A 72,089-nucleotide genomic window follows, 5' to 3' on the forward strand; every position below is an offset into this window, starting at 1 on the left:
TTTGAAACGGAGATGAGCACTGCCCCCTAGAGTTGGGAACAACTAGCACATATGTGCGAATGGAACCTTTACCTTTACCTTACAGTTAGAAAATAGATTTCTTTAATATTTCAATTTCTTTGCATTTATAATGAAAATAAAGAAGGTATGCTGTTATTGCAGTATTTAAAATTATGTGTCTGAAAAACTGCAATATATACTGCAAGTCATGGTTCTTTATTGTTTTGGGTATCTTAGCTCACACTTTAAAATTAATCCAGCAACCTTCCTCAGTCTGGCACTTGCCCTCTCCCCAGACCAGAGGTGGTGGGACTGGAATTCCCAACAAAAGCAGTAACGCTCTTTGCTATGTCCAAATGAGTTTTTAACCAGTCAGTTCTAAAACTGAAAGAAACCATTTTACTAAAGATATAACACGCCTTGTAATTCCCAAATGTTTGTTTTGTAAGAGGCGACTGTCTTCATTTGGGCCCTTGTGTTGGGACTCCAGTTCTCAAACTTCCCAGCATGTTGGTTGGGAATTCAAGTAGTTATTCTAACACACATGAAGGACAGCAGGTTAAGAGAGGCCAGCACTGAGGAACTTCCTCCCATTTATTTTTCACAAAGCCAGCAGGATTCTCCTTCTAAACACATAAAAGCCAAGCCATAGTAAGGAGACTTTATTTTCTTTGCAAATAACATTTCGGCTGCCAGATGGCTAAGCATGGAGGAAAAAGTACAATGAGATAAACAAGATAGAGCTATTGTGTTGGCCTTGTCCTCGCAGAGATTAGCTAGACAGACTGACTTTGCTGAATAGCAATTCCTCTGACTTCTTCAATGTAAATAAGATTACAGGGAATCTTTCCAACTCCTTATTAAGTTTAAGTGACTAATTAAAGGGCGATTGTTCCTCAATTATTAGAATTTTGGAAGAACAGATTATAAGATAATTTACTGATTTTCTGTTATAAACTTAGTTTATTGCTTAAATATATCTGTTTATTTTTGAATGATAGGGCATTAATGAAAGCAATCATTGATAAATTATAGAACTGATTATAGAATTATAGAACATAGAACTGTTAAGTTCATATATGTTAAGCATAGATAGCAATCAATTTACAGAATAATTCATAGAAGAATCAATATATATCATGCCTATTTTTCCTTTTAGTCATTTTTGGCCATTAAATCAAACATCATTTCTGTCACTTTTAGCTACAGACCTTTAACAGGCTTCCTATGAGAATGGTACCACAGGAAAATATACAACCAATTTGATTTTTTTTGGTGATGAAACTGATTTCATCAATGCCAACAAGGAGGCATTTTGGAGGCAAAGTAGAATAATTACAGTGTTATTCACACCATCAACATAACTGGTTGGGAATTATTGGCACTGAAGTTCAGTAAATTGATGGACACTAAGTGGGAAAAAAGTGAAAGTGCCTCATTTGACAAAGCTATGGGTAGGTCAGGACAAAAACAAAAACTTCATTTGTAATACATTTAAATTTAATTACAATTAAATCCAGGTAGTCCTCACAACCACAATTAAGCCCAACATTTCTGTTGTTAGATGAGACATTTGATAAGTGAATTTTGCTCCATTTTATGACCTTTCTTGCCACAATTCTTAAGTGAATTGGTGCAGCTGTTAAATTAGTGACACAATTGTTAAGAGAATCTAGCTTCCCCATTGACTTTGCTTGTCAGAAGGTCACACAAAAAAAAGATCACATGGCCCCGGGACCAGGGCCGGATTTTCCTATAGGCTAACTAGGCTTCAGCCTAGGGCCTCAAGATCAAGAGGGGCCTACACAGCGGTGGGATTCTGGGGGCAGGGGGGCGGGGGAGCCAGCAATTTAACAAAGGGTTCGGTGTTTTTTTTTTTGTAATTTTATTGGCCCACGGAGCTTCAGCATAGGCTAATTGGCCTCCCGGCTCTCAGCTGATTTGTCTCCGCTGTTTTGCTCAGGGCTCTTCTGCTTCCTTGCAAAGAAACGAAACTGAAACTGCTTTGCTGTTGCTGCAAGGTTGGAAAATTAGGCAGGCAGAATTCTTTTCTTTTTCCTCACCAAAAAAGGTACGTGCAAACAATGGGAAATTTAGGGAAAAAGAGGAGAGTTCAGGATTTTAAAACACAAAAGAAAAAAAGGTCTATTTAACTAGGGAATTGTAATAATTGAGATACTATTAATTGTATATTGTGTTGAAAGCAGAAATGGTTAAGTTGTGGTTTGGAGGAATATATGGGGGAAATTATTTGGTTTATTATTATTGGTAAATATAATTAATGGATTTGTAAGAAATTGGATTGCATGGAAATAATTGGAATATTCATGTTCATATTGATTAATATACAAAAAAGGTAGTTATAGAACTAATTGATTTATATTAAAATGTTGAATTTATATTAAACAACTAATATTACATAATTAACCAATGTGAGGATGGATATAAAAATAGATGACAATGGGAAGGGGTATAATATAGAATAGAAGGGGAAAATTGAATTTGATTAAGATTAGAGATGAGGATGAAGGGTAATATTGGTTTTTACAAAAATAGATGAGGAATAAATATGGCAAAAAGGAAATATAGAAATTGTAAATTTAATTGAAATGACTAAACACTGTTTAAATTTGTGAACCGGCCAAATACTCTGTTCAAAGAAAATACATTGTATGTTTGTATGTGTGTTTCTAATTATTGTTATTTATTCATATTTGTTCTCTTTTATTCTTTAAAGTTTAACAATTCATTCTTTATCTTAATATCTTTATATTTGTTTGGGGTTGGCTTTTTTTTTTTTTTTTTTTAATTTGATTTATATGCCGCCCTTCTCCGGAGACTCAGGGCGGCTTACAATGCGTTAAGCAATAGCCTTCATACTTTTGTATATTTATACAAAGTCAGCTTATTGCCCCCACAAACTGGGTCCTCATTTAACCTACCTTAGAAAGGATGGAAGGCTGAGTCAACCTTGAGCCTTGGAGAGATTCGAACCAGCAGTAAATTGCAGGCAGCTCTGTTAATAACAGGGTGTTTTAAACCACTGTAGTACCAAGGGCTTTCTTCCCTTTCATCTTTTTTATTGTACAGCAATCTTTCTCCTCAAACCTACCACCTCTCTCTTTTCTTTCCTTCTTACTTTCTCTTCCTCCCCCTCTTCTTCTCCTCCCTACTTCCTCTTCCTTTCTCCTTCTCCTCCTCTCTTCCTCCCTCTCTTACCCTCACTCCTACTCTAATTTCCCTTCCCTTCCTTCATCCCTCTCTATTGCTGTATCCTTTTATGCATATGGACTACTCAGAGGGCTGAAAAAGTTATTTCTGACTGGTCCTCGCACTTTTGACCAGTCCTCGAACTTACGACTGTCCTCACGTTTTACGTTTTTGCCCTATCTTGTCACCATGGTGAAGAGAAGCAGTTGTGAAATGAGTGACATGGTTGTTAAGAATGCTACAATGGGCATAAATGATGACCAGTCATAAGTGCGAAGACCGGTCAAAAGTGCGAGGACCTGTCAGAAATCACTTTTTTCAGCCCTCTGGGTAGTCCTTTTGTGCATATGGACTACTCAGAGGGCTAAAAAAGTTATTTTTGACTGGTCCTCGCACTTTTGACCAGTCCTCGAACTTACGACTGTCCTCACATTTTACGTTTTTGCCCTATCTTGTCACCATGGTGAAGAGAAGCAGTTGTGAAATGAGTGACATGGTTGTTAAGAATGCTACAATGGGCATAAATGATGACCAGTCATAAGTGCGAAGACCGGTCAAAAGTGCGAGGACCTGTCAGAAATCACTTTTTTCAGCCCTCTGGGTAGTCCTTTTGTGCATATGGACTACTCAGAGGGCTAAAAAAGTTATTTTTGACTGGTCCTCGCACTTTTGACCAGTCCTCGAACTTACGACTGTCCTCACATTTTACGTTTTTGCCCTATCTTGTCACCATGGTGAAGAGAAGCAGTTGTGAAATGAGTGACATGGTTGTTAAGAAAGCTACACGGGCATAAATGTGAGGATGGTCATAAGTGTGAGGACCGGTCAAAAGTGCGAGGCCCAGTCAGAAATGACTTTTTTCAGCCCTCTGAGTAGTCCCTATGCACATAGCCACGCCCACCCGGTCACATGACGAGCTACCCACGCCTACACAGTCATGTGACCAGCTAGCCACGCCCACCCAATCACGTGATTGCCAAGCAACACTCCCAACTAAGCCACGCCCACAGAACCTGTTGTTAAAAAAATTGAATCCCACCACTGGTGAAAGGGCCTCATAAGTGGAATAGCCTAGGGCCTCTTTTCATCTAAATCCGGCCCTGCCCGGGACACTGCAACGGTCATAAATAAGAGACAGTTGCCAAGCATCTGAATTTTGATCATGTGATCATGGGGATGCTGCAAAGGTCGTACCTGTGAAAAACGGTCATATGTCACATTTTTCAGTGCCGTTTTAACTTTCAACAGTCACTAAACAAACTGTTGTAAGTTGAGGAATACCTGTATGCTCCCTAGACCAGTGATGGCGAACCTATGGCACGGTTGCCAAAAGTGGCACGCAGAGCCATCTCTCCGGGCATGCCAGCCATCGCCTGTTGCTCTTCTGGTTTCCAGCGTGCACATGTGCGCCAGCCAGCTGGTCTTCACACGTGCATGCACACCAGAAACCGAAAGACCAGGTGACCGGCATGCATGCGCACACTGAAAAGCAGAAGCTCAGCTTCCCAGCAAGCACATGCAGGTCAGGAAACTGCTCTTCCGGTTTCCAGTGCTCCCGTGCGTGCACGCCAGGGAACTGCTCTTCCAGTTTCCAGTGCTCATCCCCGTGCGCGCGCACCAGTGGTGGGTTGCCCCCGGTTCAGACCGGTTCACAAGAACCGGTAGTAAAACTGGCGAGAGGCTCCGCCCACTGACCCAGACATCATCATAGGTGATCTGCACGCATGCGCGATGCAAACCGATAGTAAAGGTAAGTAGAACCCACCCCTGGCGTGCACGCTCCCGTTTCGGCACTCAGTGTCGAAAAGGTTCGCCAACACTTCCCTAGACTAGTCCTCTGTCTCACCTTCAGATTAGCATTTGGTAAATTCTGGAGCTCTTGAAATGCTGCAGCCAAAACTTTTTTTTTTTTTGTCTGTGGAAAGATCTGGGGCTTCAGGTTGTACTATGAGTTAAAAGATTTGCCAGGCAGTGATGCACCAACTACCTACATTTAAAAAATAGGCAGAGCTTGCATCATATTGTCATGTCCAGCATTTTGACTTTTTTTAACCACATCTATGGATATGAATCTATCCATTATGCAATCTATAATTGCATAATTTCCATGAAAATGGAGTCTCATGCAAATTGCAGACTGGGGAAAAATTAGACAACTTGTTTTTCTTCCACTGTGTCTCTACTTCAGGAAAAAGTCCTAGAGCCTTTATTTTTCATATTAAAATAAAATGAATAGCTACTTAAGTAATTGCTGATTTAGAAAATGGTAAACTGTTTTCTAGATATTCTGCAGGTTTTGCCCTGAAATTGGCTATTAAATAAATATTTCTCAGATATGAGTCTCAGCAAGTTGGATTCATATATCCTTATTCTTTTAAGTATAGCATGAAAGTTGCCAGAAGCTAGGGCTACCACAGTGCTTCAAACATTTGGATGACCTCTAGATAGCAGCAAGGAATTTTTGCTGCTCAATAGAATTCATTGTCTTGTAAAGTCAGATTCTCCAGAATCAATATCAATTCAGTGATTAAATGGATGTGTAAATTAAACCAAATGCATGTGGTTTTCTTGGCAGCATTTGGAAATAGTTTGCAATTGCTTTCTTCCTAACCTACCTTCCCACCTACCCTATAACTTTGTTAGTTCTTGATGGTCTCCCAATGCAGACCCTCTTGACTTTCTGGATATCAGCCGTAGTCAACTATGGTAAGAGTTGCCCATGCTGTGATTCTACAGCCAATATCAAATTACCAATTACTTATTTCTTTCTATGACTTATTATTATCATCGTTTTGAAATATGTTCTTTGTTACATCCTTTCAAATAAAGTTTTGTTGTTGTTGTTATCTCACAACCACTCTCTTTTGCACAATATCTTCTTCTTCAGAAGCGAAGCAACTTGTTGTTATCGTTTTTCCCTCTTCCATTAATTTTGTAACCAGAGAATGGACTATAATCTTTGATTATTCTCATTAATGGCCTTCTAGAGCTATCTGGCTGCATAATTAGTACACCATCATCTGCATAGCATTTCATTTTATATTCTCTTCCTTGAAGTTTGATCCCAGTTATTTATCTGTCTGCCAAGACTTCTAATAGTACAAATAGTAAAGGGAAACAGCAGGCACCCTTGCCTGATGCCCTTAGGTATTAAATAAAGCTTATGAAAAGTGTTCCATTTGCTGTATTCTTTGCTGTTTGCTATTGATATATACTTTCCACCCACACTTTAATTTTTTCCTATCCTTTTCTTTCCTGATTTGATATACCAGATGTTTCCCTGGCACATTTGCATTTTCAAAATGATTTTGTTTGACATAATTTTAAAGCTCTTCCATTTCTAATAAGACTAATAGTTATTTCTTTAGTTCTTTCAATATCTGTCATTTGGATTAGCTTTGTTAATATTTTTCTTCTTTTCTTACAATTGTGGTTTCAATCTATTTTTTCCTGATTTTTGTAATCCTTATAATAATTCCTTTCATATAAGTTTTACTTGTCTCTAATCTAGTTGTCTCTGACATCTCTGCATTGCATTTATATTTTAAAAACATTTTAGTTCTTCTTTAGATTTTTGTAGAGTACCTTAATATGCTTTCTTGGATTAATAGCTATTCATTCATTCTACATTTGAAAAGGAATTTTTCTCCTTGAAACCATGATATTAAAATTGGATAATGATCTTCATATGTCATTGGAGAACCTTCACTTCCCTGATAGATGCTATAAGACCCTTAGAAACCCAACACATATCAATTCTTGAATATCCATGATGTCTTGCTGAAAAGAACATTTAATCCCTTGCTTTGGGGATTTTTAGCCTCCAAACATCTGCCAAAGCTAACGTGTTCGTGTCTGAAAAATCTTTTTTGGGATCATATGGAAAGAATAAAATAGGATCTTGAAAGGTGGAAAAACAAAATTTACTTGGCTGGGACTGAAAGCATATTATGGTACCACAACAATGAATGCAGTGCCCAAGATGAACTTATTTCAAATGGCACCCATTCCAATCTTAGAGAAAAACTTGCAGTGCTGCAAAGAGCAATCAACAAAAAATTCTCCTACAGGAGAAGAGGACAAGAAAACTTGTCCTCTTCTCCTGTAGGACTCCAAGCCAATTTACTATATCTGGGCTTCGAAACATCAGATGACACAAGATAACAACAAAAATATATATGGTAGGGAACTTTAGCTTGATGCCATCTTTTGATGATTGACCAGTGTTTTACACCAGATCTGTTTAAATCCTGATTTTAGTGAATGAACTAGAGGAGTGTTTCTCACAGTCAGAAACTTTAAGATGAATGCACTTCAACTACCAGAATTCATACGGATCAGGGAATTCTGGGAGTTGGAGCCCGCCCCAATATTGCTGAGGTTGAGAAATACTGAAATAGAGGATTCAACCAATATTGCTAAACATTTTCCCTACAAAATCTGCTCAGTATGAAGTGAGATTTCACTTTGATTCTCAGTTTTAGAACCTTAAAATAATCTTGTCCCATTGAGGTGCCTTTTAAAGAAGACCTGGAACCTGTATCTGATTTTTTACGAAAAGCACAGCATCTGAAGACATTATTTCTGCCCGATGTCAGGAGATTCTGTAGGGCTCGGCTGCCCTCTGCAACTAAACAAGGGAAATACACTGTAATTCAAATAGGCTTTAAAAAAAAACCTTAGCAACAAAAATACCTTTGCCATTTTAAAAACTATGGGGTTATAAATATATACAGAAACCCTGTATCCTGCTCAAACTTTCTTCCTTGTCAGCTGATTGCCAGTTCTGAAAACAATCCTAAAAAATATTTTTGTCCAGTAATTGCTCAACTATTGTATGTATACTGTATGTATATCAGTTAAACAGGACACAGTCTAAAATAGGGCAGGACAAGGCAAAAACATATTATGAATTCAGTTAATGACTATTGATTAATATTATTTGCCTGTAAAATAAGACACTTCATTTGTAAAACAAATTGATCCTCTGTTTGTATCTACATATCCAAATCATCCTCTCACACACAAATTGCTTTCTTTAACAGAAGTTAAGAGTAATTACGTACTTATAGAGAGAAAAAGAAATCACATAAATCTATGGTTAAGCCTATGCAATACTGTGAATCCCACTGATTTCAATGGTTCATTCTCTCATGTATGAGCTACATAGGCTATTGCTGTGTTAGAGATGAATGTGTTTGATTTGATTTGATTTGATTTAATTACTTTAAATTAAAGTGGAAACTAAGAAAGACATTCGGGTGGAATTGAGCTTTCCTCCCATTTATTCTCCTCCACCCATATAGATGAGTGACTTCAGTGGAGAATAGGTAAATAGGTAAAAGTGTTAAAAACCACCATGGACGCAGCAAGGATTGCCTTGCCCCTTCTCACATCATGCTGTCTTCCTTCAGGCTTTCAGTAGCAACATCTTAAGTCATTTGTTTAAATTAGCTCCTTTCGTCTATTCAGATCTTCCCTCCCCACAAGTTATCAGTATATATTTGGGATATAAAAACAAAATCCTGAAATAAATGCAGTACTGCAGAAGAAGGAGCAACAAATGGATACTAATCAAGAAGAGAACAAACTGAGAACTAAGGAAAAAAATTCCTGACAGTAAGAATAATTAAACAGCGGGTCGACTTGCCTCCAGACATTGTGGGTGCTCCAACAGTGGAGATTTTTAAGAAGAGATTGGACAATTGGACAGTCTGAAATGTTATAGGGTTTCCTGCAGGAGCAAGAGGTTAGACTAGAAGACCTCCAAGGCAGTGGTGAAATCTACATTTTTTTTACTACCGGCTCTGTGGGCGTGGTTTGGTGGGCGCGGTGTGGTTTGGTGGGCGTGGCAGAAGGATACTGCAAAATCTCCATTCTCACCCCACTCCTGAGGGAAGGATACTGCACAATCTCCATTCCCACCCCACTCCTGGGGGAAGGATATTGCAAAATCTCCATTCTCACCCCACTCCTGAGGGAAGGATACTGCAAAATCTCCATTCTCACCCCACTCCTGGGGGAAGGATATTGCAAAATCTCCATTCCCACCCCATTCTGGGGCCAGCCAGAGGTGGTATTTGCCGGTTCTCCGAACTGCTCAAAATTTCCCGCTACCGGTTCTCCAGAACCTGTCAGAACCTGCTGGATTTCACCCCTGCTCCAAGTTCCCTTCCAGCTGTGTTACTCGGTTAAATTTTGGTGTACAGAACACAGCCCATAATCAACATTTCTCTACAGATGCACACAAAGAAATGGGAATAGAAAACATGCTAGTGAGGTCAAGTGGTAAAAAAGGAGAGCCTGGGGTGATTAAACAAAGATTCTTGTAATTACAGGTGGGGGTCTCATTACAAGAGAAAATATATAGATCCAGTGGTGGGATTCAGCCAGTTCGCACCACTTCGGGAGAACCGGTTGTTAACTTTCTGAGCAGTTTGGTGAACTGGTTGTTGGAAGAAATCATTAAGGCAGAGAACCGGTTGTTAAATTACTTGAATCCCACCACTGTATAGATCTATATTTAGAGTATAGAAAACAAACAACATGAAGCAAGAAGGCCAATGTTTGCATACTTGTCAGGACAATGTTGAGGCAGTTTCCATGATGGCATAAACTAGTTAGTGAAAATTAAATCACAACTCTTTATACTATGCCCAAAAACCACCACCACCACAAAAGTAAGACAATTTCTCTTGTTGCATTCTTCCCTAAACAATCTTCCTCACCTCCTCAGAGAATATAAATGCAAAAGGAAAGTTCCACATAAAGGTTCTCTCTATTTGATCAGCAGATGCCTTCAGAAGCATCGTGCGCACAACATACACACTTTTCTTTCTGGACAACATCTAGCTGTCATAGCAACTTGACAAGAACTACCATTGTCCGCTGACTGATTGTGACCAATTATGTTGCTCAGCTTTTTTTCTTTCAGATTCCAACTTGCGTCCAGTTGCTATCTCACAATCCTGGCTTATGCATATCTTCTGTTGGTAATAGAGGGAGACTGCCTATTGTTCCTACCACACAAATCTGTGCCCAGCCACCACCTTGCAAATATCAAGTGACAAGTTGGTGCAAATGTTAAATGACTGTGGGCCCTGGAAGCCCAGCTACCCAAACATTATACCAACACCCAAGACCCCCCTCCCTTGTAGGAAAATATGCCATTGCAAATATTTACAACAGCTGATTTAGAGTTATACAGTTTCCCTTCAGCCATAAACCAGAACAAATACTTAAAGATTTATTACATCCTTCCCTCCAGGGACTTAAGTAACTCTAGTTAAATAATAGAGCAGTTAAATAACACAGAGTCCCATTATTTTACTTCCAGGATTCCTGAGAGGCATATTGTTTTCCAAAAGGATTAAGGTCTAAAAACTAAACCTCTAAATATGTCCTTTGTCATTCTCAGTGAATAAAAGGGCCATTTGTAAAATTTTCTTTTATTTGCTACAGCATTACGCTCTGTTGACTCTTGAACCAATCTCAGTCTTCTAGGCTTACTAATGGGTGATTTGTACATTTTCTTCTACATTGAGGAAACCTCTTGAAACAAAGTCCTTATGATGGCTTCCTCCAGTAGTTGTAATAACTCCAAGAGAATGGTCATCATTTTTACCACACCCAAATTTAGTACCTGTATATACATCTGATGTATAAGGTTATTGTTACAACTGACCTTAGCATTAAATGCTGCAACTGACACAATATGACTGAAGCTGGTAAACTAGTGTACAGTGTTTCTATCTTACTAAATAGGATTGTGTGAAAATTTGGCCTTGCTTGACTAAAGTCATGATGGGTAATAGCAAACAATATAATGAGCTTATTTAGTGATGACTATGGCATATAGAATACTACAACTTTGTATTAAAAGGTGTAAATGGTAGAAGATGAGAACAAATTAGCTAATGAAAAAAGGAAGAGAAATAGACCTGTTGTATGGAAGTATAAATGTAGGTTTGATTATAAAAGAGAATGCTAAAATATATTGTATGTCAGAAAACATGAATTGTGTCATCTAGATAGTCATATGGAGAAAGTTTATGTGGCTGCTAAGAATTGACACTGACTTGATAGTACATAATCAATTTAATCAGGTGATTGTAGGTTGGTGATAGCTTCATATTATACTCTAATAAGTATGAAAATGGAAGAATCTCATATCAGTTTTGGGAAAATTTGTGCAACATTTTGCATGAATGAAATTAAGAGGAAACAAAGCAGCAGTGAAATCCACTTACCTTCGCTACCGGTTTGGGAATGGGAACACGTGCACACCTCTTCTGTGCATCACAGATGGTAAAAAAAATGGGACGTAATGACGTCCCGGCAGGACGGCGAAGCCTCCCACTGCTGGTGCTATCAGTTCGGCGAGCCAGATAGAACTGGGGAGGGGGGATTTCACCACTGAAACAAAGCAATCAATTGAAACTTTAGGGAATATGGAAGAAATAGTTTATGAAATTGTATAGGACTAATAGCAATATGTCAAAGAGAAGAATTGAAATAAATGTCAGTGTTAATCAAAAATGATGAAAGGAAGTCTATGGGAATAGAAGGGATAACTGAAAAAACATTAAGGCCTGTTTATTTTATAAAATCTATCTTGGATTCAGGATTCAAGGGATGGCATTATTGATCTCCTAAATAAAGAAAAAATCAGTGAAACTACAGGAGGCTTAATTGCTTGAGAAGTACATGGCAAATTTCTGATTAAAAGAGTACAAGAGTTGGCATTATGCAAAATGTGAGAAATACAACATAGCTTTATGCCAGGGAAGGGCTGTGGATAAGAATTCAGCTCTTCAGCAGATCACTGAGAAATATAGAAATGTGAGAAAGAAGATTTATTGCATATTTGTTTTAAAAGAGCATATGATAAAAATAGGTTTGGATTATGAAGTTGAAAGTTGGCTAGTGAATGCAATTAGCATGGTACTAGTATATGATGCTGTAAAATGTGAGAAGAAATGGAATTGCAAAAGGTTTAACTTTGAACAGAGAGTCAGACAAGGATATGTGACATCCACTTGATTTCATGTTCTTATGGATAAATGTATATAAAATATTTGGGGGTTGATATCAGGGATATGTTAGCTGAAGGGCAATTTATGACCAAATATGACATGCTGTTGGCTGAAAACCCCAATCGTTTGCAGTGAAAGATGATGCAATAAAGCACGGATCTGAAAATTAATGTATCCCAGATCAATGTAAGCTGTGTTTGACAAGGAAAGTGGAGTGAATAATTACAGTCTAACTGGCAAAAATCTAAAGCAAATCCATTAATTTGTACTTTGGCAGAATGTGTACTAAGAATGAGAAGAGGAGAAATTTTAAGATGTGCAAATACTGCAGAAAGACAGGGGGTAGCATGTGGTCTGTTACAAAAATGAACACTTGTCAAAGGAAGTAAAAATGGTTCTGTATAATTGTAATCATATTCTCTTTATTATAAGGAAGTGAGAGTTGGTTTGTTAGGAGAAACATAAAAGTAAATTGAATGCAATGGGAATGGGGTACTTAAAGAATGTGTGCGGTAAAACAAGGGGAAGGTCAAGAATGAATGAAGGTTTAATGACTGTAAATAGAAAGAAAAGTGAGTACAGTAACCAGCATAAAGAAGTGTATTATGTTCTATTTAATAATAGAAAGAATTAATTATGTTTCAGCAAAACAAACATATAAAGGAGGAGTGAGTGGATCATGAAGAAAGAAGAGACTGAAAAAGTCAAACTTAAATGGAGTTGATGTGAATCTCAAAGACAGATAAGACATTTAAAGAACAAGTGCATTGTACCCAAATATATGAAACTATGCATGAGTGTAATGGGAGTGAAGATGCTCTGCATGAAAAGAACAAAAGGTGAGGTGAGATATAACAACTTGTGTTGTTGTAAATTAGTTTTAGCTCTGTTTATTTAAAGGCCAATCAGGAGTGAAAACTACTTATCTTCCCAACCAGTTTGGAAGTGCGTGCGCATCACATGCTCGCGCAGACCCTCTGCGCATGCACAAACCCTTCTGCGCATGCGCAGAGGGTAAAAACAGGTTACTTCCTGGTTAAAACCAGGAAGTAACGACAACTGGGCAGAGCCTCGCGCCACGATCGCTACCGGTTCTCCAAACCACCGGCCGCCATTGCTACCATTTTGGCCGAACTGGTCCGAACCAGGAGCATTTCACTCCTGATTTGTATCCTTCTTTAATAACTATGAAGGAGATAATTACTGTTCCAGGAAAAGAAAAAGAAAAACAAACAATACAGAGTGAAGAGGAGGGAAGTCATATTAACAGCCTTCTGACAACAATGTGCTTCAGCTGACTCAAACATTCTCTCTCTCACACAAACACATAAGCATACAGACCCAAATGTTGTGTGCTTCACTTGGTTTGAAATATAGCCTAGCATTTATCTTGGCTACATTAACAAGATCTGTTTTACCAATACATTTATATTTATGATGACTAAGGGCAGATTATAGCTGTTAAAGTTGGTCCTCCTGACATGAAAACACGACTTTGTCATTAATACATTTTGTAATATAAACTGTGATGTCAGGTCAGTGGAAAGGGTGAAAACTTTCCTAAAGTATGCAGCACACCACTTTTTTTTTCCAAGCAATTGAGCACTAATGGAATAACAAAAGGTCATAATAACAAACCATTACAGCTTTGGTCTTGGCAACCGAGCCCACAGAAGAATCTGCAAGAAACAGCCATCATTTCTCCAGTGTTATGGCATAAGGATGACAGAAATGGTACACAGATGTGAGTACAGCATGGCGGTAGCTATGTGAAAGCTAAACGATCAATTAGTCTGTTGTTTACCAAAAGCTTTCTTAAGTGATGCTAACCAGAGCTCAAGGCAAGAAAGAAGATCCCGGAGACTGTCATAGGAAGCTCTCAGAGCATGTGTTCAGAGGCTAATATGACAGTTTTATTCAATCTAACATTTCAAATGAGCCACCAGTGCAAGGCGCAAGAAAGGATGGGATTGAATGATGCTCCAATGTTTTTATCCTGTCTCACAAATGGAGTGTGTGCAACATCTAAAGTTAAGGGCAAAAAGGAAAAGCAACTTCACATATAGACTCGACATTTTGCAGCTAGACCTTAAATGATGCTACAAAATGTCTTTCCTATCTTAAACTTTTCAAACACTTAGTTGCCATTGGATAGGAGTTGGCACATACTTTAGAGAGCCATGAGGTTCACAGTTTAGGAGGTTATGGGCTGCAAAACAGTTGGAACCACTGTGGGAAATGCATGGTTTTCCTTTTTTTAAAAAAAAAAAAAAGTGCTTTTACATTTTTAAAATAATGAGGTGCTTCTTTGAGGATTTAAGCTACAGTTCCCATATGTTTCCCAATTCAAAATGATAGGAAAATATGCTTAATATTTAATTATTATGACTGGAAGGGGAACTGTGAGTTTCGTGTAATGCAAGTTGAGGTTGCCTATTAATGCACTAAGATACATATTGGGGGTGCAACTGTTTCATCTCTTGCTTGTGAATCTCTCTTGTTTTTCTACCTCTGAAGACTTAACAACATAGATTCCAGCAGCTACATGGAATTAGAGGAAATGCTACACTTAGCACACAACCTGATGGCATTCAGAGGTTTCTTTTATATTGTGATTCAGAAATACCATATGAAATTTACTTCTAGGAAGATGGTTCTTACTCCTAGAAATGTGGAAATTCATACTGAACCTCATATTCTAATGGATAAATCATATTGCCCTCAGTAATACTGATTTCAGAATAAATATATTCGGAATATATAAACATAAACTACCGTATCAAAATATATACAGTATATTTCTGAATGGATCCGGATACAACTTCTAGCCCTTTGGCACAGTAAATAAGTTAGTCCTTTCTGTAGCCTTTTCCTATTACTTTCAGCTGTCTTGAAAATCAACTTTTCATTTCCATACTGTACTAAGAAATTCTAATACTATATAACTTGTGTAACATCAAGATATAAAATATTCTATTATAAAATTAAAACAAGCCGAATTATGTTCTGAAATGATTTATACAGAATCTATACGTTAACATTTTTCCAAGCAACCGAGCACTTACAGGAGTGTGTTCCACAATACTGTAAATTCACACGACTGTACCATGCACACTTTAAAAAATAATAATCATCCCCACCTATGGTGGATATTCTGTCCTCTCTACTGTAATATGCTGGTATTTTATGCACAGGGATTTAAAAACTTAAACATTCTAAACTTATCAACTCCAAAAAAAGTTTGAAAAAAATGGAGCTATTTTGTAAATGTACTTCAAAACTAGATCATACATACTACAATTGCAATGAATGAAGGGTGCTTATTACTGAAAATATTAGGGGGGGAAAGGTATCTACATATACTGTATAAACATATGAAAATACTAATGCATTCATACAGACAGATGCATACCACTATTCTTCCCAAAAGGATTCTACATCAGGAATTATATGCATTTATTTTTGAATACTTATTTCAAATGTTGGCAACTCCAGTTAAAATGATTGTGTCTGGAAGGATATGCATGTGGGATACAGTATCAGAGAAAATAAATTTAAGGGCTGGGTTCTTCCCAACACTCAGCCATAATATAGTTGTTGCAGTTTGGCCTAATGTGTTATGTGATCCCAATCATTGTGGCTTGACAAATATGGCTTGTGGCCTAGTAAATGAACCCAATTGTAGTTTATTCAATAATCCATAGTTAAGCAAGCAAGCAAGTTAGCAAATATGAACCACATCATGATCTCAACCAGCTCAATAATGCTTTAGATATCAAAGGAAAATAATAAAAAAATTGTGTTACAGAATACAGAATAACAGAATTGGAAGGGACCTTGGAGGTCTTCTAGTCCAACCTCTGCCTAGGCAGGAAACCCTACACCCCTTCAAACAAATGGTTATCCAATATCTTTTTAAAAACTTCCAGCGTTGGAGCATTCACTACTTCTGGAGGCAAATTGTTCCACTGATTAATTGTTGGGTTCACAGACTTCAAGTTAGCTGTACATTGATCCAAACAGATTAGACCTAGTAAATATTTTTGAGACTGAGAAACTCACAGAGATACAAGGAGAAAGCAATGTGTTGGTTCTAATAGTTCATCTAATCTGTTTATCAATAGTTTGTTTAACTACAGTATTTGTGCAAGTCATATCTGCCTGAATTTACAAATATACTAAGCCATATTTAGGTTTAGATATCAAAATGACTAGATTCATACAACATGGTAAACTAAAATCAAACTCTTTAAAGGTAGTGTCTGATTTGACTCTCCTGGGTGGGTAGAATTAGAGCAGAAAGCAATAAAAATGCTCTTAAATTATCTTGGCTACATTTTAATTTATTTTCGTGGCAGCAACACTGTTGTCAAATAAGTGATGAGGTTGTAGGGGTCGGAATATTTTTTGCTATTTGGACATCTTGGAGATAGAGTGGTAGAAGAATTATTTTCTTTTGACCATTTACCCAGCTGAGATTTAGTATCCTGTCGTGCTAAACTCTTCCCACACAGGCATGGAAAGCACTCTGCATTTGCCAGAAGAGCTATTGGGATGGTTATGGAAGACTCCACCCAAATTTATGGTGCCCCCCCTGAAAAGTTTACATTTATAATGGCTTAAAGGCTCTGTAAAAACCTGGACATTGACTCTGCTCTGTTAAGATCCTCAAACTTTATTACACAAAATGAGGATGGATGCTCTAATGTTAGAGAACAGATGACAAGAAGGGAGCTTGTGGGATCTTCTGTGTTATCGTTAGACTTGTCAAGCAATCAAAGAGTTATTAGTTGCTTAATGGGATTTTAAAACTGTTGATTAAGTAACTAATAAAACTAAATAGATCTGTATATTACCAAAACTCTGATACCACTGCCTTCTTGAGTTGGTGAAAAGAAGAGTAAATTAACTTGCAGTAGAATAAACAAAGCTACCACTTGCTGTTACAACTATATTTAATGTATTCTTTTACACTGCTTATTCAATTAATCCACTAGAAAAAACATAGATTTTAAAACATACACAAACGTTTACTGAATTAATTGATAAGACATGCTGATTCTTAAGTCCTACTGTAGAGAAATATGGAAATGTAATGAATTATTCCATAAATAGTTATTTTTAATCAGAGATGGGAACTTGTTCGCTTTCCTATTATTATGCTGAAAAGGGCTATTGATATTCCACTTTGCTAAGAATGCTGTTCATCACTTGGCAATGTTGTAAGTAATAAATGTACCGTAAATCCAGCATAACAGCAGCCCTTGAACTTTCTTGGCTATCCAAGAAAAAGTTCCGTTATCCATAATCTGAGCAAGCATTTGCTTAGATTATAAACAAACATTTATTTGTTGTTGTTATCGATATGGTCCTTCAAATTAATACTGATGTCTGGATTATTACAGGAACAAGTCCATGTTGTTTTCTTAGCAACCTTTTTCTGAAGTGAAAATTGCCACTTGTTTCCTAAACTGAGAGAGAGAGAGCAACTGGCTCAAAGTCACCCAGTTCATGCTTAAAACAGGATTAAAACTCATGGATTCCTGGCTTCTAATCCAGCACCTTTAACCATCACAGGTAGTCCTCCCTTAACAACCACAATTGGGACTGGCAACTTCATCACTCGGCACTGCACTCGCTAAGCATAAAATAATATGACCACAATGAACTTATGTCACTTTCATTCAATCATTAAGCACGTCAGCATGATTGTTAAGCAAGGCGTCACATGACCACAACCTTGCAATTTGACTTCGACATTTTGCATTAACTCTGCACAAGCCAGTTGGGAAGCATGGAAATGATGATCACATGACCATGGGATGCTAGAATCGTCATAAATGAGAAGATTAGTCACAAAGCTGGGGGAGGGGCTGATTTGGTTTCCTTCGTTGTAACTTTTAATGATTGCTAAACAAGGCAATTGGAAAGCAAGGACAATCTATACACCAAATCAGCTCTTCCAAAAAGGATGGGCAGATGGCAAAAAAATGCCACTGATCACTAGATAGCCGCAAAGTATTACAGTATACAGTAGAACCTCTGGTCACAACAATAATTTGTCCCATAACTTTGGTCGCAATCGGATTTGGTTGTGACCCGAACCTAATTTTGGAAATTTGGCACTTACAAAAAAAATGGCGTGGAAGGGGAAATCGGCCGCGAAAAAAAAATTGTGAATTTTTTGGTTGGAACACAATTTGGTCGTGGTCAGAAGCATTGTGACCAGAGGTTCTACTGTAGCTTTCTATATCTTTGCTGCCATCTAGTGGTTGTCCAACATGCCTGTGCTATCCAATACCTTTGATTCCATCCCATAACAGGTCAATTGACTTCACCTCCAAGATAATGCATCTCCAAGCAATACAGATTCTTCATACCTTGAAGACATAATGTGCTGCTGTTGGCTTAACATAAGAAAATCATACTTTAAAGCTCATCCCCCTCCGTTCTGGTAGCTTCCCAGCTTTGACACAACAACTTCTCTACCAACCTTCTTTATTAGGATTCAGCACAAGCACAAGCACAAGCAGGGACAATCCAACATCAACTCTGAAACAAATGTCACCTTAAACTAGTATTCTGCCACTTCCAAAGAATAAGACTCCTTCCTGAGTTTATCTGGATGGTATAGATACTTTCTGGGAAAACATTAGCATTGTAGCTGCCCATTTAGTGTGTCCAAACCCTCAACCAAATAATGTCCAATCTACAAAGGCTACCACTTCACTTTGCAGGCCCGACTATAAAACATTTTGTCCTACTGCAAACCAGCTAAGACCAAGAAGTAACCAAATTACATAGTTAAACAAAATCACGTCTAGCAATTCTCAGAGATGAATGCCTAGTGATTGGTTAGGCACTGCAGAAACTCCAGCCACAGTTGTGGAAACCCTACACTTTTAAGTAAGCATGGAAAGAACTGTAATCATAGTTTCTGATGCAGAATCCCATAGATTCACGCTATTTTTGGCATAGAAGTGGTTTAAAAAGTGTCATTTCATTTTTTAAAAGTTCCAATGGTCCTTTTTATTATCTAGGGTCAATATTATTTGGGTCAATGCTTATCAGCATGTACCTGAAGTTGTAAAGAAATATTTTGCAGGAAATATGATTAACCACAGGAACATCTGGGGGAAGGGGTACTTATAAAAAGTCAAGAGGACATCTCAAGCATACAAAGCCCTGCATGGCACATGAAAACCAGGTGTGTGGCTTTAATTGCATTTCCACAGAGGCCCCTGAACAAGTAACGAGTTGTTATTCTCCTTCCTGTCCCAAATTTACCTGCCACTTGCCACCACTTATTTTAAAACCACAAATTATAATCTTGTTCCAGGTATCCTAACAAAAATGAGGAGTGGGGAGGGGACACAAAGGCAGATTTGCCTACAATTGCTTATGATACAGACATATAGAACACCAGAAGTCTCCATACTTGCACAATAACATAATATTTGTAAATGGTTTCTTATTCTTAAAGCTTCTTAAAGACTTAATGCAACTAAACCTCCTGGCAGCAATTAAGATATTGAGGTGTACCATGTTTCCACATGGTTATGGATTACAATACAAAAAAAAAATTAACAAAATGCATCAGTACCTCCCATGTTCCTTCCCACCCAACCCTCAGCCCAGTGTTCCTGTGCTTGATTAGATTTCTATTCATTCACTTCTATTCCATTTCTATTAATTGAAAAGTAGAATATTTCAATATTTCAAAGATGCTTTTTACACACTTTGCCACAAGGTGGCAATATTACCACTCTGTATAAATGAAATCTATCTGCAATGATCAGTACGTTTTTAAAAAATCAAAAATAGAATTTTCCATAAATTAATAAGTCATAAATTAAATATTTTTACTTGTATCTGCATCAAGCAAAGTCAGAAGCCATTTTTTCTATTTTCTTTTTCTGTGAAGGATAGCGTTCATCGAAAGGTTTTTGTACTGGTTACTAGAAATCTGTCCTCATTCTGTGATTGCTGAATTTTCACCAGAACTCTTTTTACAGATCAATTTAGCAGGAAGTGAAGACATCTTTCTTGATTCAAGCACCAAAGGCAGCTTCCCAACTGATGCTGCAATGTTTGAGTTAGATGCATTTCATGCTAGCACTGGTATCTTTAGGGAAGCCCACAGGACCAACTCTGAGGGCTTCACATTTTGGGAGGCAGCAAAATCTTCTATATTTCTTAATGGACAAAGATTTAACAAACATGAGCTTGAGTAAAAGTGCTTGGAATTTATTTATTTATTAGCTGAATACCTCTGCTTTGCTATAAAACTATGTGATCGGGCTTGATAAATCAACACTTACAGCTTGAAAATTAATGAGTAGTTATGATTGGGCTCTCCCTCACTTACCCCACAGAAACGTCTCCTATCCTATCCCCTTCTCTCCCTCAGCCTTGCCCCACAGAAGCCTCCCCTATCCTATCCCTTTCTCTCCCTCAGCCTTGCCCCACAGAAGCCTCCCCTATCCTATCACCTTCTCTCCCTCAGCCTTGCCCCACAGAAGCCTCCCCTGTCCTATCCCCTGGTTGCTGCTGTGAAAGTAAAACTGAAAGTGAAACTCCTGTCTTCTGCTTGTGTTTTGCATTTGAAACAGATTACTTTTCAGGTGGGGAGTGGGAGAAGAACTCCTTAGTATCAGAGCTTGCAACAGATTTCTTTTCAGATGGGGAGGGGGAGTAGAACTTGTTAGCATCAGGGGGCTGTTTGGAAAGTGAAACAGTATTTGCTGGGAGAGCAAGGAGACAGGAAGGAGCCTGGCCATGGCTTAGCTCAAGTGTTCTGTATTAAAGGTGCTTCCTGCTGTTAAAGTAAAACTGAAAGTAAAACTCCTGTCCTCTGCTTGTGTTTTGCATTTGGAACAGATTTCAGGTGGGGAGGGGGAGTAGAACTCCTTAGCATCAGGGCATGTTAATCATAATATTAATGTAGGTAGGTAAGCGGATCCAGCTGGATGATCACTGAAGGACCCTCTTTATTTGTAAGAAAGGAAATGTGCTTGTTTGAGGGAAGCCAATTATCTCCAGTTGAAAGGAGAGAATTCCTTTGAAGTAGAAACATTCAGAGAAGGGCCCCTCAGTTGTCAGAGATAAGAGACATTTGGTGATATACAGTATGAAGGTTAAAGAGATCAAGTATGACCACATGTAATATTAACAAGAGATAATTTGAATCTATGCTTCAGTAATTTACAAGAAGAATTATGACTGTTGGCAAAGAATAAAATGAAACAGTAATTAGGAAGTGTCAATTAAATATGACAAATGTATATGATCACATAAACTGCTGAGTTAACAGAATCCTTTGTCTAGAAGGGTATAAAAACCATTGTAGCTAATTTCTGTCTTTGTTCAACACTTCATGTACAGAGCTTTGAACCTATTGCGCAATATACAATGTCTCTGGCTAACCCTGAAAAGTTGTGTTGGTCTTATTAAATCCACAACAATATAGGAAATACTAATGCTCTGATGGTCATTTCAAAAAATCCTTTCTTAGTGAGCACCTAGAAGCCAAGAGGAACATAATGGCAAATTTCAAGTTTGTAGGCTTTATGGTTCTGGAGATTTTGTGATTACAGCGTGAGTGGTTTTCGCGTTTATATATATATAGATTGCATCCATAAAGGTACTCTTCACTTTGCATAATTATACATGAAGCATTGCTTAAGGATTTTGTAAATGTGAAATATCTCCATGACCATATTTTTTAGTAGTTAATTTACAGAAATTAACCAGTTTATTTATGATTTTTCAATGTCTAGCTTTAGTTTTTTTAATCTTTCTGGGACAAAATATACCTTTAAAAAAATAAAATCCAATAAAGCTTGATCTAATAGCACTGTTTGTAAAATTTCCATATTTATGTATTAGAAAAATTATATTGCCGCCTATTTGCATATGGCGACTCAAGGCGGCTTACAGGGATAGCTACAAGTTTAATCATAGTAACATAGACGTACAGTATATAAAGTCTGCACACACCTGTTAAAATGCTAGGTTTTTGAGATTTTAAAAAAATCAGACATAAATCACTTCAGATTTATGGAAATTCCTCTAGTAAAGAGTTTTCAAATTTACTGATGTTAATTCTAGGCAGCTCAACATCTGTATACTTGTTTTTACAAATGGTCAGTGAAAAGGATTTTCACTTGTCTTGGCTATACAATAAAATACCACATACTTTCATTATATCCTTATATTTAGCTTTTTTGGGAAATAAGTAAACCCAAGGATATCCCAGAAATAGATATACATCCATTTCATCCATGTTTCTAAAAATAGCACTGTATTCTAATATGGAAAGTTTTACTTTCACTATCACCACCTCAATAGTCTTCAGTCAGCAAAACACGACCACACCTGTATTGCATTAAGAATACTGACTGAAAAATGTTCTAACTCTTATTTGTTATTCATTCAGTTTGCCCTTCATTCAAATTTGTTTCAATTGCAATGATGCTGTGTTGATGTAGATTCTCAGTCATGATGACAGTAATGATTTGCCAACAAACTGGTGATGACCCTTAGTGACCACATGCAACTGCCTACAATGGATAAGTACCCGAATAAGAAGGAAGAAAAAAAAATGATCTTAAGAAATGAGTACAGAATCCATATACAGAGAAATTACACTCCACTGCACAGGTGCCACCCATCATGAGATTATCTTGTACACAGAATCCCCAACTTCAAGTACACCCGTTTCCTCAACTCCATATAGCCATCCAAAAGGAGGATTAGATTTATAGTCATGTTCTTCAGAAGGATCACACTTGCGATAACTGAAAATAAAGAAAAGAAATGGAAAAACAGAATTAGAAATTATTTTGGAATAAAATAGATCCTATACATTCCAGGATATAGATGAATAGTGAACTTCAATTTTGCAGTACTGGAGATAATAGATATTTATCAACAGTGATTATGATAGCACAATCATCTATTAGAATGGAATGTTTTCATGCAACATATTCTGTCATGGTTTACAGAGGCATTAGTGTCATAGCCATTTAAAACGGAATTAAGCTAGAGACATTGCACAGAGGAAGCAATTACTTAGTTTCTCTAAATAAAACTGGATTTACAATTTTGCATAAATTATTAGAAATATTGGAACTTTAACTGCCTGCTCAGCTGTTTCAGAATTATAAGTCTAATAGATGCAGAAGCCCGCTTCAAAATCAGAAAGAGAAGACGACAAGGAACTACGGTAGTAAAGGAAATGAAGAAAAAAACCTTAAGTGGTTTCAGTTAATTAATAGAATAAAGTATTTCAAATTATAATGAATGGGGAATTGCTTTGAAGAAACTAATTTAATTGACCTATGAAAAATTGGATCTTGACAGATTAACTGATTTAAATGTATACCATGTGAATCTGTCTGCCTAACATTGTATGTGTGAGCTACAAAAGATTTATTGGAAAGAGAGCTTAAATTGCTAAGGTATTTGAAGATGTTAAAACAGTAAGAACGTTCCTTATCATATATGTGGTGCAGGTTTCTGTTTGTAAATTGCTACTTTATGCTGAGTAACATTGTGAACTGGTACAGAGACATCCAAACATCTAAAGAAGGAGCATTCATAAACATTATCTGCTACCTTTTCAGGGCTTTTAGGGCCTCCTTTTCACCTATGATCCCAGTATCTGGATCCACTGCTGTGAAAATGCACCTACAGACATAGATGTTGTCACATTTTAATTTCATTTAATAATAGGAATGTCTCTAAAAATGAAATTATTTTTAGTGTTTTGGAACATGAGATCAAAATACCATCATTAAACTCTCTTACCTTGGACATGACATTTTTCCTTTCAACTTAACAGTTCCAATTAATATATCAACCCAAGAATCCTATATCAAAGAAATTGAGTCCTATTAGATACTTTGCAATTGCATTATTTGACTATTTTCCAATAATATGTATCAGTTATAGAGCAACATTTCTGTACAGTTTTCTTTTTAAACCAATATTCTCACAAGATCATATTTAAAAAGCTATTAATTAGGTTTAACATCTCAATAAAACTCTTTTGAGACATGTCTGCAATCACATAAATTAGAAATCAGATGGAGAAAAATAGCAATTCAAACACCCAGTTAAGATAGACCTGTAAGAGCAAGTTTGATCTAGTAGTTATGACAGTGGGCTCGAAAGCCGGAGACTGTGAGTTCAAATCCTGCCTTAGCCATGAAAGCCAGGGAGGTGCTTTGGACCAGTCATTTTGTCTCAGCACAATCCATTTTACAGAGCTGTTGTTGTCAATAAAATAGGAGGAGGAAGTGTGTTGGATATGATCACCACTTTGTTTATAAAAATAATAAAGATGGGATACAAATAAATAGAATAAAATAATAATAATACTTACTTCTTCATAAGGACTACAGCCTTTAATAACAATATTCGGCCGGAAGATAGTTATTGAAGCTTTCTTTTCTAACCTTGTATTTAGATCATCCAAGGAAGCTTCAGAAATCAGCAAGAGTGGACTGGCTTCAGCATATGCAACCTTTTAAAACAAATACAAAAAATGTCTACCATTGATAATCATAAAGATTGGGATTAGTCTCAAAGTGCCACCATTGGTTGACATAACAAAATGCAATCTTCAGTTGTGACCATTTCATTCCAAAAAGCTTACTGCAATTTAATAAAACTACACTTTAATTTCAGAAAATGCTTTTAATTAAAACAAGACATACCGTATTTTCCGGCGTATAAGACGACTGGGCGTATAAGACGACCCCCAACTTTTCCTGTTAAAATATAGGGTTTGGGCTATACTCACCATATAAGACTGCCCCTCTTCCAATGCACACCAAATAAAAATTAAAAAACATCAACTGGCTCACCTACAATGTAAAAGCAGCTGTGCTAGACCCAAAATGGCCCCTGCAACAAGCAGGAACCTCACACAGCCACAAAAAGTCCAAAAAACCAACTTTCACACTTTACACACACAAAATTCCACATACAGCTTTGTGAGATTTTGTGTGTTTGTGTAGTTGGAGTGAAACACTACAGAAACACACTAAATCTCAGAAAGCTGCACAAATATTATTTTATTTTATTTTATTTTTATTTTTATATGAAAGCTAAATTTAAAACTTCCTAAACTTTAAATGGCTAGGTCTAAAAAAGAACAACTAAAAAAACCCCAATTGACTATTTTTTTTAAAACTCCCAAAGGGGAAAAAAACTTACCCAATAGAACAGGGGTCTCCAACCTTGGCAACTTTAAGACTTGTAGACTTCAACTCCCAGAATTCCTCAGCCAGCTTTGCTTTGCTGGCTGAGGAATTCTGGGAGTTGAAGTCCACAACTCCCTCCTTGCTTGATTGCAGGCAGGGAGTTGCTTGCTTGCCTGAATAGATTCAGGCAAGCAAAGCAAGGCAAGCGTTGCGACTAGCAGCTGAGGTAAGCAAGCTGGAGGGGGAAAACTTTTTCCCTTTTACATGGCTCTGGCCATCCCAGCTGAGTTGCAGGGAACTCAGCTGGGATCGTCAGAGCTGGGATCCTCAGAGTAAAAGGGAAAAAACTTTTTTCCTTTTACGTGGTTTCTGGCGATCCCAGCTGAGTTGCAGAGAACTCAGCTGGGATCGTCAGAGCTGGGATCATCAGAGTAAAAGGGAAAAAACTTTTTTCCTTTTACGTGGTTTCTGGCGATCCCAGCTGAGTTGCAGAGAACTCAGCTGGGATCGTCAGAGCTGGGATCCTCAGAGTAAAAGGTAAAAAACTTTTTTCCTTTTACGTGGTTTCTGGCGATCCCAGCTGAGTTGCAGGGAACTCAGCTGGGATGGGATCGACCGTCAGAGCTGGGACCGTCAGAGCCATGGTTTCTGGCGATCCCAGCTGAGTTGCAGGGAACTCAGCTGGGATTGTCAGAGCTGGGATCGTCAGAGCTGGGATCGCCAGAGCCATTTAAGGCTCGACAGAGCCTTTCAGGCTGGTCTGGCTGGTTACAGGAGAACGACACCCGGCGTATAAGACTACCCCCGACTTTTGAGAAGATTTTCATGTGTTAAAAAGTCGTCTTATACGCCGGAAAATACGGTATCTATTTCATATTTTGATTGTGAACATTCATAGATTGCATTAAGCCATGATATATTTAATTATGATTGGTTGAATACTGTAATCCTAACTGGTAGATTTCACACAAATTGCTAAATAATAAATCATAGCATGCAACATACATGAAGTCAAATCTTATGAAGTGATCTTTATTTATGTATTTACATATGTATTTAGTAGTAAAATACTATCCATTTATTATTAAAAGTTTAAAAAATGTGTGCAAAGGGAAATAACTAAAGATCTTTTCTAATCATGGTTATCAACTAGGTGTATTTAAAGTAGAAATGAAAATTATGAGCTTAAAATCAAAAGGATGTTAAATGGCTTTTTTTTTCTTCTGCTTTCAATGTTGCAATTCATATCAATTCTTCAATCATTCTTCACCATGAAAATAATCCCTTTGCTATACAATCTTCCTGGCTGAATTAGTAAAACATGTTTACCATCATAGTGAAATAAATTAAAACGATATCTTTTTAAAACCCTATATTTTGGCTGTTGCTTAGTATGGAATAATGTGAGGGTAAGATAAATTCCTCCAGACTTTGCAACTTTAAAATGAAATCTCAATGAAGCGTTTTATATTAAAACAAGACATTTTCTTCCAATTACTAAGAATAATATGAATCATTTAATTTCTGTGGCTTATCTTTATACATTCAGTGCTTAACTAATCATTTAAACTTATTAAAAACTCAAATATATAAGAATCTATTCTGTTAGCAACAGGCATGATAATTCAGTGAATTAATTCCCGAGTTATTCAACATATGCTGAAGAAAATAGTTAAAAGATATACAATATTTATTAAGAAGCCTCAATAAACAGGGACAATGAAGAGGAACAATCTTGGTTCCATTTCTCCTCCTTGATTACAGTTTTTGGCACAAAGATGATACAAATTCTGCAGATATAACTTTTTCTCTGATTATACATGTTTTTTGTAATACCATAAAGAAAGAGGTGTACATAAAATGGTTATATGATTTATTCTGATCCCAGAGCAAGCATTCTGGAAGTCACAGCATTATCATACATTTCCAGGAAGTTGACAAAATACACTGAAACTTCCATACTATTTAATAATCCCAATACATTTAGCTAAATACAAATCATAATTATTTCAGTGGAACATAATTCTAAGGATACCATATACTATAGCAGTGGTTCTCAACCTGTGGGTCAGGACCCATTTGGGGGTCGAACAACCCTTTCACAGGGGTCGCCTAAGACCATCGGAAAACACATATTTTCAATGGTTTTAGGAATAATTTTATGGTTGGGGGTCACCACAACATGAGGAACTGTATTAAAGGGTCGCAGCATTAGGAAGGTTGAGACCCACTGTACTATAGGGATTAGAATAGGACTGGGAGATCAAGGTTGATGTCAGTCTCAGAAAATTATTGGACGACTTTGAGCCATCCAGTCTCAACCCAATCTGTCTCACAGAAGCTTGTATGTAAGCAACCTTGAATTACTGGAGAAGGAGGAAGAGGAGAAGGAGGGAGGAGGGGGAGAAGAGGAGCTGAGGCATTTCAGCCATTACTATAGAAGTATTCTTTGATACAAAAAGTTATGGAGTTTAAAACTAATGCAAATATTAAAAATATATTTTTGAGGTATTCTTACCTCATCTTTTGGTAGAAAAGCGGGCAAGAAATCTCCTGGCTTTCTTGTCACCATATTTGTCTCATAATGGATCAACCGATAAGGCTCTACATTCAGGAAAGTACTGATCCATTCAGCTGCTTCATCTCCACAGTCCCTGCCTTGAGTTTGGAGTCCATATCGTCTAATAGACCATAAGAGACATTTCTGCAATTTCTTGGAAGCTAGACACTCAATACATATTTCAGTATTTCATGTCCTTCCATGCTTCGTCTTTCTGTGTTCTGCTTGCATATAAAGCAGCTTAAGTACCATACCACCCATGAACATCTAAGATTGCTCCACAAATCTAACACCATTGGAATTTTAATAATTTAATTTAATAACTACCTTAATTATCAGGAAAAAAGGATAGAAAGAAAGCCACATTCAGAGTATGATCCAGTAAAAGTATAAAGACATTTACTGGGGGGGGGGATGCATTCATGAGTATTAATAAAAATCAGAGATAGAAATTATTTTAGCTCTGAGTATCTTCCTGTCATACCAAAATAATTAGCACTGAGAAACAGAAAACAATGTGAGTTGACTTTATAAGCCAACACAAACTCTTCAAAATATTGGAATATGGAGACTGTGGAAATTAACATGCATGAATAAAAATATAAATTGGAAAAGTAGGAACAACAAAGGGACATTTCAAAAGCATTTTACTACATGAATTTAGTAGTGGATCAGTTAAGGGCAGAAATCTTATCAAATACATTGTAAAAGGGAATAAAAGTCATTGAAATTAATAAATTATGAATGATTAGCATAAATTATTAGTCATAACAATTGCAGAATTTTAATAGCTTGCTGAAATACATTCGATATAAAATATAATGCATTATTTTGTATAGTATTGAAATATAGTTTTTCCCTTTTGTATTCTTGTTAGCATTTTTTAAAAAATTATGAATCTGCAATATTAGCTGGAAGATGCACTTTTAAAAACTGAGAGATTAATGAGGGCTGCAGTGTAATGACAGAATGTCAGCAAGCAGGTGGGACTGGATGCCATTTCTGAGTTTGGGTGGTGTGGGGTTATTTGAAGAAAGAAGTTTTTAAGTTTAAGGGTTACATCTATCTCCTGATCTGCCTACTGTCTTCCACACCTATTTTCCATTGCGCAATACTGGACTACTGTACCTGTATTATTCAGCAGATTACAACAAAATTATAGTCTCTGGAGGGATAAAAAAAAAAGCTACTAGAGCCTACACCCCAAATATTGTAGTTTCCACATTCTGTGGTATTGTTACTACCACCCCTCCAAATTCAGTTGTCCAAGACTGCCTTTTTATTTAGAAGGCCTGAAAGGCTCTTGGGCCCACAGTATGATTGTTGGGCAACCAGCATTTTTATTTTGTTATTCCATTTTTTCCCCATTTTTGCTTATTATGCTCCATACATGTCTGAGTGACTGGGGAAATATATGGAAACAAGTAAATGGGAAGAATAAAATTGAAAAACTTGTTAATCAGAAAGCAAGAAAAAAATAAAACTTTTAATACGTGCAATTCCAGATTGAATTTGTCTGTGGGAGTTCAACAGGAATTCGCAGTGTCTTCATTCCTGGGGCATTCAGGATTAAATAGTCATCTTCACAGGATACACTAATTAGAACCATGCGAGGAATGTTCTTAGCAGATACCATTTGTCCATCTTCTTTTATCACAGTCCAAAATCTACATAAGAAAGAGCATATATTGTTTAAAAACACCTACATATGAAATTAATAAGCAAGAGAAATATACCGCAGCCTTTGAAATCAACTAGACTCAGCGGTATGTTGGACCCAACTGGGGAATTCAGAGAGTCCACATGTATTAAAGTTGCTGTGGTTGAGTAACACTGCTCTAGACAAAGAATTAAAACAACAAATCTATTGTAAACCTTGCTAATGATACACTACTACATGTAGTAGAAAAGAAAGAGAAGAGACCATGGCCTCAGGGAATTTTATCATCCCCCCCCCCCGCCCCAGGAAGGTTGAGTTTTTTTTTCCAATTCATTTTTTTATTTTAAAACAAAAAAGAAAAATAACATACAAACATCATTCATTCAATCAAGTACAGACAGTACATCGGTCGGTTTGCATCCTTAGTGCCCTCTCCTCTCTTCACAATATCACTACATATCCACAACTTATTTTTATATAAAATATATCGGTTGTATCATCATTTGAAATATTTCAGCATTTACTTATATATCACCATTTTTTATTATCTAGCCAATGATAAAATAAATCCCATATCAAATAATATTGTTTTTCTTCCTGCTCTCTTATTTCTAATGTCAGTTTACTCATTTCGGCACATTCCAACATTTTCCTAATAATTTCTTCATCCGTAGGTATCATTTCTGCTTTCCAATTTTTAGCAAATAGGAAGGTTGAGTTGAGTTGGATTGGATTTGGTACCATGTTGTTCTCAATATAATGAACTCTTTCTAATCCAGTGGAACATTGGAGTGGAATTTTGTAATTCTGTGGCTCTTCATGTATCTGTCTACTATCCATCAAGTGAACTATCCATCAAATGTGCTATGGTGGGAAAAGTTGGCTAAAAGAACTATTAAAAAAAAAAACAGATACAGTAGAGGCTGTGTGTAGGAAAACATTCCAGGGAAAAATCCAAGAGATGCAATTGGTAAAAATGCTGCTCCATTCAAAGCTAGCCACATCACTCTAAACAGAGCATATGCAGCCCATCCCGTGCTTTCCAGCGCATGCAAACAGAAATGCCCCATGAAGACACTGAAGCAGAGGGAGAATACCTTACTTAACTATAAGGAAGAAAATGCAAATGCTTCCTGTGATCACTGATTGTAAAGGGGTTGGGAAAAATTCCTGAAGCAATGCTTTTGCTAGTTTGCTTAACCAAGACAAATTCCTTGTGTGTCCAATCATACTTGGCCAATAAAAAATTCTATTCTGTTCTGTTCTGTTCTGTTCTATTCTATTTCTATACATAAAAGGTCCAGTAAAAGATATATTCTCACTCTTGGGTTTTGCAGCTAGCATTTCCATAACAACCAAGGCAGCATAACCTTATTAAGAGAAATGATGGGCAAGCAAGATACTCTTCCTATTGAAAGGAAGGAGAGATTGCCTACCAGCCAATGCAATTAGGGATTCCTTCTGAAGAGGAGTTAAGACATCCCTCTAGAAATCAGGGGCAAGAAAGTAAAAGAGGGAAGGGTTTGAATTGCATTGTAAAGATACTTACAACAGCAATCAGGATTTCTTCCAAATACTGTATCCGTTTCCTAGCGCAATTTTCTTTTCTTTGCCCTATGTTTATTATTTATTTATATTTTGCCCAACTTTAAGATGGGTGGACTTCAACTCCCAAAATTCTGGCTGGGAATCTGGGAGTTGAAGTCCACCCTTAAAATCACCAGGTTTGAAAAACGCTGTGTTAGGGCTATCCTTCCATATTCCTGAGCTAGCAAGAAACTTTCCTAATACAGTACATTACTTCGGTTTTTTTTTTAAACTAGATCTTCTCTCCCTCCCTTGGAGTAGTGGCAATCACTTAGGAAGGTCTTGGTAAGTGGAGGTGGGACTGGTGGAGGTTACTGATTCGCGAGCGCACAAATGTTTAAGATTACACAATTCGCCGTTCCCATTAACTTGGATAAACGAGCAAACAATCCAAAACAATCCCCACCCCCAGTCCCAAAGGTGCTTTTTCAAGAAGAAACTGGACTTTCTGGTTTTTCTTCGAAGACGTTTCGCTTCTCATCCAAGAAGCTTCTTCAGCTGAAGAAAACCAAAAAGTCCAGTTGCCTCTTGAAAAAGCGCCTTTGGGACAACCATGCCCTGGATGACTGAGAATCTCCACAGACAATCCCTCCGAGATTGCCCGGGGACTCATTCCTACAGGTTTAGCGGGATCGGGAGTTGATGAACTTCAGCCCCAAAGGACAACCCTGCACGAAGCGGTCCTTTGGAAAGGGAGTCCGCGCCTCGAAGGCGCCCGCTTTTCCGCGGCCGGCTTACCGGTCCCGCAGCTTCTCGCGCCCGAGGCCCAGCGAGGTCATCTCAGCTCGCTTCACAGCCACCCCCCGGCAGGATTTGACCGGGTAGATGAAGAGCTCAGCCACCGTCCCCACCAGTTTCAACCGCGGGCGACGGCTTCGACGGCACCGCTGCCAACGCCAGGCCGCCACGACCCCTGAGAGGAGAGCGGCGGCGGTGCAAATCCAGGCGAGCAGAAACGGAGGCAGCGGCAGACCCGAGAAGGGGAAAAGGGCGACGGAGCCAGCCATAGAGGCGTCTGCGAGGGAGAAACGGGCCTGCTCGCTGGGAGTGGTTCTGGGTCGGTGACTCTTGCAGGGTGGCCGTCGACCTTCCTTCTTTTCGTAATAGCAGTGGAAGGCGGAAAAGGAGGGTCTCATTTCTTCTCATTGCCCAAGAAGAGAAGAGCTTCTCCTTGTTTATATCTACCCGGCTCTTCTCCTCCATTGGAAACTCCGAACAGAACCAGCCTTGCAACCACCCCCCTTTCTAGGCAGATGGTCATCTCAGTTCCAGGCAGAGACAAAATCAAGCAAACAAAGCAAAATAAAGACAGCACTACACTTGTGGGCAGGCAGTCTTTTCAGAAAGCTTTGGACACATTAAAGAACGGTCATTGGAGACTAAATTTGCAGAATAAGGAAACTGAAAATGTATTGATTCTGGAAAAAAGAACCATGGGGTGAGGTATGGTTTTTGTGGTGTGACAAAAATTACAGTGAAAACCTGCCCCCCCCCCCATCCCCCAAAAAATCTTTGGCCTACTTGCATGTGATTACTTTTTCCAGCCTCAGAAAAGGCTGATTTTTCAATCGTAGTATTTTCCCAACAAATCTTTATTTTCAAGAATTTATACTAGCAATAATATAGAATCTAAGACAATGTGGCATATGAGTCATGTGATCCAGACTTCACAGATCACAGGTTTGAAAAGGCTGGATTGAACTTGATTGCTGGAATCAGGAAATAATGTAAATGTAGACTGTCAAGGCTGACCATGGAGGAGAGAAAAAGCAGACAATTTACTAAGTCCCAACACACACATTTTTGTGTGTTGAAAGACTACTACTGTCCAGAATTTTTAAAAAATACACAAAAAGCCAAACAATATTAGATTTTAAAGTGAAGGCTGACAGGTAGTGAGCATGAAGACAAAAATGATGACATATCCTGTTTGTGTCAGATGTCTGGGTAACTTTAAGAACTATTTACTGGGGCAGTTTCTAAAACAGGGTTAGGAAAAGTTAATCATTCAAAATTATATCTTAAAAATGGACAAAGGTTGGAAAACATGTTGAATCCTTAGTATATTAGTTGGGAACGTATGAGCCAATAGTAAGTTGCCTTGCAAGATAGTCTTGGCATTCCAATTTCCATAGAATAATGTGAGCATACTTGAAATAAAACTCGGGTTTTATTGCACTTACAGTGTACTTGGCCTCGATGTTTCAGAACTGACATTCTCCTTCCCTTTGTCAGGGAGTGCTGCATGCAGCTTGGGCACAACTAAGGCTGATGTCCCATCTCACTAAAAAGGTTGTGTGAAAGTTTCAATTGATCAAAGCCAAGATGGGGGATAGAGGTAAGTATCTATAGCCCATTTGGTAATGATCATCGCATATGGAAGATTGTAACTAAGAAGGTAAGAAGACTGCATGAATGGATGAACAAAATGGAAAAAGGAGAAAGAAAAGGGATGGTTACTTTTGAATTGACATAATGCCATTTTGTTGATTGAGAATCCAAATTATTGATATGTAACGTTACCTAAACATTAGGTAGCTGAATGTAGTTGACATGAACAGCTTGAAGTCCTTGGACCTGAGAAATGGACAGGGTTCTTGGGACTGGGAGCTTAGCCACCTGCTCTTTAGATCCATGCCCCTCCTCAGCCTTATTAAAACAGCTTAGAAGATGTTTTGTGAGTAGGTTCTAGCTGTGGCTAGCCTCAATAAAATAGTTTTATATATGAAAAAGTTTCATGTTATTTATCATTTATCATTTTATTGGAACACAGCACAGCAGAATTTGAGAATCCTTTTTTTCACCTTTAAATTCCATAGTACCTTTTCCTGATAGTAATAACAAGAACATATACTGCAGAATAAAGGAAGAATACGCACTAAAAAGGAACTACGTTCTTGTATCAAATGCATAATTCTATGATACATATAATTGAAGCTTACTAATCACCCTAAATCAGACTATTATACAAAATAAGGTTATTAATATTTTTGCAAATGTATTGTTTCAATAACTTCAGATAATTACATGGAAAAATGCTTGTACATTTTATATTTTTATTTTTAAAAATCAAGTAATAGTTCCCCTATTACTTGCAAAGTTTACATTCAGTAATTTGATAATATTCTTACAAGCAAGAGCATATATTACAAATGTTAAAATTTGATCTCTTAAAAATAAATCTGATACAAATTATGATATAAAGTAAAGAAAGCTTATCGATACATATTTTATATATCTTTGTGAGTAATATAAAAGGGATTAGGAAACATGAGGCTGATCCAAATGTGACATTATCATATTATAACAAAGCCATATTGAAATCAATGCAACTTAGTTCCAAGTAATACTTAGAATAAGATATATAAAAATATGGACTGACAGTGAAGAATTTGGAATTTAGAATTACAGAGTTAAAGAAACCATTTAGGCTATTAAGTTCAAATCCTTGCTGGTGCTGGAATCCAGATTAAACCATATCAGACAGACGGCACTCTGCATGAACACATCAAGCAGATGAGAGCCCCATCATCTCTCATTTCACTGGTTCCACTGTCAAACTAGTATTGATTCCTTGATTGATTCCTTGATTCCTTCCTTCCTTCATTCAGTCATCAAATTTATATAGCTACCCATCTCACAAAAAAACAACAACAATTTTTTGTTAATAAACAATAACAGTAAAACTATAAAACAGTAATATATAAAAATAATTACTGAGAAAAATTTAAAAACCATGATTAACTGTTAAGAGAAGGCAGCAGATGTCAATAACAGTAGAGCCACCTAGGAATGTGTTTATGACACTTAATGGGAACCTACCCTCCTATAACTTAAATCAATTACTATTTAATTAAATCCAGTAATAAGAGAGATTTACCTTCATCCATGTGACATCCTTTCAGGTATATGAACAGGGTTATTATATCCCCCTCAATTATATTTTCTTAAGGTGATCACACCCACCTTCTTCAATCTCTCTTCAAAAATCTTAGATTCTCATCCCTTGATCAACTTTGCTAACCTTCTCTGAATCTGTTTAAACTTCTCTGAAACCTTAAAGGGTGCTGCTCAGTCAAAGCACTGAGCCAGAGAAAAACCAGAGTGGATTGATTATATATCCCATGATTTGGAAATTATACATCAGCTTGATGTAGTCTAAAATTGCATTTGTCTTCTTTGCAGCACGTCACATTGATGGCTCATGCTTCGTTTTACCTCTCATAAGTTTTCCATAATCATTATGTATTAATTACTATACAGAGTTAAACTACAACATTTCTGACTCAATTCTAGAAAGCAGAAAATCATTTATTTATCACCAATACAACTGCATTTAAAAAGTTACAGAAAGTATTCCTAGATTAAAGATAGACAGTTTTCATTAGAAAGATATCAGCTTCAAAAAAGATTTTTAAAAGATGTCAAAATGCATTTCCATTTGGAAATTTCTATCACCACATGATCTTGTAAACCTGATCTCCAACCTTAAGTGTTCCTGTTTTATCAACTCCAAAGTACCATCCAAACAGAGGGCTTGATTTGTATATATGCTTTTCAGAAGGCTCACACAAGCGGTAACTATTAGAAAAAATAAGGTCATAATGAATTACTCATAAAATAGTTAAAATAAGCAGATAACATTTTATTATAAGAAGCTAACAAGCATATGTTTCCTACATGCCAAAAATTCCAGATTGTTACAAAATCTCACAATCACATAGTAACAACTATTTTGAAAGCCTAAAATTAAAGCTGAAATCTAAACATAATTGTTTGGACTATTGTTAAACTGAACTCAGCGGGGCTTTAGTATAACATACAACCTTAAAAGTTGCACTGTACTTGAAATTGTATTTTCATTTTTTAAATTGAATAATATTCATTACAATTATTAGGATTAAGAACATTAAAGACAAAAGCTAAGCAAGACAACTGAAACATTGAAGATGATCTACCTACCTATCCTGAGACACGTATATTCACCTTCATTCATGAAATGCCTAATTTTATTAATGGACTCTGCGGTAGCAAAAATTCACAAAACAAGGAAATTTTGCTATTGCATTTGCTCCAGTTTCTCCAAACTGCTTTCTCCAGGCACACTGGGAACATAATTGCCAGCCAGGAAACTATAGTCTCATCTCATTTGGAGGGTACCAGTTTGTGGAAGGTTGTTCTCAATAAAATTTTAGCCCTCCCAAATGTGCAAAGATACTTGCCACCACATTTGAAAAAACCACAATCATGCACATAATGTGTGTGTGTGTGTGTGTGTGTGTGTGTGTGTGTGTGTGTGTGTGTCTACCTTCAAATCAATCTTGGTTCCTGGTAACTGCCTAGAGAAATCCGTGTAGGGTTGTTGTTTTTTGGCAACATTGTTGGAACTGGTTTGCCACTGCCTCCATTCTAGGGTTGAGAGTGTGTGACTGGACCAAGATCACCCAACTGCTTTGTGCCTAAAATAGGACTAGAATTTACAGACTCCCAGTTTCTAGCCTAATACTTAAACTACACCAAATTGGCTTTCATCAATTGTATTGAAGATGCCAAAATATTTTATTACCTTTTCAAAGTATTAAGAGGTTCTTTTCTGTCTATGATGCCAGTATCTGGATCAACTGTTGTAAGAATACACCTACAATGAGAAAGCTGAATGAGGTAACAACAGCCTTAAATTATTTTCAGCCATGAAATACAATAACAAAAAATTCATACCTGGGACAGGCCACTGTCCCTCTCATTTGTACGCTTCCAATTATAATATCATTCCAGGTGTCCTACAAAAATATAATGGTTAAGTCCAAGGGAATTCAACTTGCTCATATGAATTTTGCATTATTATGAGTTTTCTGACATGAATGTAAATGTCATAAAAGAGACCAATAAAAGGAAAGAATAATGCTTCTGAGTGATGCATTTCATAGACGAAGAGTTTTAATTATTCAATTTTATAGAAAATCAATTTTATATACAGTCTGAAAATAAAGTGATACACCTGGTCGTAACTTAATATCTGTACATTATAACTACTTACAATTCTATCTGCAAAACATTAGTCAAGCTTTGCTACTTGCACAACCTGAAATTTCATTTTGTAAATGGTATTTGCTTGCCTATTTGAGGCAATTTTATTTGGAACATTCCCACCTGCAGAAAGTATGGGGACTATTCCTATCTTTTTCAATCCCCTGCACTAGCTCCCCAATTTTCAGGAAGTCTCCTCAACCCCTGGGCCATGGCCCACTACTGGACAGTGGCCTGTTTGAAACTGGACTGTGCAAGTGATGGAAGGGCAGCTCCACTTGCGTGAGTGGCAGGTGCTTGGGCTCGCATTGTGTGAGTGCCTGCCACTCACACAAAACCATCCCCTCTCCCCACCCCAAATTGGGCTGCCAGCCAGAAAGCTTGGGGCCCGCTATCCTAACCTTCCAGAGGTGATTTTGATGAAGGGCATTGGGAAAAGAGAGGAACCAGAAAAAAATCATGCTGGATCAAAAGACTTTTGCAAAGAAGAAAAATTTGAAATTATCTATCTGTGAATATATGTGTGACTGAAAGAAAACATAGTATGGTGAATATGCCTGGTTGATATAGGAATCATCAATACTGTAATTTCTCCAAATACTACTTTTTGCTACATATTAGAATGACTATTATTTTTGGAATGAATTTTACTTATGAAAACTAACCTTTAACCTAATCTAAAGCTTTAGAGTCCTGGAACTGTAGCTTGCTTCCCAGGTTCTTTGGTTTTCTCCAAAACCATGTATTTTTAAGTCCTATTATTCAGTGTAAGTAAATTAGACATCTTATTGCCTAGCTTCATCATGCATTTTATGCTTTTACTACTGATTTTTAGGAATGATTTCACCTTGAACCTAGAAATCCATTGTGACCAAATAAAGAGCAGATTGATATTTCCACTTGCCAGGGGAAATAACTGACATCATAACTTTTTGTTGAAGAAAATGTTTTTAAAAATATTCTATTCAGCACCGTTAGCATTATTTCTACCCACACTAGACACCCTCCCCCTTCAATAAATTTAGGAATATACTAAAGGAAAAAAAGCTTCCTTTCACTGCAAAGAAAACTTTTAGATAACATGAACTTTTCCCCAATTTAATGCCTGCAATATGTTCATTTTCTAGACTTCCAGCCAACTTCCTGGCTGACTCTTGTGAGAAATACAAGTTTAAAAATGTTTTATTAAACAGTTACATGCATATGTAAGTGCAAAATTATTCTATATGTAAACTAAAAAGTTATGTCCTACCTTACCTCCTCATGGGGACCACAACCAGTGACCAAAATGCTGGGCCTGAAGTTATGTATTTGAACTTTCTTCTCCATTCTGGAATTAAGCTCTTCCAAAGAAGCTTCCGAGAGGAGCATGACAGGACTACAGTCAGAATAGGCAATCTAGAGAAGCATATTCCGTATATGAACAATGTCAAAACATTTACACAAAATACAGAGAGAGGGTCGGTTTGTAGCACAAAAGGAAGCAGTCTCAAAATAACTGTCTGTATGTGGAGGGGTGGTGTTCTTGTTTAACAACCACTTGTTCATCAATCATTCAAGGTTATGACAGCTTTGAACAAATGGTAGTTAAGATAAGTCCTTGCAGTTCCTGCTACTGCAGCATCTCCATGGTCCAGGCATTTGGCATGTGGCTCAACATTATGTTGCAGTGAGCCATGGTCACATGATTTCAATTTCCAATGTTTCCTGCAAGCTTCCCATAAGCAAAATCAAATGGAGAAGCTGGCAGGAAGTCAGATGTTGCTGTTATGTGAGGTCCTTGCTTAACGACAATTACTAAGCAGCATAGTCCTATCACATTGTGGTTTATAACTGCATTGTTTAGCAATGGCAATTCCAATCCCAATTGCCATTGCTAACCAAGGACTATTTGTGATATCTGGTAGCTTCATTAAATGATGTATTAAAGTATCTGACCACAGCCATTTGCTAAAGAAAAGGTAGATATGTCACATGATAATCAACTCTATTCAGGTTTTACAACAAAGAACCCAGCCACCCACCACTTGGAAACTGATTACAAAGGCTGCTCTCCTTGCAAAGGGATCTCTCACACAGTGGTACTTTTTAAAACGTTTATTCCATTATATTTGTCTTTTAGTATCAATCACCATTCGTATGCAGAGAACATATAAGTGTACATTAAGAAAAAGTAATGACATATTTAAGTGAAACTCAATTGCCCTTTTCTTGACAGCATTATGGAAATAGTCTAGTATCACCTTCTTATGGGATGTTTTTGACTATGCAGTCCTCTCTATTGCCCTGGTTCTGCCTGGTAATCTTTCATTCAAATACTAATTACTATAGGTCCAATTCTGTGTACAGTTTGGAGATTAGCTGTGTTTGCATGTGCATAAATAAATGAATATTGACTAATAATTACACAGTTAAATACACTCAGATTATTTTGAGTACATGATAAAAAAGAATATGGGTTGAAAAACAGATCCACTTATACTGTAACATGTACCACTGACCAAAGCTCACCTTATCAGTGGGACGAAAAGGTTCCATTAAATCTTTTGAATTCCTTGGAACCATATTTGGTTCAAAACAAACCAAGCGATATGGTTCTGACTTTAAGTAGGTTGTAATCCATTGAGCGGCATCTTCTCCACAATCTCTGCCTTGAACATCAAAGCCAAATAGCCTAAAAGAATTGTGAAAGGCATTGATAAGATCTCTGCTAGATACTACAATTACATTTAATAGAATTATAGAATTGAAAGTGATCATAGATGTAAATTAGTCTAACTGCCTGCTCAGTGCACTAAACTAAAGATTCTCTGAAGGATGACCACCCAGTTTCTATTAGAAGACCTCTAACAAAGGAGTAGCTACATTTCCATTGGCTGGCAGTTCATATAGTCAGAAAGTTTCTCCCAATGTCTAATCTAAACCTCCTTCCTTATTGTTTTAACCCCCACTGGTTCTCATCCTGGTTGTTTTAACTTATTTATTCTGGAACAGCAGATATAAGTCCACTCTCTCTCTTCTAATTTTCAAATATTTGACAAACTTTCAGATATGTAAAGACTAATCCTCAAAGAACTTACTTCTCAGACTCTTCATCATTTTGTTGGCCTTCCTCTGAACTTGCTCCAATTGATCTCTTGTCTCTTTTGAACTATGCTGACAGAATTGAACAATCTTCATTTAACATTCCCAGGCATGATGGTCTCAGAACAGTCTTGCCAACCTCCTATGGCTGCATTTTGCATTGTTTCAATTTAAAAGGGTAGCATTTATAAATCCAGTATTTCTATTTCTTTAAATGGTTATTGTTAAATCCACCTTAGAAATCATTTCAGGTTATCTCCAGAAGGATTTTGTTCAGCTTTTGGTTCCAGTAAAGAGTGAAAAAGTCCAAACACTTCACAGGCCATAAACCAAACGTTTTCTTTAAATTAGCCATCTTGTGTTCTACTATCAACTATTGTGCAACTGATATGTAAACAAGACAGATTTTCCCACACAGGAGCTCTTACTAATTAACTTCAAAGTTTAACTTGATTTCACAAAGCCTTAGCATTTATAAAAGTTTTACAGAAACAATTCTGAAATTGCCTCCTTGCTGTATTTAAAAGAAATTACAAAAAATAAAGACAATAAATACAAACTATGGTTTCTATTGTCTACTCACAAAAACCAACTGTCTGAAGTACATATGGGCAATCTCCAGATCTGTTTCTTCCAGAGAAAGTTTTGGCAATTTGGACCTCACTTGCAGCTACCTATTTCAGCCATAATTCCCTCACAAGCATTAGTTCTCATGCCTCACCAGAAGCATTCTCCGAACAATCTTTAAGTAAAGTAACATTATGTTTCTTACTAGTACGAATGATGCATGTATATATGAATGAAGGTTGGAGAAGGGGGTGGAAACTACATCCTTGTAAGATTCAAATATAAGTTAAATAAGATAAACTGTTGGTGGGGTGGGAAAGAAAGACACTATGCCAGAAAATCTACAGCAGTTCTGCTGGTAATAGAGGGAAGCTCATCCATCTTGGTTCTGAAATGTAAAGAACTAAAGCCAGGAGCAATAATGTGTCCTACTTCTCCAATGATAAATTACATTCACTCAGGCACCATAGCAATAGGAATGTTATGTGGAGAAAGGTTATGAATGGACAAAAATAGTTAAGTTTGATTAAAAGATTTGATTCTGTGTTATTCTATGTTGATTTTCTATGCATTCTTAATACCTCCGATTAGAATGTGGATTTTTCTCTTAAATGTTTACTTTAAGAATGCATTAATCAGCTTGAATATCTCTAAGCAATCTGCGTTAACTTGAGAAGTACAATAAAAGAATAGATTAATTACCGGTATGTTGGACCTTTGAATCAATCTTGTTGTTGGTATCCCCATGAGGGATATAGATCCTAAACTGGTTTATTAAGTTGGCCCAAGACTAATATAAGGGTCAAATTAAATGAAGTTCAAGATATATGTGACTAGCATTTCTAGTTTAAGCATTTTCTAGAAGCAATCATGGAGATATTAGACTGGTTTAGAAATGCCGAACTGTGAAGAGTTTTAATTTTGTACTTTTTCTAAATGTAAGTCACTTTTTCCCTGTTGTTCGAGAAGTTGAAAAAACTTAAAAGAAAAAGTACCTGCAATCCCGTACTGGATTTTTGGTTGACAATCTGACTGGAATATGAGTGTCGTTCATTTCTGGAGCACTCAGAGTCAAATAGCCATTTTGACAGGTGATAGAGACCAATACTAGTCGAGGCTCTTGACGAGCAGTCACCATATGTCCATCTTCCTTTATCACAAGCCAACATCTAAGTTAAAAACATACCAAAATATTCTAAATACTGAAAATCAATCCAACCTTTCAAAAGGTAACATGCTAAAATGTGAACAGTAGACAGTAGAGTACTAATTTAGCATTAATTCCATTCTATTTCCAATGAATGAATGAAAAAGTTCTACTTTAAGGACTCAGATTTCTTTATTTATTTATTTATGGATATACATCAATATCATATGAACAGTGAGACATCTGGATATCATTCATTTAAATACAAATAATAATATTAATAATACTTGTTACATTAATCATACTTATGTAATGGTGGTGTTATTATACATATTTGTATTAGAAAGTGTTCCTTCATTGTTTAGTTGTTCAGTGTTTTTGTGCGCCATTCTAATAACAATCACAATATTATTTAAACGTACATAGTGATACCATCTTTCAACATCTAATCTTTACATCTAGCTATTATTTTTAGTATATTATATAAAAATATGTATAATAATATTTCCCCTTGATCTTTCTGCCTCTATTCTAGCTCTCAATAAAACCAATCTTATATTAAACAGCATTCCCTTTCTAACCATCATCTCTTGCCTGCTTTACTATTTTAATTCTTATTCATTTTTTGACTTGCCTCCCAAACTCCTCCCTTGTTGTCTCTGTCTACATCTTTCCTATTTAACCCAAATATTTCTTCTATTTTTACTATCTTTTGCTGCCGTACCTCCGGAGCATCTGCCCAAGCCCCTATCTTCTCTTCAAATGATCTTTCTTTTTATCCAATCCCATTTTTTGATCTCTTAATATATATTGTCCCTTATTTGATTCATAAGTCTTTATTGTCTTTTCCTTCTTTTTTTATTTGTTGATTTAATCTGTTCTGTCTTTTCCTCTGGTCTTTCTATTATTTCCTCTATTTCCTGTGTTTTATGCTCTTTATTCATTGTCCCTTGTTGAACATTTTCTGATTTCCCCACAATGTCATACATTAAGTCTTTTATCTCTCTGTGGTTCTTTATCAACATATCATAAGTACTTTGGAGCATCATCACCGTTTCTTTTTGAAATCCACTCATCTCCCCCTGATGCAACAACTTGTCTTATTTTGATAGGTCCAAATATTGCTCAATAGCCTGTCAGTAGTCTGTTACTGCCCCAAAGTCTCAATTGTTTATGACCTCAGAAAGCCATCTTAGAAATCATTTACTCAATCCTAGTGTGGCTCCTCAGGGAAATGCAATAGTTTTAGTTCTTTGTGTCCCACAGTTAGTCAATTAGTTCCATTTAGGTAATCCAGGAAGATTTCCAAATGTCTCCTTAAATCTACTTTGTAAGTTCAGTCATAGATCCTGGCATTTAAAAGTCACTTTCTTTAGATGTCCATAATCTCACAGTTAAACCCTCAATAACCATGAAGTAGACAGGTATAGAATAGTAGATAGCACAACAGTCCTCCAGATGTTATTTATTTCCACTTTTTTTTCCTTTGTCTTATTAGTACTTCCCAAGGTTGTAGGAGTTGAGTATATATTCCATTCAGCAGTAGATGGTGCCTTCAGTTTAAATTTCAACATTGCACAAAATCTGACAGATATTTATTTCAGTTTTTTGCAGATAGTCAATAGTCAGACAAATAATTCCAGCATTTAAAATGCCTTACCAAAATATTGCCCATAAAGTTTAAAAATCCAATATTTCTATATTTTAAAGATTTTGCAGTCTCCCTTTAGTTCCTTTTCTTTTGGGTCTATAATTTTTCTCTCTGTAATTATTCACCGCTTTGACAAGCATTTTAAAGAGTCTCTTTTCCAGGGTTTATTTTCTTTAGTGTTAGATTTTGGTAAAAAAATAATCACTTCACCCAGTTCCAATCACTGTTCATCTACACGGCTCCAGCACATTCTTTGTTTCTTCGGCTGCCCCAGCTTCATGGCAGCCATAATGGCTTCCTCTCCTTTTTGTCATTAGATGGAGGGGAATCCCTGGGTCCAGCTGGAGAGCCGCCACTCTCTGTGACCTGCAGGGTGCCCCTCCTTTCTTTGTCACCCCTACAGGGTGACTTTAGGCCCTTGGAGGGGAGTCCTCCAACGAGGAGGATTCGGCGCAAGTTCATGGAGCCCCACTCTTCACATCCGATCTCGCTACGACATCAAACCAGAAGACTCAGGTGACTTTGATTTATTCTGAACTCTATGAAAAAAACAGTGTACACGCAATTGCTTACCACTAGAGACATATTAGATTGGTGAGAATAGAACATATCTTAAGATAAGACTGGCACTAGTAGCCTAGTAGGATTTTCTGGTTCTTCCCAGTCATGACTTATGGGTCGCTTTTCAGAAATGTTCTATAGTTCTGAGGGAGAAGCAGATGAAAAAAAGGAACAACCAAGATCTAGCTCTACCCACAATGTCAATTTGACCTCTCAACCCTCTAAAAATGTCTAAAAATACACTTTAAAAGTGTAAATTGCACACTTTTGCTTTTAAGAGAAAAAAGGCTCTTAACTAGATCTTTTAGAAGCTTATCCAGAGAGTAACTGTCTGCCAGGAAATGGATGACAGCAAAATGAAAAAGAAGAAAATCCATCTAGTAGAGCATTTGTGTCAGAGTAAGTAAGAAAAGGGGACAGAAAATCCTGGACAAACATAAGAAGCTGGCAGTGCAATTAAGCATTCAAAAATTAGATCCTTATCCTTGTTTGGATTGAAAACAATAAACTTGGTCGAATTTCTACAAGACAACCCATATTTTTCTATTATCTTTGTTTTGTTAATTGCAAGAGGCTTAACATCAAGAGGGAAAAGGAATGAGAGGAAATTGAATGCAACTTTCCAGAAGTAATTTTGATTTTTGTATGTGCATTTACATGCTATTTTTAAAAAAATCTGTATCTGTACTTGCATAGACATTTGCAATGTTTGAAGCCATTGAGCTATCATAATTTAATCCTGATCAAATGGGTAAGGTATATTATGGAGTATCCTTATTCACCATATCAGAATCAAAAAACCCACACTCGAATCATAAAAATGGGGCATTTAAGCTATTAAACCCAACCCCTTGCTTTCTGCAAAAAATCTACAATTCATTAGTCTACAACAAGCTATGTATAGATTCCCATCACATAACTGAAGATAATTCCCTTATAGTTACTCTTAATTTGAAGTACAGAAGCATTCACTGCAATAGTAAAAACTATTATTCTAATACTATTTTAATTCTGATTCAATGTTCTTTCATCTAAAGCTTTTCTGAGATGATCACTATGTCTCAGCCACATGTAATTTATCAATATCAAACATAACTAGTTTCAACTTATACACTTCTCAAGTATTTCTATTATTACATATTTTTAAGTTCTTCCAAACAATTGAAAGGCATTTCAAAGAGTCAGTCAAAATGGCCTGGGGAGGTGGTGTTGTCTGTTGGTTTTCAAGTAGCGGTGCTTGTGCACACGAACTGGAAGTGCTGTCAAAACATGTTCTCACTTTACCTATGCAAACCAGCTTCAGCCTTGCCAAAATAAACCAGCAGCCTGGTTTATTTAGTGGCACAAACATTAGGGACCACTATAGTAAACTTTAATCTTAAAATGCAACTATCTCATTTTTTTTTCTTGCTTAGCAGCCATATCCCCATAGAAATCACTAGTTTTCTTTGGGGGGGAGGGGTGTTGCACAAAGTCATGTATCGTTTTAGGAAATCGCAGTATGCAAAGTTTGAGGGTTCATTTTAATTGATTTTTGTTTACCTGGTAAGGAAAGGAAAATATGAAGGGGCAGGAAAATATTGAGAGGTCACCAAGGAAAGAGGTTTGTCTAAAATTGCCAATTTTATCCCAACAAATAAAAACCCTGCCTGGAAGAACCATTAATTAATGCACAAACGCACACCGAGAAAAGGAGAGAAATATGTCGGTCACTTCAAACCTGATGGCTTGATTTTGGATTAATACCTTACTAAAAATCCAGTCTCTGAGGTTTCTAAACCAGGGGCTGCGACTTCATATGTTGCCTAATGCAGCCAGTTCTGAGAACGTGATCCGAAATTCAGAGCAGTTACACCAAGTGTTGGTAATGTCAGGAGCTTGCTTGAAACGGCGCCGCGTTAGGCAGTAACAGCTGCTCCTTTCCCAGCCAAAACGACAGACGTGGACTCGTGCCCCATCATCCCCAGCGGACCTCCGCACCCTTACCTGTCGCGCATGTCTCCGTCCCGGAGCCCCAATTTCGTTACTTCGGCCTGCTGCACGGCTACCCCCTTGCAAGACTTGATCGGGTAGATGAAAAGGCCGGACACCGTGCCCACCTGCTTCAACCGCAACGGCCTTCGCCGGTCCCTCCATCGCCAGTACCAAGCCGCGGCCATTCCCAGCGTAACCAGCACAGCCAGAGTGGCGGAGGCGGAGAGCGGGCTCAGCCCGAAGTTCGTCAGCGAAAACCAGCGGGAAGCCGTCATGGCGACGACGCCAGCAGAACGGTGCAGAAACAGCGCCGTAGCGGGGGCGGAAGATTTTGAGAGCGTTTTGGGACAGGCGGAGCCACCCGTCCCTCCAACACTCCAGAGGCCGGAGAGCGGGGCTGGAGCTCGGCCGAAGAAGCCTATAGGGCGGGCAGAGAGGCTGGGCTTACTTAGCGGCTGGGGCTCTTGTTGCGCTTTGGCTGGCCAGGCCCTGAGCGCACTTGGGGTTTTAAGGCATGTGGTACCTAAAGCCAACCTCAGAACGCCTGGAGTTTATTAGAAGGCAGGCTTAGGACCGCGTTAAACACAGTATTGTGCACCAGAATTTAAAATGAAAACAGTTGACTGCAAATGGATGGCTGAATTTCTAATGAGTTCAATGAAACTCGTGAAAATGACCTTCAAGGTCTCTTCCAACTTTTTTCTGCATGAAAACTTGAACGGTTGGTTTGGAGCCTCCAGCTGCCTTCATATCGGTAATCAGATATGTTCAGGCAATGTGCACCTGGGGAATCTCAAAAACAGCCATAAAAGCAACCTAGATCAGAGTCCAGGCCCCGGTGAGCATTTTCTCAGGTAAATACAGTTATATGACATCTAATCTAGGTATTTTCTCCACAACTGGTCTAAAGCATTCTGGACAGATGCAAAAACAAAACAAAAACATAAAACAAAAACATAACCTGGCTTTCTGGATTGTTAATCTCTTTTGTGGCTCAGTAATCAAATGTGAATAGAATAGAATAGAATAGAATAGAATAGAATAGAATAGAATAGAATAGAATAGAATAGAATAGAATAGAACAGAACAGAACAGAACAGAATAGAATAGAATAGAATAGAACAGAATAGAACAGAACAGAACAGAACAGAACAGAACAGAACAGAACAGAACAGAACAGAATTCTTTATTGGCCAAGGGTGATTGGACACACAAGGAATTTGTCTTGGGGCATATGCTCTCGGTGTACATAAAAGAAAAGATACATTCATCAAAAATCATAAGGTACAATACTTAATGATAGTCATAGGGAACAAATAAGCAATCAAATCATATTAGGAAACAGTCAATATAAATCTTAAGGTTACCAGCAACAAGTTACAGTCATATAGTCATAAATGGGAAGAGATGAGTAATAGGAACAATGAGAAGATTGATAGTAATGCAGACTTAGTAACTAGTTTGACATTATTGAGGGAATTATTTGTTTAGCAGAGTGATGGTGTTCGGGAAAAAACTGTTCTTGTGCTGGGGGGGGGGGGAAACTGCTCATGTTACTATCCATATTGGATCCATTCTCCTTTTCCACCCAGAATTCATTTTCCCTTTCTCAACAACAGCTGATTGCAAGAAACAGGCACAAATGATGGTATTGTAATAAGAAACAGCAATGCTGCGTTGCTTAATATTATTTCTGCAGCAGTTCAGGTTAGCACAAAACTCTCCATTTCTTCTCTTTCTCCTTTTTATGTTTGAGTTAATCAATTTACAAGATTAACATTTAACTGGAAGGCAAAATTAACCAGATTAGGTTAAAGCAGGGCCTTTTGAACTGTATGTTCCTGTGTTTCACAAGCAAGTTCGGGGAAACATGATATTTATTAGGCATATGCAAGCAAAACAGGATTGCAGCCAGAATTTAGTTCTAATCTCTAGACAATCTAACTGCACAAGCCAATTCCAGGACATGGTCTTACAGAGCCTGTAAGAAGCTCAGCTGCATTCATGAGGAAACAACTATTTACCCTTTTGCCACAAACAGGTAGTCTGGGAACATTTTCCTCAATGAATAAATGAACAAGTATTATATTTTTTATTCATTTGCTCAGTTGGGTTCTTTTTATCTAATTTTAGGACTTGCATCATCACAGTTTATTTATTTATTTATTTTATTTCTATACCACCCTTCTCCCGAAGGACTCAGGGCGGTGTACAGCCTAATTAAAAGCACAGAGACAGACAAAGTTTAAAAATAATTAAAATTATTAAATAATAGGCCCAATTTATAAAACCCCAAATTTAAAATCCCTTTTAAACCCAATTAAAAATCTTTACATTGATAGCCCAGCCTGGCGGAACAACAAGGTTTTGAGGGCACAGCAAAATACATGGAGATCAAAGATTTTACGAATTTCTGGGGCAATTCATTCTAAAGGGCAGGGGCTCCCACAGAGAAGGCCCTCCCCCTGGGTGTCGCCAGCCAACATAATTTGGCTGATGGCACCCTGAGGAGACCCTCTCTGTGGGAGCGAACTGGCCGGTGGGAGGCTACTGGTGGCAGAAGACGGTCTCAAAGGTATCCAGGTCCAATGCCATGGAGCGCTTTAAAGGTGGTAACCAACACCTTGAATTGCACCTGGAAGACCAGTGGGAGCCAGTGCAGCTCGCGCAGGAGGGGTGTCATGTGGGCACAACAAGTTGCACCCATAACCACCCGCGCAGCCGCATTCTGGACCAGTTGGAGCCTCCGGGTGCTTTTCAAGGGGAGCCCCATGTAGAGAGCATTGCAGTAGTCCAGTCGGGAGGTGACAAGGGCATGAGTGACTGTGTGCAAGGCGTCATGATCCAGAAAGGGCCGCAACTGGCGGATCAGGCGAACCTGATGAAAAGCCCCCCTGGCCACAGCCGTCATATGTTCTTCTAAAGACAGCCGTGCGTCCAGGAGGACGCCCAGATTGCGGGCCCTCTCTGTGTGGGGTAAAGACTCACCCCCAATAGTCAGCGATGGCACCAGCTGACTATATTGTGACGCCGGGAACCACAGCTACTCGGTCTTGGAGGGGTTGAGTCTGAGCCTATTTCTCCCCATCCAGACCCGCATGGCCTCCAGGCAGCAAGACATCACATCAAGGGCATCGTTGGGGTGGTCTGGGGTGGAGATGTACAGCTGAGTATTATCAGCGTACAGATGGACTCTCACCCCAAAACCATGGATGATCTCACCCAGCGGCTTCACATAAATGTTGAACAGAAGGGGCGAGAGGACCGACCCCTGCGGCATTCCCCATGCAAGGCGCCTCGAAGTCAACCTCTGCCCCCCTGTCAACACGAACTGCGAGCGGTCGGAGAGGAAGGAGGAGAACCACTGCAAAACGGTGCCCCCTACCCCTAACCCCCTCAACCGCTGCAGCATGATACCATGGTCGATGGTATCAAAAGCCGCTGAGAGATCTAACAGGACCAGGAGAGAGGAGCAACCCCTGTCCCGAGCCCTCCAGAGATCATCCACCAACGCGACCAATGCCGTTTCTGCGCTGTACCCCTGCCTGAAGTCCGACTGATACAGGTCCAGATAGATAGCTTCATCGAGGTGCCCGGGCAGTTGTCGTGCCACCACACTCTCAACAACCTTGAGGTCATATTTATGCAAAAACATTGAAAATTCCAAAGGATTCACAAAATTTTAAGATTTTATGTGTGTGTGTGTGTGTGTGTGTGTGTGTACAGTTAATATCTCGGATTTCTTCCCGTGTAAATGTAAACATATCCTTAAAAGGGTAGTAGCGACGTTTTGACGAAATCGCATTCGTCATCTTCTGGCTGAAGTTCTCGGTTTGGTGCTTATGGGCAAACTGTGTGATCATAACTCAATATATATATGTGTGTGTGTGTGTGTGTGTTTTCTGAGGTTTTCGCAGGTGTTTGTATGTAGGTCTTTGGTTATTCGGGTTTTTTCTCGCGTAAAATTGGAAGTGTCTTGGTGACGTTTCGACGAAGTCTCATTCGTCATCTTCAGGCTGGTGTTTTCGGCTTCGTGCTTCTAGGAGCAACAGCTGCGATCACACATTGCTCCTAGAAGCACGAAGCCGAAAACACCAGCCTGAAGATGACAAATGAGACTTCGTTGTAACGTCGCCAAGACACTTCCAATTTTACGTGGGAGAAAACCCAAATAACCAAAGACCTACACGTATGAATGTATGCAAGTTTTGGTGTATTCGGGACTTTTCCCGTGTAAGATTGAGAGTATCTTGGCGACGTTTTGATGAGGTCCCACTCGTCATCTTCAGGCTGGTGTCTTCGGCTTCGTGCTTGTGCGAGGAAAGCGTGATTGGAGCTGCCATCTCTCTATAAATACTGGTGGGGAGATGTGGGGTGCTGGCTTTGTTGCTGTGAGCGGGTTGGTTGCCTGTGTTGTTACATCATCTGGATTAGTTGATGGAGTTGATGTTTGCAGATTAGTCAGCTGTTTCATAACATCCTGTGTGGGTGAGTTCCTTGATGTGTGCCCATTAGTCTTTTGTGTTTTAACGACCTGGGTAATGGGCTGGGTAGTTGATGTAATGTCCTGAGCAGATGGTTGTGAAGCCACATCCTGGGCTTTGGTTTGGCTCCGAGTTTGAAGTCTTGCCATGTGTTCATGGCGTGTGTCAGTTTGCTTTGTGTGGGGATCGGAGGGGAGTGCATCAAAATAGAGAAACACCCGCATAACATGAATAAACGCGACAATACCTCCTGCCTACCGGACATCTGAAAACTAGCCCTAGTCAACAGACGAGTCCCAGCCACGAAGATGATGATAATGATAATGATGATGATGATGATGATTATTATTATTATTATTATTATTATTATTATTATTATTATTATTTATCCCAAAGGACTCGGGGCGGTGAACAGCCAACAGATAAAACACAAGAAATACAAAATTTAAAAACAGTATTAAAATCCAATTAAATTAATTTGGCCCACAATTAAAAACACCCCTGTATTAAGACCCATAATTAAACAATTTAAAAATTAAAACAATTTAAAAGAGTTAGGCCAGCCCGGCTTGCTGGAATAAAAACATCTTTAGGGAACGGTGAAAGGTGCGAAGATCCGGGATTCACCGTATCTCCGGGGGCAGCTTATTCCAGAGGGTAGGTGCCCCCACAGAGAAGGCTCTCCCCCTGGGGACCACCAGTCAACATTGTTTGACCGACGGCACCCTGAGGAGCCCCTGTCTGTGGGAGCGTACTGGTCAATAGGAGGCTATCGGTGGCGGAAGGCGGTCTCGTAAATACCCGGGTCCTAAACCATGGAGTGCTCTAAAGGTGGTAACCAATACCTTGCAGAGCACCCGGAAGACCACCGGGAGCCAGTGCAGCTCGCGCAGGAGAAGTGTTACATGGGAGTGCCGAGTCGCCTCCATAACCATCCGCGCAGCCGCATTCTGGACCAGTTGGAACCTCCGGGTGCTCCTCAAGGGGAGCCCCATGTGGAGAGCATTACAGTAGTTCAGGCAGGATGTGACAAGAGCATGAGTGACTGTGTGCAAGGCATCCCGATCCAGAAAGGGACGCAACTGGCGGATCAGGCGAACCTGATAAAAAGCCCCCCTGGTCACAGCCGTCATATGCTCTTCTAAAGACAGCCATGTATCCAGGAGGATAATTAACACCGAACCCAAGGTAACACATGACACCATCACCAATCATCCTCACTAGATTCAAACCCAAACCCATCCCATAGACAAAATACAACCACCATCCAGAAGCCAGACCACGGCGGCATCACCAGCTGCTGCACCCCCCTCTGATCCCCACACAAAGCAAACTGACACACGCCATGAACACATGGCAAGACCTCAAACTCAGAGCCAAACCAAAGCCCGGAATGTGGCTTCACAGCCATCTGCTCAGGACATTACATCAACTACCCAGCCCATTGTCCAGGTCGTTAAAACACAAAAGACTAATAGGCACACATTAAGGACCTCACCCACACAGGATGTTACAAAACAGCCAACTAACCTGCAGACATCAACTCCATCAACTAATCAAGATGTCACAACACAGGCAACCGTCGCCGAGATGCTCTCAATCTTACACGGGAAAAGACCTGAATACGCCAAGACTTGCATACCTCTACGAAAATCTACGAATATATATATATATATATATATGGCTGGTGCCTTCGACTTTGTGCCTGTGCAAGCAAAGCATGATCAGAGCTGCCGTCTCTCTGACTAATCTGCAAACATCAACTCATCAAGATGTAACAACACAGGCAACCAACCTGCTCACAGCAACAAAGCCAGCACCCCACACCTCCCCACCAGTATTTATAGAAAGACGGCAGCTCCGATCACGCTTTCCTCACACAAGCACGAAGCCGAAGACACCAGCCTGAAGATGATGAGTGGGACCTCGTTGAAACGTCACCGAGATACTCTCAATCTTACACGGGAAAAGTCCCGAATACGCCAAGACTTGCATATATGTGTGTGTGTGTGTATGTGTGTGTGTGTGTATGAATGTGGGTCTTTCCTTCCTTCCTTATGTAATTTTATTTTATTTTGTTTTGTTTCATTTCATTTATTTTGGCCACCAAGAGCTTTTGGGATCAAGCACACACAAATGTTTGTTTGTTTTTTAATTAATGGAATTTATCCTTGGATTAGTGTTTATTTAAAACCAGTTGATTTCAATAGGATTTATTTCAAAATATATATTCATAGGAGTAATTTCATGTTGCATAATGTTACCTTGCACAATTGTAGCATGATTTTAAATAACCTAAGAAAATGAACTGCCTCGTTTAGCTACAATCTTTCATAAATATAACCTTCCATTATTGGTGATATTTGTCTTACAATTAAGTTTTGATCAGCTTCCATTAAAGTATTTTAAAATCTATCTAATTAAAAATCAATAAATGTAAAATGTAATTAACATAAATGCAGATACATTCAATAAATAGGATTATTTCCATTTGTTAAAATGACTTAACTATTCTGCATTAAAAATTACAGTTCAGTAATAATTGAATGAAGGGCTATGGGGATTACATCCAAGACTTGAGTCAGGCATTTGAAATCTTGAAGCCTGTTTCTCCATTCCTACAGTACTGTATGCATCCCGGGAAAATGAAATGCAAAATAGAAATATTTTTGTTCCTTTCAAGACAGCTGGAAAGAAGGAAGAAGACACTTGCTTTCCTTGGTGATATTTGCGAGACCGCCTTCTGCCGCCGATAGCCTCCCACCGACCGGTTCGCTCACACAGAGAGGGCCTCCTCAGGGTGCCGTCGGCCAGGCAGTGCCGGCTGGCGACCCCCAGGGGGAGAGCCTTCTCTGTGGCAGCACCTGCCCTCTGGAATGACCTGCCCCCTGAGATACGCACGATATCAGACCTCCGGACTTTTCGTCGGGCCCTGAAGACACACTTGTTCCATCTAGCTGGGCTGGCTTGATCCCATCCTCTTAGTTTTTTAATCGAAATTCGGTTTTAATTGGGTTGTTTTAAATTCGGGCCAAAATTATTTAATTGTTTTTAAAATGTTTTTAAATTTTATATACTATGTTTTATCCTGGCTGTACACCGCCCTGAGTCCCGCAGGAGAAGGGCGGTATAGAAATATAATAAAATAAATAATAAATAAAATAAATAAATAAAATGAGGTCATAAAGGGTTGCCTGCAGTGGGGAAAATTCTTGTGACATCACAAAGGAGGCCTTAGCAACAATTGAAGCATAAATACAACAATAATTGCCTTGTGAGCTCAGAGTGCCTTTGGCTAGCTAGGTGGGTATTATCTCTGCTTGTCTTTTTGACACCTGAGATTTCAAGTGCCCAGAAGATTATTTCCAGCTCTCCATGAACCCAGTCTCCTGAGCTGGAATTTGAGGTTTCAGCTTTCCAAAAAGCATCTTTTTCAAGTCCTTTCATCCCAACTGGTGGAACTCCTCAAGCTAATGTTACGTTTAGAAGTATTTCAAGTAAGTTTTTCCTTTGTTTGGGGAGACAATAACTGGCTAGTTCTTTACGAGGCATCCCCAGATGAAAAGATTGACTTTCTCGTTATAGTTATTTTTAGGACTCCAAGTGATGATGGTTGTGACATAGAAAATACTTTTAGTAGCTATGCTGATTCACCCACTATTTCTATACAGAAATAACTATTTTGGTAACTTCCCAGCTGGTCTACAGGACGTATAATTGGAATTGTATGATAGTACTAAATAAAAATATGAGCAGCTTACTTTCTACTGTTGTGCTGGTTACCAAATGGGCTCTGGGAGACATAAAAAAGGAATGGAGCCCTGATTTATTGTATCTACATTTCATCTTTCTTTTAGGAATTAACTTTTTCATCTGTTCAAGCTTTATAAGCCTGCAAGACAACCTAAGCTGCACATTTCATAGTTGAGTCGGGATTTTATCCAGGATGTTTCTAATTTAATTCCATGATTATCACCCTTATGACAATACAGCTCTTTCACCTGTTTTATCTACAGGCATTGCTGTGATAGAATTGTTTTAATGATTCGAATTTTAAACTTTGTGCATGCTATTTTATGCCTTAATGAAAATTGTGAAGGAAAACAGTTTGCAGTGATTCTATTACATTCCTGTAAATCGTTTGAAATCTGGTTTGATGAAGATAGTATATATAACTTTATGGATAGAGAGATGTTTTTAAGAGTGGGTGGGATGCTGTATTTTTTAAAGAAAGGATCCTTCAGGAGCTACACTTTTATAGTAAGCAGGGGCAAAATGTTCTCTTGGGATGGGGGTGCTTCTTGCTATTAAATTTTGATTTTTTTAAAAGAGCGAAATCAACCATTTGAGGTTCTCGAGAAATTAAAACCTGATTATGAGGAAAAAATATGGAAGTAATTTTGTTGCTCCAAAATGATATTTTGGAAGGTTTACTGACATCACTTGAAATTATAGGAGCACAGCTGGGATACCGTGGGGGAAAGCAGATGGATTTTTAAAAATACAACTAGATTTTGTTTTTAGGATTAATCGGAAAAAAATATCCCACATCCTGAGACCCAAAGGAGAAGTGCTTGTTAAAGAAGCCACAAGAGCTGAAGCAGCATGGGAGACTGGAAAGCTTACATCAATACAGTCCTGAAAGACAAGAATATTGAAGATGTAGCAATTGTTGGACATTCTGACAATAAGTCTGTATGGGCATCTAAACCAGGAGGTCTGTTGGCAGCCATTTCTCCTCAGGAAGTTGGGCTGATCACTGGGCAGGATAGAAAATCTTTCCTACAAACTGGGATCACCATTGCTGGAAAAAAGTGCAGTGTGATCCGTGACAACTTGCTAGTAGAAAAAGATGCTGTCATGGACACCAGAACCAAAGGTGGTGACAGTAGGTCCATCTGCATTGGGAAATCTTCCAAAGCTCTTATCTTTCTCATGGGCAAAAAGGGGGTCCATGGAGGAGCCTTGAACAAGAAGGTGCATGATATGATAGCAAGCATGAAGGCAAAAGGCAGCTAGATATAGGGATTTGCCTGAATCACTTTTCTCCTGAAAGGAGGACATGGGGAAAGTATTGGTCCTTGAAATAAAAGCATTTGATGAACACCTTGCCTATTTCTTTAAAATATGAATTGGGGTAGGAATTTCTCTAGATCACCTATTCCATCTGAAATGGGGGAGGCAAAGAGATGATACAGGTAGGAGGAGTGATTCCCAAATATAAAATACATGAACCACTAAGCAGCAAACTAATTGGCACAATGTTTAAAAAATGCTTTGGCCTGAACAAGTCCCCACAGGAATGAATAGATCCAGTATACCTTAGGGTGACACCAAGTATTCTCCACCAAGGAATCTGGAATTTGTTTTGAAGAGTCAAAAGAGCCAGACACTTGGATTCAAGATTAGTTTGAGCCAATGGTTTATATGGTATTTGGCCACAGGTTTTAATTAGAATCATTCAAACCTCATCCAAAGGTCTGAATTAGGCACACAACCAGGAACCAGAAACAAATGACTTAAGAAACTTGATTGAAAAACTTATGGTGTTTGACTTCCCCAGTGGTTCACTTTATGTATGATAACCCAACTATTGAGTCCCATCACTATTATTTGCTCCATTTTGCTTTTTGAAGAAAAAAAAAGTACATGAAACATTTTATTATGTTAACTTCTGCTTAAACTCAAACATGCTAATTTAATATTCTTTAAGACTACTCAAGCACATTATTCCACATTATTCCAAAACCTGAAATTCACTTTCTTCAGTTCCTTTAAAAAAAAGTAACTGGTTTAGCAGCTAGCATTGATTCCTCCAAACTATCAACCCATCACGGAAGTTCAGAAAGTGATTACACTTTTGCTATAGAAATTTCAATATGCAATATCCACTGAAATTTATCACAGTTGTTTGCTAAACAGCAAGAAATAATCCTGCCTTTCTCTTCCTTTCCTTTGCCTTAGTGCAAAGTTCAAGGGGATTCCTTGCATTTGTGCTTGATGCAAATCTATGCAAGAAGTTTATTATAATAAAAATTTAATTATAACCATTAAACTGCAGATTAGGAATTGGAAACCTCCAAACCCATTTTTCCAGATGCTTCTTTTGGTCTTTCAATTTAATTTGATCATTAAGAAAAGGGCAACCATCTATGGAGATTCTCAATTATCCAGGTCATGGTTTTCTCAAAGGTGTTTTTCTAGAAGGCAACTGGACTTTCTTGGGTTTTTTTTTTCCTGAAAACATTTTGCTGCTTAAAACTATTTCTTAGAAATTATATCCCTTCCCTCCCTCCTAAGGAGTAGTATAATTTTTTGAAAGGTTTGTTATGTCTTTCAAGGAATTTGGGCAGAGGAAAGCCCTGTGCAAATAAATTAGAGAAAATGACAATGAACAAATGCCCTCCCCCCAATAAACAAGTAGTGGAACAGGACAATATAAATCTTATTTTATGGAAAGAAAGGAGATGATAAAAATATTTGTACTTCCATTTATCATCTCCAGGGGAAAAGCTCAAGTGAGTCATACATTTTAGCTGAACTCAGTGCAGTTATTCTGCAAGTAATTGGCCAAACATAGAATTAAAAATAGAACCATTAATAATAAATACATGGAGAAGAAAACAGCTCTGCAAAAATAATTGGTTTCACTTGCAGTTCTTGGGAAATCATTTTAGCAAGTATTACCCATTTTCAGCGTAATCGGTTGTGCAAAATTATAGAGGGAATGATGTGAAGCTAGAGGTGGCCTTCACTGGCTGTACCTGCACCATGTATTATCCTAATTTTGTTATGCTCTACGTAGCCTTTCTTTTCAGGTGGACTCAGCATGGCATAGGTGGCAAAGCTCTTGCAGTAGGGGCTTGGAGAATAATTTAGTTAGGACATGAGGAGGAGGAGGCTGTGGCATCCAGATACTCCAACTAATAAAAACAGTTCTCAGCACAAAGGGAGGAGAAGTTACGGATATCTCAAATGGCAGGCAAATGGCTATGAAGGGACTGGAAGGTAGCGGAAGATTTGACAGTAGTCCTAGACTTTAATCTAGCATGGGGATAATGCCATTTACCAGTTCTGTAAATGAGGGTGGGAAAACAATTCTGGAGGTATAGTCTCAATTTAAAAAAAAAATCACAACAGCACTCTCTGTGCCAGACAAATATTTCTGCTTTTAATTGTTTCTGTAGAAACCCAGAAGGTTTTGATGAATTAACTTAGGTTTCCCTTATCTTTTAGATAACGAAAGGGGCAGTAACATGGATATCCACAATCCTGTTTTCTCCCCGTTGGTAGGAGCTCTATTTTTGAAAATATTGCTGACTATCATCAAAGCAGTCCTCGTCAACAAGAAGCTTAAAATAAAAATTTTCAAACTATTTTAAAAATGTATATTTTAATTGATTTTGTTTGGGGTGTATTTTTTGTAAACTCTGCCGAAGGAATTGGAAAGTGCAGACATTTGTTGATGTAACAGTTTAGTCTATGTAATATTTCTTAAAGATTTTCTCATCCCCAATAAATTTGAATTTTTCACAGTAGAGGGTGCTGAAGAGCAGTGTAGAAATTTGAGTTTTCATAATAGAAATAGCTGCATCTCGTTATCCAGATATACAGTAAAATGCTGAATTTGGCTTTGTATCTAGTGCACATTCCATCTAAGTCCAGCTAAAATTTAACTTAAGGTTTCACCATTGATTTCTACTTGGAAAAAAAAGTATCTTTAATACGTCTTATTTCTCAGACATATAACCTAGAAAATTTATAAAGCAAACAAAGGCATCCATAAGGGGGAATGGGTGAGTGGCGCAGCAGACTAATGCTACTGTTAAAGGTAGTATTTAGCTTCCAGCTGCCTGCAATTACTGCGAGTTCAATTCTCACCAGGTTCAAGGTTGACTCAGCCTTTCTAAGGTAGGTAAAATGACCCGGTTTGTGGGGGCAATAAGCTGACTTTGTATAAAATATACAAAAGTATGAAGGCTATTGTTTAACGCCTTGTAAGCTGCCCTGAGTCTCCGGAGAAGGGCGGCATATAAATAAAATTAAAAAAAAATAATGCCTTGCGAAACAAACGATGTGGTTTATGCACTTCGTTTGTAGCTTATGTACTTTGGGCTGGCATCAGGATCCAAATATGAAGGGCCAGATTTTGCAGTATGACATCACAAGGACTTTGTGCATCGACCCAGAACACAATTGATCACGAATTAAACAGGTTCCTATTATGCTAGGTGGATTAATCAGATCATCTGAACAAGAATACTTAGCAACACTGTGGATAATTATCATTATTCATGGTAATTTTGTCATGAAGATGGCCTTGAAAGAAATATTCAGAAACCGTTACAAAAAACAAAAAGGGCAGAAGCATTCCTTAAACCCTGGAAATTGAGAAAAATATTAGGAAAAGACTTGAACTGGCTCTTCCCTGATTCACTGGGGTATAATAAGGAAAGGAGGAAAACCCCAATCAGATTTGCAAGATTCTACCTCAATAAAGTTTAGTTCTAGTATGCTTGAGGAATCTGTTTCCTGATCTGGATTACCTCAAAGGGCTGACAGTCTCTCACTTTTCCTTTGCTATTTTTCATTCCTTTCGCTCTCTCCCCAACTCTGTTTATATGCAATATGCCTTTCCCAGAACTATACTCCATCCATCTGATGAATGAACAAACAACATCTATGAAAGCTTCTATGAGAAACTATTACAGCAGTAGACTCTGATGGTTTTGCCGTACAAAATTAATGTTGTCAGTCTGCTAAAACTGTTACCCAGGCATGGATTCCTGTTCAGCCCTTCAATTGAAATCTGCTTATTCCAGCCAGGTTAATGCTTTCAAAACCTGAATGACTTTAATGATGACTGTTCGAAGATACCCATCATCAATCCTTGGAACTGTAAAATATAACCCAATCTCCTTTTCATTCAAGATTAATTCCTTCTAACTCTATCCACACACAGCTCTTCACACCCTTTATCTTTTATCTCCTGTCTCTTCTGCCCTTGGTTGGGTCATCCTGCAGGCCTCTCTCTTTTGCTGTTCTCCTTAACCTTCTTACCCTTTCTAGGCTAATCCCACCACCTGCCCCCCAAGTGATACTCTGGTTTCCCCACTTTCTATTTCTATCTGTTTGGGATATTCCCAAGTCAAGCCCATCTCCTCCTTTCCTCATCCATCAGGAAATGGAGAACACCTCTGAGATATGTGGATTTCATGGCTGTAAATGAACAGAATATCCCTAGATAATTGTTTGATTATCCATGCAACATTTGGAATGCATCTGTATATTCCATTGCAACTGATAATTTTAAACAGAATGTATTGATCAAAATAGACTATTGATAATGGCATAAATGTACGTGTTCTTTTTTTGTCCTGCTTTCTTTTGGGTGGGACTCTTGAGATTGTAAACTTGAGGAAGGGAGACTGCCTCATTTCTTATGGATCTTATGTCAATAACTCTGGGAATCTTTTTGACTAAAGATGAGGAAGAGGGAAGGAAAGTAGACTAATACCATTCAACAAAGCCATGTATTCAAATTAATGGGTTAAATGTCTTTAATTTTTCTTTGTAAATTATTTTGTTATGTTAACAGATATGTTTATTAACAACCTGAAACACAATACAGCCTTAAAACAGTTATACAAAATAAATTCTGAAACATATACTGAAAGCAGAGGCAAGCAAAAAAAAAAAAAAAAAGCATGGAAATAAATGTTATTTAAGCAGAAACATATCATTTGGTAATAGACAGACTGGAATCTTTCCTCTACATAGATGAGAGAGCTATTCCATCCAGGCTGTTAGCCCAGCTTCATACTTTTCCAGTGCGATATACATCTGATTACTTATTTTTGGTTTCTGGACCATCCCAGAAAGATAGATTTTATTAAATATTGTAATACAAATGTCTGTCCTACATAGGCAGGCAACATATAATCCTATACAGGAGATTTGGGCTGCTGCTGCAGCAACTCCAGAGCTTGAACAATGAAGCAGAGCTATCCATGGCATGCATATACATTTGACATTTCCTTGGAAATTTTGGGAGAATTGAAGTCTGCAGAGAGGAGCTTTCTCCCCCTTTGCTTAGAAACTAAGCTTTAGATCCTCTGCAAGTAGATTCCCAAGCAGCATAATTACTTTGGACTGTTGATTCAGTGTTGGCCTGTTGAGTCTCTTGTATCACTAGAAGGTTCTAGAAAAATGCAATCTATTCCAATAGTGGAATAGTGTCTCAGTGTCTCTCAACTTTGGCAACTTTAAAATGGGGGGGGGACTTCAACTCCCAGAATTCTCAAGTAGAGCATCTTACAGAAATACAAATGAGAAAGAACAAAGGCACAAGTCACCTAGAAGAGTAAGCATACCTTTCACCACTACATTAAAGCACTGAGGATAGAAGCTGCTTTAGAAAAAATGCCCCCGTCTATGTCCCCTATAAAGAAGCAGATTGCCCAGAATCTCTGCTGAATGGTGAAAACCGAACCTACAGTCTACAGTATCTCTGCTCAATTCATGTGGACTCTAAAACTGCTAGAGTTGAGGGGACTATAGACCAGATACACACACTGAAGGGCCCCACATTCTGATCTTTCGGTACTATTCTCCTGATTTGCTCCCTCAGTCTGCTACACAGTCTTTCCTCAGTCTTCTTCATCACTACCCTACTTGATTTTTTTAAAAAAATACATGGGTGACAGTTCATTCCAGACAGTGAAACTGCAAGTTTCTGCACTTCATAAGGAGAGTTTAAGCCTATATTGAGTACTATATGAAAAATTCATGAACCATATCTGTTTTAATGTTTTTTGGGGGAGCAATTCATTTCTCTTTTGGAGTGCCCATTCTTCTTCAACTCTTCTCAGTTGGTCTGCTTCTCACAATACTCCTCTGGCTGAACATACAAATGCTATGCTATTACAACCTTTCCTAGCATGGCATTTTGGAGAAGGCTGTAGTGCTTGTATCTCAGATCATTGACCAGCATTTTGATGGCAATGTGGTCTTGCCAAAAAAGCAATTACTTCTCTTCTGTTTCTTTAACTTCTCTCCATTTGCCTTCTCTCTCTCCTACCATCCTTTATCTTTTCTTTTTTTTCACCATTTTTTGAATGGACTGATTAATTTTTCCAAGAGTATTATATGTTTAAATCTGACCCAGTTAATTAGTTTTGTACCTTTGGCATTACGTGTTCATTTTAATTGATTGGTATTAAAGCACTTTGAGAATCATGAAAACTTGAAAACAGCTAAACATTTTACAAAAAAACTGGATCCATTTTCCATTTGCACAACTGGATCCATTTTCCTTATTCCCCCTTTGACAAATTGGGGCATTTACAGAAGATGAAGCATATATAAGCAAAGAAGAAATTGCTGCTCTCCTCAGTTGTGTTGCTGTTGTTGTTGTCTTCGCCATCCTTGTCCCTCTCAAAAAGTAGTAAGATCTATCGCACTGAAGTACCCGTCCAAACAGCCATGCCAAGTGGTGAAGTGTAGGCTCTGGCCAAACCCTGCAGGCCAAGGATCAAATAGCTGCATCCTTTCTGCAACACTTTGCCCACATTCTGAAAGTAGTGAAAGAACATTATTAGCATGAGGAAACAATTCACCCCCAAAAAACTAACCATTATTAACAAATATTTCTACAGTCCAAACATTCCAGTTCAATCAGCACAATTCTCATGAAGTGTCACTGTTATGCATTTCATATCTTTAAAAATCTTAAAAGATTTTTCTTTCTTTTTCTTCTATGCCTCCTTTTCAATTCAAATGGTTTCAGGGCAAATTACCCATAATGTAAACCAAGCAGTAAATCAACAAAATCATAAAAAAGGGTAATGAAAGACAGATTAAAAAACCCATAGAGGAATAAATGCCAATTTCTATCAGATTTCCCCCCAGAAAAGTTCAATGCAACCCCCCCCCAAAAAAATAGGCATGATGTTCCTTATAAGTGAATATTGTGGTGTTTTGCATTTTGAAATAGTTTTGAAAGGCTATCGATTTTATCACAGCCAATAGCAGCCACAGGATCCTGGTGCTTTTGTCAGAATGATGAAATAGTTTTACATTGCAAGCTCTGGTCATGCGTGTAATATTGTGACATGTGGAAAAGTGGTGAGGCTTGCTGTGATGCTTTCATTAGTCTGACCCTTTTGTTATGCCTCCCCTAACTTCATTGATCCAAACAGTAGCTAGAAGGGGGGAAAGCAGCAACACAAAGTTGTTTTAATATACACATCCAGATGCCACACACACACGCAAAGCATTGATTCCCCATTCCAAAATATCACATTGCTATATTAATATAGCTGGAAGGAGGGAGGATGAGTACTTTCCTTTTTCCATTCCAGACAAAACGATCAGTACCAATTTACAGGCTGGTTTGATTAGAACCTGAACAGATCAAAATGATATTTCCCTTTCCTTCTGAAGCTTTTAAAAAAGGAATTGTTAAATATTCTGTCAGTCATCTACTGTTAATCTATGCAAATATTAACATATTGTTTTATTATGCCTTTAAAGGCATGATTTCCTTAAAAGAGACAGGTAAATAGACGAATCAAAGCTAGTACGAGGGGCAAAATTAACCACCAGCCAAGGAAGGAACCCCCTGATTTTCCTCCTGACACTTAGTATTGCTGCTGTTGGACTGTGATGGCAGGGAAGGAGCCATGGCAAATTCCAATAAAGGAAAATCCACAACCTCTCCCTCCCTTGATTCTACTCCCTGAATAAAGGAGTGGATAGGGCTCAGGAACAAAGGGCAAGCATTGGTGATAGACTAACATGGAGTTAATGTTAGGGTACAACCTCTTCTGAATGGTAAATGTCTTTGCAAAAGCATATTTATCATGTTTAACTTGGTTGACACAATTTTGTGAGTTTTGCCAGAACACTGAACTATAAATCAATCAATAACAAGAGGCTGGCTTTTCTTGTAACACTAGGCTACATAAAAATTGGTTGCTCAATTTGTGGTGTGAATACTGCCATAGTGTGAGATTCTTCTTTAGGAAGGTAGTGTTAAGAAAATCAGCAGTACATACCAATGGAACAAAAGGCAGTGGCACTTGCTTTTCAAAAAATTTCTGCAATTGGGAGATTTATAAGACGAGAATGTCTGTTTTGCCTTGTTATAGTGCTAGTCTTTTTACAGCATTTTGACAGAAGCTTTCTATATATTTCTTGTACACAGACAAGCCTTAAGGTCATCAGGACAATACAAAAGAGAGGGTATCATAAAACTATAGTACAGGAAATGTCCTGATAGGCTTCAGTGGTCCGGAAATTGAGATATTGGCAACGATCAAGGAGTGCTAGACATCCCCTGTACTCATGGTATTTAACAATCCTTGCAATGCTTAAATAGCAAGGATTCAAACAAGAAAGCATTTTTGTGGTCATGTAAAGGTGTGTCTGACTTCTATCTTACTCTGTTAGATAGTAGTGGAAGGACCTAGGAATGCTAAGAATGTATGAGAAAAACAATAGAAAAGCGGGGAGGGAAATTTAAGAGTAAAGGAACAAAAAGGAAGAAAAATATTGAGATAGGTTTACCCCTTTTAAAAAAATCTAAGGTAGTCATGGGTCAACATAAAATATCAGGACTGCTGCAATGATAGAAAAAAGGGGGACACCATAGTAACGTAATAGGTAGCAAGATGACAGAATATATATCATATAAAAGGTGTGATATATAAGATATAAAAGAATAAAATTTCCACAACAGAAAACCAAAAACTATTTAGACAAAACTGCCATTGTTATTTTTCAAAAAGAAATAACCTTAACATGGAGATTTCGATTCCTGTCGCTAAGTCAACAGCAAGGGATTATGGGTGCTGCAATTCAGAAGGCCCAGAAGATAATGTCTGGATCTTTCTTTTAAAGTAAGATGGATGTGAAAATACACAAGACCTGAAACATTCACAAAACATCCCATTTCCTCCAATAAAATCATCTTATGATACATCAAATGGCTCCAGCCAATGGTGCAGATACCACAATGGAGAAATCCAGGAGATACTTGAAATGGAATCAAGCCATTGGCTTTGGCCTAAAAGGTACAAGATCAAACAGGCTGGTAGTCAGGTTCAAGAAAGTGGCCACAAGTAATTGCAAGTACATCATGAACCATCTACTATACTGTGACTTAGTTATTAGCTTATGGACTGTTCTTGGTTACAAGAATGAATATAGGAAATTCAAGTACAGGTAATATAAATAGTTTCTGTGAATGAATTTGCTGAATAGGATTCAGTTATAGAACAAACCTAGAACTAAGGAGGAATTTCCTGACAGTGAGAACAATTAACCAATGGAATGGGTTACCTTCAAAAATTGTGGGTACTCAATCACTGCAGGTTTTGAAGAAGCTATTGGATAGCCATTTGTCCAGAATGGTACAGGATCTCCTGCTTGTGTAGGGCGTTGAACCAGAGGACCACCAAGGTCCCTTCCAACTTTTTCTGTTATTGTTAGCTATTCTCTCCAACACTCCCATTATTGTTCAAATTAAGCTAGTTAATGTAGTTCAGCAATATTCTGAATATTTTGCAATACCCAGAGATTATTGAAAATCTCCTGGTTAAGTGCCAATTGTAGGTCCTAACAGAAACAACACAACTTCATTCTGATATTGCTGTAATTAATAAAGCTGGGAGTATGAACTAGACATTCAAGAGGAAGGATAGGGAATAACATTCAATTCTGATACATAGCACAAAACCCTGCACTGAGTATGAATTCTAAACTAAATAGATTTCTTTCTGTAGATTCTGATTGGTGGATCTACAATACAAAGTACAGCCTACATGCAGAAATTTGCCTGCCTTTGGATTAGAGTACTGTATGCAAATATCTCCATACCTCTTTAAAATAGGAGTCCCATTTGCACATTACGGGAGTCAGGGGAATCTAAACATGCTGTGCAGAACTTTAAACAGTACAAATAACTTGCTTAATTAATCCAAGGGGAGTTAAAATTTAATCACACACAAACAATCTTTTGAGGGCTAACTCCATCTCCAGATTAATTAATCTTCTTGTATTGTGTGAACTACTTCTTGACCATTAGTTAACATTCCTCAATCCTAACACAATATCCTAGTGTTAAAACTTTTTTTCTCAGGACTCTTTCTCACTTTTAAAAATGATGGTGGACCAAAAGAGTTTTTGTCTGTATGGATTTTATTTATTGTTATTTACTGTACCTAAAATGAATCATTCACTGCTGCTACTTCTTCTCATGCTTGTTTAGTGGGATTTTATTATTGTATTATTCTTCAACATAAGATGACAAATAATTTTGATTTGGCAGACTCCTAATAGGAACTTGAAGAATTCTCAGGTGTCTTAGGATCATACGTTAAGAAATTCTAGAAACCCTTCTGCCTTGATAGTTTTCATCCCACACAACAGGTAAAAGGGGGAAGCAAAGGTCGAGGGTATTTGCCGTCTCCAAATAGAAAGATTAAAAGAGCAGGAACTTGGGTAGCAAATATGTCAGCTGCCCAGTATCCTATCAATAACTTGGAGGATTTAAAATAATGGTTACGATAATGGCAGGTCAAGCTGTCTATGATCCTTGCTATTGGTAAACAAAGGTGCTTTCTTATGGTACAGGAAAAATAGGATACATGGATACTTACAGAGACACTGTGTAAGAAATGGCTTGTTAACAGTATGGGAGAGAGTGAAAGAGAAACATTATATGGAAATATCAATGTGGCTTTCAACAATAGAAGCGTTGACACATCCAAATATGATAAACATGAACAATATTATTAGATATAAGGATATTTTAACAGAGAAGGGAGAACTAAAACAGAAACAAGATTTAGAAAAACAAGGGATTGAGATTGATTGGTATACACGAGTGCAGATACAATCAAGATATGATAAAGATTTGAAACAATATGGTTTTAATTTGGGGGAATCAGAGTTGGATCAGATAAGGACTGGAAAGGAACAAAGGTGAATGTTGAATGGAGAAGGAGATGGTTGGGTTTTCTCCATTATACAAACTCAACTATGATAAACTGTCTTTCAAGGGATACTAAAATATAGGCAGAAATGGTTGAACCATTTCCAAATGGTTCAACTTGTCACTATCTTTTCTTCTGTTCAGAATAGAGGCATCTGAAGACTTCATTGATCTATATTATAGTTGATCACATGTAAGGCACAATTGCCACTTTCTTCAATCTAGCGCAAGAAAGTGACCGAAACTTCAGTTTTAGAAGCAATTTTGTGCCACAGGAAATGCTTGATCACAGCCCGAACAATGAAGCCCTGATCTCAGCAAGGAGCAAAGTAGTGTTCAAAGAAATGGCATGCTTTTCTTTTTTGGTTACTTCCATACAGAGTACAGCCAAAGTTTTGAAGCAGGTCATGAATATTTTATCAAGAGCACGAGCATACAAAACCACAGAACTCAAATCATTTTTCTTTTGGTGATTACAATTGCTAAATCAGATGATCTGCATACAAGAAGCCTACTATCTTCACTATGTGAGTCAAAATGTTGAATTCAGCTGATCACTACAATAGAGTGGGCAATCCCAGAGCTGCATGAATCCCCAGCCCCACTTATTTTGCAGCCCCCGGAGCTTCTGAAATCACAAGCTGTGGCATGAGTTTCAAGCAGAAAATGTCAACATTCTAAGTAATGCACCCATAGAAAGCAGAACTCTGAGGCAGGCAAATTCCTCAAAGAACAATTCAGGAAATCTGTAGTAGCTTAATATAGCTGAACAGCAAAGAAACACCCAAGAACATCTGCTTCTGTAAACCAAAATTTTTAAAAAATTGGAAAACTCTGGGTCATCCACTTGCCATCATTGCCTTGTCAACTGTACTCTCCAGAAAATGCTAACTCAGCCCCCAGTTATCAAAAACTGTCCTTCACAAATTGCAATGATCATGGACAACCTGTATCTGTTATGAAACCTTTTTCAGCCAGGTGCTCTGTAAACCCTCAAAATCTTGGCCATAGTAGCTGAGACAGGCTGAGCTGAATAGCTATCTGAAAGATACCACGTTGCCCAAAGATGCCTTAAATTTGTTCTCTCATTACTTCTTTTTATTTCACTGAATGATGATCAGGATGAGAAAACATGTGGTCTTTTAGATAGTGTTAGAGCACAATTCATATCATTTCTTACCATTGGTTATGCTGACTAGACCTGAAGGACATTGGACTTCAATAACATTTGCTATATTACACATGGATCATCACTAGACCCGGACTCAAATTTCTAGCCCCAGCCGAGACGTTAAGTGGGTGATCTCAAGTCTTCATTATCTCTCAGCCTGCTTTGTAAACCTTAAGCCTTCAAAGGCTTGCAAGGGATAACAAGATAGGAATAAACTGCCCTAAATTTCTTGGATACAAGGAGCCATATGAATGGAAAAAATAATTAAACAACAGGAATAAAATGTGAAATAGCTTCTCAAGCAGTAATAAGTTAATGCTGATGCATTCTCTAAGTTGCCACCTAGAAGCTGTTCTGAAAAGAAATGTTTTCTGTTTTGCTGCTATTGTGGGAGGAAGATGCACTCTTTCTGCTAACTGAAGCACTGACAAAATTAAGATGCCAAGAAAAAAGCAACAGAAAGATAAAAAACATCTGCTGTCATATGGATTTGCTTAGAATCTTTTCCATACAGAAATGACACATCCCTCTATAGATCTCTAGGTAAACATCAACTTCACTTTCACACTGATCAAAATAGTTTCTTTTGAAGAGAAAAAAGAAATACCAGCCAACTCCCACGCTGGATATAACAAACTCTTTGTTTTTCAGAGATCATCCTCCTTCTGTTGCAGAGCTCCACAGAGTATCTAAAACATCTCATATGCAGATTCAGATAAATAAAACTGCATATTTATTTAGACTTTACTGTCTCTATACCTCAATACACTTTGTGTAGTTCACTGCAAAAAGAAAATTAGGTTCCCATATCTCAGGAATATACAATCTAAATAGACATCTCTTCCTGGGTCTAGTATCCTTAAATTCTTTTGGAATAATAATTTATTTTGTAATTCTTTTTCATTCCTGATTTACCTATGGTTATTCTACCTGTATTTTCAATTATTTAACTTTTTTCTTCCATATTGCAGGATTTTTCCCTCCACTCATCTTTGGTTCTTTCATAATCACCATTAACTGAAGCATAATATGCATCAGCATCTGATGCATTTTTATTTTCATATATACAGTATCTACAACACCTTCTGATAATACTTTCATTCCTAATTAAATCTACATCTGTAATTCACATGACTAGTCTTCTAAAGCATCTGAATTGCAAAAGTTTTAATGCAGGAGTAAACAATTATTTGATACCTTTGGTTTTCATTTATTATGGCACAAATTTTCATAGGCTACAACCCACTTTATTATATCGGTGGAGTCTTCTGAAGGCTTTGTTTCTCTCTCTCTCTCTGTATTGGGAATATAGTTGTCTGTTTGTCTGTGTGTGTTGTGAATGCAAATTGCATGCCAGACATCAGGCTCATGCTCACATCCTCCTGAGCGAAACGTAACTTTCTGTCATGTACACCCTCAGGGCAGACCTGCACTTTATGCCTGGCCCATTAAGGGTACTGTACAAGCCACTCACCCCTTCCTGCCTACAGGATTGGATGAAGTTGTTCTCCTATTCCCAGCCTTTTGAAAATGCATTCTCTGGGCATGTTCTGCTGCTTCAATTCAATTTTCCAACCTGACCTTTCTTAAGCCCTTCAGAGCAGATGGTAGCCAACACTTAGTCCTGTTCTAGCAGGAGCCCCAGTCATGATTAGCCGCAGTGCTTGGCATACTCCAGTGGTCCCAGTGACTGCCAGGTTGCTATGTCCTCTCCCAGTCAGCAGTCTCCTTTTCATTTTATAATCTTCTAGTTGATCCAGTAATGGCTTTAAGTCAATGAACAATCCTGTCCTAGAAGCTCATGCTCCTTTCAACCCTTATATCCCCCAGTGGCGTCCTTTCCATTTCTGGCCCAGGCTGAGTGAAGCCGGCTTCTTTTGCTTTCCTCCCTCTGCTCACAGGACTGCCAACCTTCCCTTCCCTTTAAAACTGCAGTATAAATATAATATATTGGGGGGGAGGGGGAGGAGTCCACATAAGTGTCAAAAGAAATAATGTAGGAAGGGGATTGAAGGCATCTATGTGGGCAAACAACCGAGAAAGGAAAGGAAAGGCAGAGGAAATAATGGAAAGAAAAGGAGCCACTGATAGATACAGTGAAATCTGCTTTTCTTTCCTGGGTGGAACGGTAAGAAGCAGGAAATGATCAGCCAGGTCTTGCAGTGGCTGTCTGGTACCCTATATTCCTTTGGTCTGAAGCCTTTTACAAGTAGACCTCACTTAGTGACTGCCCTGTTGAGTGACTGTTCAAAGTTACAAAGGTGATGAAAAAATAACTTTAGATCACTCCTCGCATTTATGACTATTACAACATCTTCACAGTTACATGATTGCCATTTGTGCACTTCACAGCTGGCTTCCAACAAGCAGAATCAATGGAAAAGCTGGCAGTAAAATTACATGTCCTTGTCATGTGATGCCTTGCTTAATGATCTCTGGTGGCTCGCTTAGTAACCAAGTGGGAAGTGATGTCATCAATTGCAGTCCCTTGAGGTTTCACTTTGCAACTGCATCACTTAGCAATAGAATTGCTGGCCCCAGTCGTGGTAGCTAAGTGAGGACTAACCTATACTCACTATTAAGGTGAATGAAGCAGTGTCCAATAACAGAAGACTCTAGGGGGCAGCAACAAGGAGTCGGAGAAGAAAGCTAAGTACTAAATAGTGGTTTTCACAAGACTTGCGTCACTGAATCAAGGAAGGCATAGTTATGATGGGAAGACCATCAAAATGTCAAGAATTTCTAGAGATCACTGCAGTAAACAGGATTGAGGATTTAATTTGATGCCAACCTTTTCTCCTTATTTCTGAAATAATTATAATCTTGAATGGTTTTAAAAACATACATCTAAAAATTCCCTCATCATTTCACTTGTTATCATTCTGCAAACACACAAGGCAGGGGAGGAGAAAGAGGGGTAAAAATGTTAGAGGTAAGTAAGCCTTCATCCATGTTGGTAGTGATCCAAATCTAACCATCACCCTTTTCTTTTTGCATGTGCCAAAAATAGGAAGGAACTGACTCAAGACATGACAACTGCAATCCAAGCCATCCAGTGACCACTCTTTCCTACAATGGTTATTAAAATGTTTGCTACAACTGAGCAAATTATCCATTATTATATATATTGCAGATCTGCCAGGAGTTTGCCCTTGGGAGAGGCTGGCTCAGTGGCATTACAAGATGACCAGCTTAATGTGGAAAATGCTGCCAGTTAACAATTCTGAAAGGAAGAAAAAAATTAAATTTCAGCATCCAATGAGTTTTCAAAAGTTATTTAACTTCACAATTTTTTCCTTAACAAAGTAACAAACAAAAGGAAGGAAAGCCTCTTTCACTTGAACTCCCCTGTGGAACATCCGCTTGGAAAGTGAACAGAAACTTTGACCTGCCACACCTTACACACACTCACACACACACACAGAGCGCTTCCTCAGAAGGCTTCTTTCAAAGGGCAGCCAGTCCAAGACAGCATCAGTCACCGCTCCCTGAAGAGGGGGCTTGTTGTCCAGCCTATCCAGTGACTACTCTAAGGGGCATGGTCCCAAATCTTCCTCTCCTCCAGGAATAGGAAAGTCCTCCTAAAATCCTTGCACTCCTCTAAAGGGGAAAGTAACAAGTCCCTAAATTCAATTACACCTTTAAACTCTGATAACGGAAAGGGGAGGATCTGTCTCTAAACCAACTCCTGTAAACACTACAAATCCTGCAAAGTTTCGTTGAGTTATTTGCCCCTTTTTCTCTTCAATGTGCTCGACCCCGAAGCCTGGATTGGGCAGCGTGTTGATGAAGATCCTCAGTCATCCAAGTAGAGTTGTCTGGAAGTCAAGTCATGGCAACTGAGCTTCTTTTTGTGTTGGCTCGAAATGTTTCACTGCTTATTCAGCTACTCAGCTACTGGGAGAAGCAAAACGTTTTGAACACACACACACACACACACACACACACACACACACACACAAAGCCCTTTCCATGATACAACTTTCAGATTGGATCAGATGACCTGACAGCAGTGTTCCAATATCTCAGGGGCTGCCACAAAGAGGGAGTCAAGCTATTCTCCAAAGCACCCAAAGGCAAGACAAGAAGCCAGGGATGGAAACTAACCAAGGAGAGAAGCAACCTAGAACTAAAGAGAAATTTTCTGACAATTAGAACAATTA

General features: G+C 38.1%; 4 protein-coding genes across 5 annotated transcripts in view; 1 reads left to right on the forward strand and 3 right to left on the reverse strand.

Annotated features, from left to right (window-relative positions):
• Nucleotides 1-22,181: 22,181 nt before the first annotated feature.
• LOC117671733 (mitochondrial amidoxime reducing component 2-like) lies at nt 22,182-32,704 on the reverse strand. Its single transcript, XM_034427861.3, has 7 exons — nt 32,002-32,704; nt 29,510-29,683; nt 27,975-28,137; nt 24,634-24,774; nt 24,057-24,118; nt 23,865-23,936; nt 22,182-23,044 (listed from the first exon to the last, which is right to left on the reverse strand). The coding sequence occupies exons 1-7, from the start codon at nt 32,397-32,399 to the stop codon at nt 22,918-22,920; spliced, it is 1,137 nt and encodes a 378-aa protein (XP_034283752.2). The 5' UTR covers nt 32,400-32,704; the 3' UTR covers nt 22,182-22,917.
• A 1,595-nt stretch (nt 32,705-34,299) lies between these two features.
• LOC117671734 (mitochondrial amidoxime reducing component 2) lies at nt 34,300-46,769 on the reverse strand. Its single transcript, XM_034427862.3, has 7 exons — nt 46,287-46,769; nt 41,937-42,110; nt 39,802-39,964; nt 38,548-38,688; nt 36,982-37,043; nt 36,830-36,901; nt 34,300-35,844 (listed from the first exon to the last, which is right to left on the reverse strand). Exons 1-7 carry the CDS (start codon nt 46,547-46,549, stop codon nt 35,718-35,720), a joined length of 1,002 nt encoding a protein of 333 aa, XP_034283753.1. The 5' UTR covers nt 46,550-46,769; the 3' UTR covers nt 34,300-35,717.
• A 7,239-nt stretch (nt 46,770-54,008) lies between these two features.
• On the forward strand, nt 54,009-55,862 carry PFN3 (profilin 3). 2 transcript variants are annotated; one of them, XM_034427274.3, is made up of 2 exons: nt 54,009-54,255; nt 55,283-55,862. In XM_034427274.3, exon 2 carries the CDS (start codon nt 55,364-55,366, stop codon nt 55,775-55,777), a length of 414 nt encoding a protein of 137 aa, XP_034283165.1. In that variant the 5' UTR covers nt 54,009-54,255; nt 55,283-55,363; the 3' UTR covers nt 55,778-55,862. The 2 variants fall into 2 exon arrangements, with proteins under 2 accessions (XP_034283165.1, XP_060548463.1); XM_060692480.1 differs by having other exon boundaries at nt 54,039-54,061.
• A 4,438-nt stretch (nt 55,863-60,300) lies between these two features.
• C1H1orf115 (chromosome 1 C1orf115 homolog) overlaps nt 60,301-72,089 on the reverse strand; it is a 12,717-nt gene continuing 928 nt past the window's right edge. Inside the window, exon 2 of the mRNA XM_034427860.3 lies at nt 60,301-62,331. Within this exon, the coding sequence (XP_034283751.2) occupies nt 62,212-62,331 (120 nt within the window). The 3' untranslated portion in view covers nt 60,301-62,211. The remainder of the gene's footprint in view (nt 62,332-72,089) is intronic.

This window comes from Pantherophis guttatus, chromosome 1 (genome assembly GCF_059756535.1).
Source record: "Pantherophis guttatus breed Tessera chromosome 1, ASM5975653v1, whole genome shotgun sequence".
NCBI classification, from domain to species: domain Eukaryota; kingdom Metazoa; phylum Chordata; class Lepidosauria; order Squamata; family Colubridae; genus Pantherophis; species Pantherophis guttatus.

What these genes read in the sequence shown, in the direction of transcription:
- PFN3 (XM_034427274.3), top strand. Translation starts at nt 55,364, where the DNA reads ATGGGAGACTGGAAAGCTTACATCAATACAGTCCTGAAAGACAAGAAT.
- LOC117671734 (XM_034427862.3), bottom strand. Translation starts at nt 46,549, where the DNA reads ATGACGGCTTCCCGCTGGTTTTCGCTGACGAACTTCGGGCTGAGCCCG. An exon ending in GACGGAGACATGCGCGACAG is followed by an intron (nt 42,111 to 46,286) that starts GTAAGGGTGCGG and finishes TTTTTAACTTAG; the next exon opens with ATGTTGGCTTGTGATAAAGG. An exon ending in GTTGTGGTCCCCATGAGGAG is followed by an intron (nt 37,044 to 38,547) that starts GTAAGGTAGGAC and finishes ATATTTTTGTAG; the next exon opens with GACACCTGGAATGATATTAT.
- LOC117671733 (XM_034427861.3), bottom strand. Translation starts at nt 32,399, where the DNA reads ATGAGACCCTCCTTTTCCGCCTTCCACTGCTATTACGAAAAGAAGGAA. An exon ending in GCTGTAGTCCTTATGAAGAA is followed by an intron (nt 24,119 to 24,633) that starts GTAAGTATTATT and finishes TCTTTGATATAG; the next exon opens with GATTCTTGGGTTGATATATT. An exon ending in GGAAAAATGTCATGTCCAAG is followed by an intron (nt 23,937 to 24,056) that starts GTAAGAGAGTTT and finishes CTATGTCTGTAG; the next exon opens with GTGCATTTTCACAGCAGTGG.